Raw genomic sequence first — 72,089 nt, 5'->3', positions numbered from 1 at the left:
TTTTATGGCAAGAATGGTAGGTGCCTGGCAAGGATTACCAGGAGTAATAGTGGAAGCAAACGGTTTGGTGGAGTTTCCAAAGCTTTCTGATAAACAGATGAATGTGAAGGGAACGGAGGGATATGGATGACACAGGAAGAGAACCTGTACTATAAACTGGGATCAAGGTTGCCACAACAATTTGGACTGAATGGCCTGTCCTGTGCTGTACTGTTCTTTGTTTTTTTGCTCTCTAAAAACTTCTAAAGCTTCACTTAAAAAGCAATTGAACAGGGAAAATATCATGAGAGAAAACAAATGTTTAAACTGATTAAGATTCAGTTTCCTGCATTTCCCCTTGTGACTATAAGTGAAAAGCCAAGTAAACAAAATAGATAATACTTTCAAACTGTAATTGTCTCAAAACACAATACTGAAAAAAATGTGGATACCATGTTAACATAAAATCTATACTCAGCCTAATTATATTTCTTAGGAATGCATTTGCAACTGTGTGTGCACCCAGGTTAAAATAAGTAGAAAAATCCAAGACACAATCTGTTATTTTCCACGGAGATGAAAATGTATCCCACAAGCCATTTTGTTGAAGTTTTTATATAACAATTTCATGCAATAGCGGCAGTTTATAACCAGAAGAGATGATATCTTCATGGGTTCACACGGTGTACTGCATTAGAATGAAACATAAAGCTAATTAGCTCACTGTTGACTCTAATTGTGTTTGTGGCAACAGATACTTAATTCTAAATAATGAAATGATAGCATTTAGTGTAAGTAGCCTGTTCTAATGTCAGGCTGGTATTGCATATCCAACATGAACTGTTTAAATTTGCAGTAAATATTTTTGTCAATATTCCTGAAATTTAGGATAAGACTAGGGTACTGCTGGACTGCACTGCTTCTCTGGGAGAGACTTTTTGATGAAATAGTATCTAGTATTTTAAAATTAAATTTCAAATACTTTAATACTGAGATACAGATCCAAAAATGCCTTCAGCTGTGAATATTTTCAAGATAATGATTTCAGAATAACATATCATGTATTATATTGCCAGATATTCATTTTTCAAAATACTTATCAAAGCCTTCAAAACTTATTTTAAAACTTAAAGACAATTTAAGACTAAGTAAAAAGATTGCTGAATACTTGAGATTAGTTCATTATCTTTTTGAAGTAATCAGTATTTGAGGAAATATTTACTCCATCTAAACTCCAAATTTAGTATTTTTTAAAGTTTATATGATACTGATAACAGAAAAGAACCTTAAAAGAATTAAAGCTTGTGGGTAAATCGATTGCTAAACTTTAAAGATTTTAAAATATGGTTGAAATTCGAACGTTCAGCTAATCAAAACTTACCTTTAGACTTTCTAGTACTGCTGTGCAAAATATTGTGGAAAACAGTAAAATGTCACTTGAAACCTACACAGATTCCCTAATAGAATAAAATCAGATATTAAATCTTACAGCAATTTCAGAAATGCCTGGAAGTATTAGAAAGACAATCTATTATGCAAAGAAGTGCTTCCCATTTCATTTTATTTTTAACCAAACAGTCAAAACCCTGTCTAAATAGCTGAGTTTTGTTTGTGGTTGCTCTAAAGACCATTACAAACACATTTATCTTTTTCCATGCTGCTTTTCTATACTTTTCCATTGGGAGTCACTAGATGCTGATCAAAATTAAGAATACAATTCGATTTTGCCCTTTTCTAATCCAATTGTTATCAATTTTTACACTCCCAGCTGATGGGAGTGGCTAAACGGGTGTTGGCTGAAACATCTTATTGCTAGGCAGATGGTGTCCTCAGCTATTAGATGAGTGGAGTTGGCTACAATTATGAATTATATCCTAAAGCCTTTGTAAATTGTGTTATCATATAAATGTTGCTTCTCTTTATTAATAACAGATTATATATTTTCAAAGGAACCAAAGTTTTTAATTGACTCTAGTAGTTGCCTTAATTGTCTTGCTGCATTGCAATGTTACCTGGCCTGGAACTCAATTGAATAATCATATATATTATTTATTGGGTTTGGATACAATGTACAAGTAGTTTGGTTGTGATCCTAGCTGGATGACCTCCCAGATTCACAGTAAATCTGGGAAAATATGCCTAAAAGACTCTATAAAATGTCGCCAGCATTCAATTAAAAACATAAATAATATTAAAAAGGGGAATAGAAATAGTGACAGCAGATCAGATCAGGCACCTTTCATTGTACTGAGGTCCATAGGTGCCTATGAATCTTGCTTGACATGTTATTTTTATTACAAGGCAAGATGCGTAACATAATACAAAATCACAGTTCTGCCAATGAGACCTGTGATTGAATCCTAGCTTCTAAAGCCATTCAAGCTCAATTAAAAGAAAAAAAAGATCAGCATGGCAGCTTCATCTGAAGAATGTGGAAGAGTCAAGTCTTTAAGATGCAAATTCCCATAATACTTCCCACATGTCCAGCCCAGCTCTTGCAAATGGACATAGATATTAGCACTCTGCCACTACTGCTTTGCAAATGACCACAACTTTGTTTTAATCAAATAGTTATTCCTTCTAATGTGTTTGTTATCATAAATGCAATGGGAAAACTACAGTAAGATCATGACTGATCCAATCTTGGCTTCAGTACCAGGATTCCTAACCCTTAATTTGCCAGCCCTTATTATTGTTTTTGTGAGTATTGTTCAACTGACCTTCATATATCAACCCCTTCATCCCAGAAGTTGAGAAGTGAATCTTCTCTGCACTGTCTCTGGAGCAAGTTTAGACAAAATCTGTATTCACTACGCCACTACAGTCTCACGAGAATTCCGTGAGAAATCAAAATCCATTTCCTATCTTCTGTAATAAAGCCAACATTTCATTTGCCTTCCAAATCACGTGTTATGGTTCATAAAACAGCACCTCCAAATCTTTGGAAATGCATTTTCTGGTCTCACTCTGCTTAAATAATGCTTTAGGCCAACTCAAAAGAACATGTAAATGAAAATCTGTAAAATCGCAGTGTCACAAACCCTGGAGAGTTCTTTTATTAGCTCAGTTTAAAGGTTTTGTTTCTTGGAATTCAAATGAATGTGAATTTCCTGAAACTATAAGACTAAGTGGTTAAATAAGTATTTTGGGGGATTATCACAATGGTGGGGTCTTTGGAGCAAGGGTGGACCCAAATGCAAGACACATCTTGTGAGGTTACTTACGTTTAGTTTATGGTACGATACCAGGACAGCAAGACAGAAGCAGGAATAGCGAACAGGATAAGGACTCAGGACTACGACTAGCCTGGGACCAAGAGTCTGGGCTTGGACTCGGAATCGGCTCCCAGAACTAGAGGAGACATGAAGAGGCTAGGGTATGGACTCCAAGCCCGAGACTGGGCAAGGACCCAGTACCTGGGTCTTGCCTTGGGCTCGGACCCCAGAACCAGGCGTGGACATGACATGGGCTAGGGAGCGGAGGAACATGGAAAACAGAGCCTTGGTCTCGGGAGAGCAGAGACATGGAACCATGGACACATACACAGAACACAGAGCCGGGACCCCTCCTTGGGTACAGGATATAGGGCCGGGACTCGTGACTCATGACCCTCCGCGGGGCAATGGCAAGATGGCCTGACTACCCCACGGAGGCGAGGACAAGATGAGACAAGACATGACTCTCCGTGGGGCAATGGCAAGACGGCCTGACTTACCCCACAGAGGCGAGGACAAGACGAGACAAGACATGACTCTCCGTGGGGCAACGGCAAGATGGCCAGACTTACCCCACGGAGGCGAGGACAAGACAAGACAAGACCAACATGAATGAACACCAGACAGTACCTATCTAGCTCCGGTGATGGAACTAGACCGAAGTGCAGGTGGGGCTGCAGACGAGGGCTAGAGGTGAGAGGGGCAGAGAAGAGATTCAGACAAGGGGGTAGGACAGGAATCACAGACCGCCGGGGCCAGGACTTGACTCAGAACTGGAAGCCGCCAGGGCCAGGACTTGTCATGGTACTTGAGTGCTGCCAGGGCCAGGACTTGGACGTGGTACTTGGATGCCGCCAGGGCCAGGACTTGGACGTGGTACTTGGATGCCGCCGGAGCCAGGACGTGGTGCTTGGAGCCTCCGGGTAGTGCCATGCTCTCGACTCGGCCTGGGAACGGTAGATAGCGGCTCTTGATTCTCTCCGGCAGGTTAACTGATGGACCCACCGTGATGAGGAAACTTTGCAGGCTCACTTCGGCGAGGTAACTGGACAGGGTTGCTCCGGCGAGGAAAGGCGAATTACCAGCACTCGCTTCGGGCGGAGACAAGGCTTGCTCCGGCCAGATGACATTGGCACGCCGTAACTTTGCAGACTTTGCAGATGCTCCCGCCCCGAACGGCTGAAAGCCGGAGATTATAAACTACCAGTTCAGCCGAGTGTTAATTGCCTATAATCACCAAAGTCGAGGAACGCGGGAAAACAGGGAATCAACGGTCCGGATCGTAACATAAACAAGCTAAATTTAAAGGGACCCTGATCCGGGCATGGACAGGGATAAATGATCCAAAATAAATTCTCAGCAACATCTTGATGAATCAGGTGTCAGTTTTGAAATCTCAAATAAAATTCAACAGCCATTTTTCTCATTTTTCTTCTTTGTGTAGGTAACTCAAGCTTTTGTTTATTATAATTCCAAATACACCAAATAATTAAGAATCAAAAAGTAGAAATATAGTCTATCCACTTCAAGGTTCAATATGTTATGCATTCAGAGATGTTCTTCTGCACACCACTGTTGTAATGCATGGCTATTTGAGTTACTGATGCCCTCCTATCAGCTAGAACAAGTCTGGCCATTCTCCTCTGATCATTAACCTGACCATTAATTAATTAACAAGCTATTTCTGACTGCAGAACAACCGTTTACTGAATGTTTTATTTTGTCTTTCATTCCATTCTTTTTAAACTCAAGACTGGTGTGCATGAAACTCCCAGGAGATCAGGAGTTTCTGAGATACTCAAACCACTCCATCTGGCACCAACATTCAATTATTTAGATCATATTTCATCCCCTTTCTGTTGTTCAGTCTAAACAACAACTGAACCTCAGCATGCTTTTTATCATTGTATTATATATATATATATATATATATATATATATATAATATTGTTAATTACTATTTATTTTGAAATAATGTGTACTTCTTGCAGACTATCCTAACAATCCTGATTAGAGAACACCACAAAGAGGTCACGGAGAATTAAGTAAGGAAATCGCAGTTCAGCTCTGTTGGCATTTACTTAAAGATACTGTATTTTACAGACGTTTAAAAAGGTTATGCCTGAATTTACTATAAAGGAAACAAATCTAATTTGAAATATCAGAATAAGATGCGTAGACTTGTGGAAAGTGAAAATCACATGTTTTGCTTTCCAAGCACCATTGCCAGATGAATAACAGTTTCCATTCCTTTCCCTTTTACTAGCACAAGTGAACTATGCTTGAACATTTAAACAGTTATAAGGAAGCAGCAGACTATTTCCTTAGGTTCTGAACATCTACACATTATGAGGTCAAGGATAAGGTTGCTGAGTGATGCTCTTCCAAATGTCTGGAAACATTTATTGAAATGTTTTTGCATTTACTTTGGTTTCCCTAAGAAAGGTCAATATCTGGTGATATGGTGAACAGTTACTATGTTGTGGTTTCTAAAATTCTTCATCGCTCCATTTGAAGTCATTACAATCTTGTCAGTATTGTCCAGTCTTTAGCTGCTTGAAACTGCTTATCCAGCTTTACATGAGAGTCCATTTTCTTTTTATTTAATTCATTTAATTTATTTTATATTATTCTTGGCAACAATTATGTTTGGTTGTAAAATGGTTGTTTAATTATATCAATATATCCCACAAAAATATTTCAATAAAGAAATATTAAATATATGTGAAAAATAGAGGGAAAAATAAAATGTACAATGCTAAATTGCCAACTTTATTTTTAGAAGTAGATTCAAACCTTGTTCCTAATTTTGCTCTCCTGTATAAAAAGCTCAAAAGTTTTGCAACAGATTCCATACATGCAGCAATTGAATTGGATTAGTTTGTGAAACTTTCAGTTTAATTCAGCAAAGGGTATCTCTTCAAAATAAAATACTTTCAGCAAAAGATCAAACTATACTGTGTCAAAAGCAAAAAAAAACTGGAAATTTGTAATCAAACCAGCCACGCAGATTCTAAGAAAAAATTAGAGTTGTTTTGGTCAATAACCTTTCATCAGAAATATCAAATTGCACTCTGTGTTCCAAAAGCAGGAAGATCATTTTCTTGGACTCAGTGATAGTCACAGTCAGAAGATTCTATTAAGAAAACCAGCTGAAATTCAACATTTATTTTTTGGAATCCCTAATCAGAGTGGAGAAAATAACATGGGGAATAGTATTGAGATCTTCAAGTAAGTGAACCAGAAGCTTGCAAAAGCCTAGTATAAATGGCAAAAGGAGCAGGCCACACTACAAACTACACCAATGACTCTCCCCCACCCCACCCAATCATCATGCTCCATCAGTGGAAGGGTCTGAATTTACCACACTGGCCTCTTCAGATACCACAAAACCAACAAAACCAGGACTGAGACAAGTCAACCTCAATCACAAGGGATTGTCAAATAAATACTATTCATATTATTGCAAATGAAAAAATAGAATAAGTTTTATGACAAATGTCATCAAAAAATTATTGCATAGAAAAAGCAAGTGTTTGGGGTTGAGTCGGATCCAGGATCAGCCGTGAATGAATGGTGAAATAGTCTCAATGGGCTAAATGGCCTAATTCTGCTCCTAAGTTTTATGATCTTAAATGCAATCACATATGGTAGAGACAACTCAAATTGTTGTTGCCACAATTATAGTATATCCTCCCTTCTCTTATTTTGTACGCCTTGCATTGAGCTACCATCTTGAACCATTCCAGGCACTTTCAGATGAAGACCATTTCATAGTACTGTTAGATAGGGATTTCTAGGATTAGAACCAGCAACACTGAAAGATTAATGATATAAGACTATAACATCATAAGGTATAGGAGCAGAATTAGGACATTCTTGACCCATCGAGTCTGCTCCGACACTTCATCATGGCTGATCCAATTGTCTTCTCAGCCCTAATCTCCTACCTTCTCTCCATATTCCTTCATACCATGACCAATCATGAATCTACCAACCTCTGCCTTAAATATATGTGAGGACTTGACCTCCACAGCAGTCTGTGGCAAAGAATTCCACAGATTCACCACTCTCTGGCTAAAGAAATTCCTCCTCATTGCCATTCTAAAAGGATGCCCCTCCAGTCTTGGGCTGTGTCCTCTGGTCTTAGACTCTCCCACCATAGGATACATCCACTCCACATCCACTCGATCAAGGTCTTTCACCATCCGATAGATTTTAATGAAGTCACCCCTCATTCTTCTGAATTCTAGTGAATATAGGCCTACAGCCATCAAATGCTCTTCATGTGACAAGTCATTCAATCCTGGAATCTTTTTCGTGTGATGTGCTGAAAATGGAGAGGGTTCAAAGGAGGTTCATGAAAATGATTCTCGGATTGAATGGCTTTGTCATATGAAGAGCATATATAATTGATATAATTCCTTCAGTGTTAGGATGATGCACGACTTGGCTGGGAACATGCTGCTGGTGGTGATCCGATACTCCTACTGTCCTTGTCCTTCTAGCCAAGAGACTTCCAAGGCATTGTCAGAGTTCCCTGTGTAACTGCAGTGCATTTTTGTGCGTGCAAAACATTGCAGTCATGGGGCACTGGTAGTGGAAGGGATGAGGGTTTGGAGTCTAGGTGAAGCACCAAAGAAATAAGTTTCTTTGTCCTGAATGTTGCTGAGATTCTTCAGCATTGCACCCATCTAGGCAAGTGGAAGGTACTCCATCGCACTACTGACCTCTGATTCATAGATAGTGGAATGGCTCTAGAGTGTCCAGAGCTGAGTCATTTGCCATAGGATACTCAGCCTTTACCTTGTTCTTATAGGGTAAATTTTTACGCAGTTGGTCTTGTTACTGCTCAATGGTGACTTCTGTCCCCATGCACACACCCCTCACCCCCAATCTAATATTGATGAAGGAAGACTTAGCAGTGGTAATACAATTGAAATTCAAGTTTAGATGCTCCTGTTTTAGACATGATTATTCCCTGAGTTCATTGTAACGCGATGGTAAATTGCTGCCGATCGGCCATGTAAAAGTCAGTCGAGTTTATTGTCACATGGACAAGTTCATATATGCACAGACGGATTGAAAATCTTACTTGCAGCAGCATCACAGTCACATAGCATCATGTAAGCAACGTTCACAAGAAACAACATGAATTAAACATAAACTATACAGATTGTTTTGCATGAAAACACAATTAGAACAAAAAAAACAAAGTCCATTTCAGTGCAAAGTGGTCAAAGTGCTCAGAGTGCTAATAAAGTGTAGTAATTAAGTTGTCGCCAGTTGGTTCAAGTCCCAAATAGTCGAAGGGAAGTAACGGTTCTTCAGCTTGGTGGTGTGGGATTTCAGGCTTCTGCACCTCCTGCTCAGTGTTAGCTGCAAGAGGATGGTATGGCTCAGATAGTGGGGATCTTTGATGATAAATGTTGCCTTCTGTGGATGATGCCTGCCATAAATACAATGAGTGGTGGGAGGATTGTGCCCATGATGTATTGGGAAAAGTCCACTAGTCTCTGCAGCTTCTTGCATTCTTGTACATTTAAATTTCCATACCAGACCACGATGCAGCCAGTCAGGCCACTATCAATAGGACATCGGTTGAATTTTATTTGTATTCAGTGCCAAGCCAAATCTCTTTAACCTCCTCAGAAAGTAAAGATGCTGGAAATTTTCCTTGATTGTACCTATGTGCTTGGTCCATGACAAATCATCCAATATGTTAACACCTACGAATTTAAAGCTGCTGAATCTCTCCGTCGCCTATCCCCTACTGTAGACTTACACATGTTTGCCCTCCTTCCTCTTCTTGAAGGCAACAATCAAATCCTTAGTTTTGTTTTAGTTGGTTGAAGGAGGGTTTGCTTTTAAGGCACTACTCAACCAGGTGACATATCTCACTCCAGTAAGGTGACTCATTGCCATCTGTGATTCTTTCAACAACAGTGGTCATCAGCAACATTTGAAGATGGCCTTGGAGCTATACTTTGTCACACAACCGTATGTGTACAGATAGCAGAGCAGGGAGCTAAGCACACAACCATAGAGAAAGAAATATTGTTACCAATCCTAACTGATTGAAATCTGCCAGTGAGGAAGTTGAGTATTCATTTGCAGAGGAAGCTACAGAGACCCAGGTCTTAAACCCAAATGATAGGTTTGGATTGGATAATTGACTTGAATGTTGCAACATAGTCAATGAACTGTAGCGTGGTGTGCAAGATCCTATTGTCCAGATGGTCCAGTGCAGAGTGAAAATCCAGAGAAATCAAATCTACTGTGGCAGTAGGCAACTTGCAATAGATCCAATTGTGCTCATCCAGGAGGGATGGACCATTGCCACCTGTGTTAGGAAGTGATATTGCAAAAGTCCTACCTCAGCTGTCGAGCGCCCATCTATGATTCCAGTTTAGTTCAAGTGCCTCTCTGCATTCACAATGAATGTTCTCTAAGATATATAGTACTGGGTAAGGGACACTGTCCTAAGGAATTCCTGTAGTTATGTCTTGTGGCTGGCCCAATATACAACAATAGCAACAACAACAACAGCAATCATCTTCCTTCGTGTGAAATGTGACTTCAACCATCACTCCTGATTTCAGTCTTACTCGGATACCCTAATGCTACACTCAGACAAATTCTGCTATGATTTCCAAAGCCATCATACCCACATTACTTCAAGAATTCAGGCCCTCTTTTAGACCTTTTGACTCAAGTTGTGACAAGGTACGAACCCAGTGTTACTGATTAAACCCAAAATGGACGTGGTGAGTAAATGCAATTTGATAGCACAGTTAACAACACCATTCAGTGCTATGCTGATAAGGCAGCGATTAGCTAAATTGAATTCGTCTGCTCTTTGTGTACAGGACATCCTGAGGAATTCTCCTCAAGTTTGGGAAGATGCCAGTATTGTGTCTGTACTGGAAGACCTTGACTTGAGACATAGTTAGTTTTGCAAAGCAGATCTTCCGTACTACAGCTGGCACCTTGTCATATCCTATTGCCTTTGTTGTATACATTATTCCCATCCATACATTCCTGCATCTTTTTAACTACCTTTTCACCTCATTCTGCTATCTGTGAACTTATTTTTCAAACACCCCCTGTCATTGATACCACACAACATCATCCCCGTTGTTCTGTATAACTTGCCTTGATGCATTGCTCTGGACTTCACGGATTAAATTCTACTTGTCCCTAATCTGTCCAGCTGACCATACCATTTACTGTATATGTCTGCAGGATCAAGCAGCCCCCATAGTGCCACTATTTGCATTAACAGCAGGCTTCCTTGTTACACCTCCTACATTCAAGTATGCATTATTAATCAATTAGCCACTTAACTATAATGTATTAATATATATTACCATAAGCAAATATATCATTGACTCTGCATGTAACTCACCAGAACTACTCGCTTAAAGTAGATTTGAAGTAATTTTTACTACTTTTGACAACTGGTGGAATATTTATCTGAAATTGCTATATTTAAAATGCTATGTTCAATAACGGGCCAGCTGGTGGTGTAGTGACACCTGCACTGGACTTCAGATGTTCCTGAGTTCAAACCCAGCCGGGTCCCAAACTGGGCAGCAGCAGTATCTGCGTGGAAGAAAGGCCTGGCAATCCACTTCTGTATTTTACAATGAAAACCCCATGGTCCATGATGTCACGAAGAGTCGGACTCGACTTATTGACTGAACAACAAATGTTCAATAACTGTTTTGCACACAAGGCTGTAAAAAAGAAATTCTGTAGATATATAAAACAAATAGTGTTCCAGGGCTCCATATAAATGTTGGTTTTACTGTTCTTAACACCTAAATAAGATAGTTGAATGGATCCTGAAGTTATACTGTTTTTACTAAACCTTCAATTGAGGAGATTCAGCAACCCAGTCAGATCTGTAGTTGTGGTACTTCTGACTCTAAAATGTGTTGAGGCTTGAGATGTAATATAATTCCCACAACATGGTCTCACATTTACAGATATCACAGCGGATGTTGCATGTACAGTTCAACTGTGGGACCCAGGGGAGGGCCGTGATTAAAAAAAACAACAAAGGAACTTCAGGAGGCTGCAGCTTAAAGCAAGAGAGAAGATCATTACAGGGATGTAACCTAGTGAAGGGCCCTTGCTCAGCATAGGGTCTGGAGGAAGTTCTCAGTTTCTTAGGCTCTAAGGGTTTTCGGAAAGAGGTATCTGATCATTGTTTCCTCATAGCAAAAGAACTATTGTCTGTTCGACCCAGTGAACAATCTTCCAGTGGTAGTGAAGATGACCTCAGCCCTTAAATTCCACCACACAGGCTCCTTATAGGAATGTGCGATATACAGAGTGTTGTTGGCCACTCAGAAATGCATTGGGCTAGTGACAGGTACATTGTTTACAGGGGCTGGAAATGACACCAGAATTGTCACCTGTGACACCAGCCAACATGACACAAGGTGCTGTATTTAAATGCATGTAGTCTTCAGAATAAGGTGGACGAACTCATGGTGCATTTAGAGATTGGACGATATGATGTTGTGAGCATCACTAAGTCATGGGAGAAAGAAAGCCATATTGGGAGGTTAACATCAAAAGATATACTTTGTACTGAAAGGACAGGCAGGAAGGCATAGGCGGTCACGTGGTTCTGTTGATAAGAGATAGAATCACATCTTTAGAAAGAGATGATGTAGGGTCAGAGAATGTTGAATCTTTGTGGGTGGAGTTAAGAAACTGCAAGGGTAAAAAAACCATTATAGGAATCAGATATAGCCCTCCAAATAGTAGACAAGATGTGTGAGATTGCAAAGGAAGCTGTAAAAAACATGTAATAAGGATAATGACACAATTGTAATGGGTGACTTCAATACACAAAGGGATTGGGAAAATCAGGTTGGTGACGAATCACAAGAGAGAGAATTTGTTGAATGCCTGTGAGATGGCTTTTTAGAGCAGCTTGTGCTTGAGCCTGCTCAGGGAAAGGCTATCTTAGATTGGGTGTTGTGTAATTATCCAGATCTTATTACGGAGCTTAAGATAAAGGAACCCTTAGGAGACAGTGTTCATAATACGATTGAGTTCATACTGCAATTTGAGAGGGAGAAGCATAAGTCACATGTATCAGTATTGCAGTGGAATAAAGGGAATTACAGAGACATGAGAGAAGAGTGAGCTCAGGTACATTGGAGTTCACAAGGCGCAGGATATATATGTCCTAAAGAAGAAGTTCTGAAATAGCAGGTCTAGGCCACCATGGCTGACAAGGGAAGTTAAGAACTGCATAAAAGCCTAAGAAATGACATATAATATATCAAAATGGAATGGGAAGTTGGATGATTGGGAAGCTTTTAAAATCCAACAAAAGGCAACTTAAAAAAGCTATAAGAAGGAAAAAGATGAAATATGAGGGCAAACTAGCCAATAATAGTGGATACTAGAAGTTTTTTCAGATATATAAAGAGCAAAAGGAAGGTAAGCATTGATAATGGACCACTGGAAAATTATGCTGGTGAGGTAGTAATGGGAGACAAAGACATGGCAGATGAAATTAATGGGTACTTTGCATCAGTCTTCACTGTGGAAAACACAAGCAGTGTGTCAGAAGTCCGTGAGTGTCAGGGAGCAGGAGTGAGTGCCATTACTATTACAAAGCAGAAATTGCTACGCAAACTCAAAGGTCTAATGGTGGATAAGTCACCTTGTCCAGATGGACTACATCCCAGAGTCCTGACAGAGGTTGCCGAATAGATAACGGATGTATTGGTCATGATATTTCAAGAATCACTTGATTCTGGCATAGTCCCAGAGGACTGGAAGATTGCAAATATCACTCCACCCTTTAAGAGGAAGGCAAATGAAAGGAAATTATAGGCCAGTTAGCCTAACCTCAGTAATTGGGAAAGCGTTGAAGTCTATTATTAAGGATGAGATTTCAGTGTACTTGGAGACTAATGATAAAATAAGTCAAAGTCAGCATGGTTTCTGTAAAGGGAAATCTTGTCTGACAAATATGTTAGAGTACATTGAGGAAATTACAAGCAGGGTGGATAAAGAAGAGGCAGTGGATGTCATTTACTTGGATTTTCAAAAGGCATTTGATAAGGTGCCACACATGAAGCTGCTTAACCAGATAAAATCCTATGGCGTTAGAGGAAAGATATAGGCATAGGTAGAAGAATGGCTGATAGCCAGTAGGCAGTGAGTGGCAATAAAGGGGGCCTTCTCTGTTTGGTTGCTGGTGACTAGTGGTGTTCCTCTGGGGTCAGTACTTTTCACATTACTTGTCAATTATTTGGCTAATGGAATTAATAGCTTTGTAGCAAAGTTTGCAGATGATACAAAGATAGGTGGAGGGTAGGTAGCATTGAGAAAACAACATGATTTTAGCAGGACATAGTCAAATTGAAAGAATGGGCAATAAGAGTGGCAGATGGAATACAGTGTTGGGAAATATATGATAATGCACTTTGGGAAAAAGAACAATAGTACAGACTGTTATCTAAATGGAGAGAAGGTTCAAACATCAGAGGTGCAGAGGGACTTAGGAATCCTTGTGCAAGACTCCCAGAAGATTAATTTACAGGTTGAGTCTGCGGTAAAGAAGGCAAATGAAATGTTGGCATTTAATTCAAGGGGACTAGAATAAATAAGTAAGGAGATAATACTGAGGCTTTATAAGACACTGGTCAGGTTGCACTTGGAGTATTGTCAACAGTTTTGTGTCCCATGCCTCAGAAAGGATGTGATGCCATTGGAGGGAGTCCGGAGGAAGTTCACGAGGATGATTCCGGGAATGAAGGGGTTAACATATGAGACACTTTCAGCAGTGTTGGGCCTGTACTCTCCGGAATTTAGAAGAATGTGGGGCCGATCTCATTGAAACCTACTGAACGTTGAAAGGACTAGATTGGGTGGATGTGGAGTGGATGGTTGGGGTATCGGGAACTAGAGAGCACAGCCTCCAAATTGAGGGATGACCTTTCAGAGCAGAGATAAGGAGGAATTTTTTTTTTTAGCCAGTGAGTAGTGAATCTGTGGAATGCTCTGCCACAGACTGTGGTGGAGGCCAAGTCCATGGGTATAATTAAGGTGGAATTGATCATTTCCTGATCAGTCAGGGCACCAAAGGGTATGGCGAGAAGGCAGGTGAATGGGGTTGAGTAAGATCCAGTCATGATGGAATGGTGGAGCAGACTCAATGGGCTGAATGGCCTAATTCTGCTCTTATGCCTTATGGTCATATGAGTGAATGCTCCAGGTTATGATCAGACTAGCAGCAGGATGTAATGGAGTCCATGCATATACCTGTCAAAGCCAGTACTACCAACCACATCATCTGCCTCACTCCACTGAATCTTATTCAATAACTACAAGGGCTTCTCTGCTATTATCCATAACCACAAAAGCTCTTTCTGGTCCTACATGTCCACACTGAATTCCTGGTCATCCGTTTGTTGTCCTTTTGTTTACACAACCTGCAACAGTCCACCCATTTCCACAATTGCTCCCGCCTTCCCCTCCTTTCCCTCCCACCTCCCCCCGCCCCCAACTCCACTGATCCAGTTACATCAACAAGCCAGTGTTTGGTACTTGCTCCTATAAATTGGAGAGTTTCCACTCAAAACATGATAGGAGTCCAAAGAGACGCCTAAGCAAAAAGGTCCAGGTTTAAACAAAACCATACTTATGTAAATAATGTTGTTTTTCAAGGTGTAAGGCATGATAATGTGCACTTCAAATGTTATTATAAATTAAGATACCCTTTAACATACACCTACCAGAATTTTGAATAGAGTACTTCACTGTAATGTTATCCATACTTCGGCCTTATCAGGGATTGGAGATATGAGCATAAATGTCATAATCTCCTCAACAGGCTAAAAGGGAGAGGAGTAGATGTAAGAGTCAAAGATACAGAAATGCAATATTCATTATGGCCTAGGTGACCTGAGATGCTTTCATCATTGCAAGGCTGAACAAGCTTCCAGTCACTCAGTAATCTGTTAGTGAGTTGTCTCCTCATGCCTGAATTCATTCACCTGTTAGTAAAAACATGTGATCTTGGCATTCTTTAAAATATATACAAAAATACATGAATGCTCCAAACATTTGGCATAAATGACTTTTTATAGGGCAGCATGGTAATGCAGCAATTAATGCTTACACCTGCTGGGACCTTAGTTGATGACTTTTTAGATTTTGCATGTTCTGCTTTCATTGTGTGGACCTCCCCAAGAGCTGTACGTTCTATTAAATCTTGGAGTTATGATTGTTTGATTAATTGGTGCTAAAGATCTTCCCCGGTGAAGGTCGGAGGCTGGAGAGTAGGAATGGCATGATGAGCATGTGAGAGGGAGGAGGATACTTGGAAATAATCGGGGGAATAAAATTATTGAGATTGTTCCAAGAAGTGATGTGGATTTGATCGACTGAATCATTTCTTATGGTGCTTGTATATCATGAGAATGACACACATCAAAGTTGCTGGTGAACGCAGCAGGCCAGGCAGCATCTGTAGGAAGAGGTGCAGTCGACGTTTCAGGCCGAGACCCTTAGTCAGGACTAACTGAAGGAAGAGTGAGTAAGGGATTTGAAAGTTGGAGGGGGAGGGGGAGATCCAAAATGATAGGAGAAGACAGGAGGGGGAGGGATAGAGCCAAGAGCTGGACAGGTGATAGGCAAAAGGGGATACGAGAGGATCACGGGACAGGAGGTCCGGGAAGAAAGACAAGCGGGGGGGGGAACCAGAGGATGGGCAAGAGGTATATTCAGATGGACGGAGGGAGAAAAAGGAGAGTGAGAGAAAGAATGTGTGCATAAAAATAAGTAACAGATGGGGTACGAGGGGGAGGTGGGGCCTTAGCGGAAGTTAGAGAAGTCGATGTTCATGCCATCAGGTTGGAGGCTACCCAGACGGAATATAAGGTGTTGTTCCTCCAACCTGAGCGTGGCTTCATCTTTACAGTAGAGGAGGCCGTGGATAGACATGTCAGAATGGGAATGGGGTGTGGAATTAAAATGTGTGGCCACTGGGAGATCCTGCTTTCTCTGGCGGACAGAGCGTAGATGTTCAGCAAAGTGGTCTCCCAGTCTGCGTCAGGTCTCGCCAATATATAAAAGGCCACATCGGGAGCACTGGACGCAGTATATCACCCCAGTCGACTCACAGGTGAAGTGTTGCCTCACCTGGAAGGACTGTTTGGGGCCCTGAATGGTGGTAAGGGAGGAAGTGTAAGGGCATGTGTAGCACTTGTTCTGCTTACATGGATAAGTGCCAGGAGGGAGATCAGTGGGGAGGGATGGGGGGGACGAATGGACAAGGGAGTTGCGTAGGGAGCGATCCCTGCGGAATGCAGAGCGAGGCGGGGAGGGAAAGATCTGCTTAGTGGTGGAATCCCATTGGAGGTGGCAGAAATTACGGAGAATAATATGTTGGACCCGGAGGCTGGTGGAGTGGTAGGTGAGGACCAGGGGAACCCTATTCCTAGTGGGGTGGTGGGAGGATGGAGTGAGAACAGATGTACGTGAAATGGGGGAGATGCGTTTAAGAGCAGAGTTGATAGTGGAGGAAGGGAAGCCCCTTTCTTTAAAAAAGGAAGACATCTCCCTCGTCCTAGAATGAAAAGCCTCATCCTGAGAGCAGATGCGGCGGAGACGGAGGAATTGCGAGAAGGGGATGGCGTTTTTGCAAGAGACAGGGTGAGAAGAGGAATAGTCCAGATAGCTGTGAGAGTCAGTAGGCTTATAGTAGACATCAGTGGATAAGCTGTCTCCAGAGACAGAGACAGAGACAGAAAGATCTAGAAAGGGGAGGGAGGTGTCGGAAATGGACCAGGTAAACTTGAGGGCAGGGTGAAAGTTGGAGGCAAAGTTAATAAAGTCAACGAGTTCTGCATGCGTGCAGGAAGCAGCGCCAATGCAGTCGTCGATGTAGTGAAGGAAAAGTGGGGGACAGATACCAGAATAGGCAGGGAACATAGATTGTTCCACAAACTCAACAAAAAGGCAGGCATAGCTAGGACCCATACGGGTGCCCATAGCTACACCTTTAGTTTGGAGGAAGTGGGAGGAGCCAAAGGAGAAATTATTAAGAGTAAGGACTAATTCCGCTAGACGGAGCAGAGTGGTGGTAGAGGGAAACTGATTAGGTCTGGAATCCAAAAAGAAGCGTAGAGCTTTGAGACCTTTCTGATGGGGGATCGAAGTATATAAGGACTGGACATCCATGGTGAAAATAAAGCGGTGGGGGCCAGGGAACTTAAAATCATCGAAAAGTTTAAGAGCGTGAGAAGTGTCACGAACATAGGTCGGAAGGGATTGAACAAGAGGTGATAAAACCGTGTCGAGGTATGCAGAAACGAGTTCAGTGGGGCAGGAGCAAGCTGAGACAATAGGTCGGCCAGGACAGGCAGGTTTGTGGATCTTGGGTAGGAGGTAGAAACAGGAAGTGCGGGGTGTGTGAACTATAAGGTTGGTAGCAGTGGACAGGAGATCCCCTGAGCGGATAAAGTCGGTGATGGTGTGGGAGACAATGGCCTGGTGCTCCTTAGTGGGGTCACGATCGAGGGGTAAATAAGAGGAGGTATCCGCGAGTTGTCACTGTGCCTCGGCAAGGTAGAGGTCAGTACACCAGACTACAACAGCACCCCCCTTATCGGCGGGTTTAATAATAAGGTTAGGATTAGTGCGGAGGGAGTGGAGAGCAGAGCGTTCCGAAGGAGTGAGGTTGGAATGGGGACAAGGTGCGGTGAAGTCGAGACAGTTGATGTCCCGTCGGCAATTAGCGATAAAGAGATTCAGAGCGGGGTGTCCATGAAGAAGAGGAGGGTTGAAGATGGGAGAAGGGGTCATCGGTGGGGGTGGAAGAGTCCTTGCTGAAGAAGTAGGCTCGGAGACGGAGACGGCGGAAGAAAAATTCCGCATCATGGCGAACATGGAACTCGCTGAGGTGTGGGCGAAGGGGGACAAACGTGAGGCCCTTACTGAGTATGACAATAGTTGATTATTAATAGTTGATTAATAGTATGACATGAGAATGACAATAGTTTAACTCCAACACTATGCAAAGTTAACATTTGTGCAAAGATGAAAGATGTCTGCTTCTTCCTAAAAGTCGCAGATGACGCCATCACCGTGACTCTCTCCTTTCTTTGGTTTGGCTATCTTGAAGGACCACGATCAGAGAGTTAGGGCAATGGGTGAGAAGAGGAAAGGCCTTGGTTCTCATTCAGCTTATTCTTGTGTTATCTCCACATTTCTATACTGGGAATAGGCCTTGGTTGTAGATCAGTGTGCTGAGCAAGCGTAGGCTATCGATTATCCCATTAAAGACAGCATTTACAGTCTACAAGCCTTTGATGACAGACTGTATGGACTTGATTGATTGTCATTATTGATGCTTTACCCAGGTAGGTGCCCCCTGTTTCCATAGACAAACACTGATGCCATTGCTTATAAGATATTTTTACTGCTTACATTTTTCACAAGAGTACAGATGTATTTGTTTACATCTTTTCTGTGAGTGCAGAGACAAAGTCATTGTCGTCGTCTGAACCCTTAGTGCCTAGGTGGCACATGGGGCCTCAACATAGACAAAGTGGGATACCCTTTTCATCACCTTTTATGAGCAATATTGCTGCTGCAAAAGTATCCTGTTTGTTAAAAATCCTGCACCTTCTAATTAGACTTTCCACTGCTGCCCCATCCCCATCTTAAGCTCTTGCTGGTGTTGCAGCTGTTGATTGGTTTATAGCTGCCTCTCATCATCATTGCTTCTCTGTGGTCTGTGGGTCTCTTCCCTTAAAAAAACAAAATGAGAAGAAATCAGTAAGTAAAATTGCAATGTGTAATGTGCCGCACAGATGATCACTTGTTCATGTGGAAAATCAGTGAAGGTTATGACACTGCATAAAGATGAAGTGAAATGCTAATGGTGCTTGAACAGATGGTGGCAAGAAATTGCAATTCAAAGACTTTTCAGTCAGACTTTTTATTTATTTCTTTGGGATCTGGACATTGTTACAAAGAACCAGCATTTAATGTCCATCCCTAAGATGAACTTGATAACTAACCTTGAATCAATGTCATCTTTGTGTTGAAGGATGCTGCTGGATAGGGAGTGTCAGGATTTACACCCAGTGATGAGGAGGGAATGGTAAACATTTTCAAGTTAGGATGGTATGTGAATTGAATAGGTATCTGCAGGTGCTGTTATTGGCATGTGCTAAAGCCTTTGTCCTTCTTCATGATAGGGTCTGTAAATCTGGGAAGTGCATTCATAGTAGGCAAGGTAAGTAATTGTTATGTATTATGTAGATGGTGTGTTGATGATGAGGAAATTTAAGTGGAGAATGGAATATCATTAAAATAGGCACTTTTGTATTGATTAGTATTAAGCTCTTCGAATGGTATTGAAGATACATCCATCCAGACAAGTGATTGTCAATATTACGTTCCTAATTTAGTGCCTTTATAGATAGTGGAAAGCTTTTGTGCTAACAGGAGGTGAGTTTCTCAGTACAGAGTACAAACCTGTGACCTCATCTAGTTTCATCTATCATCTAGCAGTTTGTATCCAGCTCATCCATTTTCATCTATCATCTGCCAGTTTGTACTTTCCTTTCCCCCACCTACTTAATCTGGATTCTTCCCCCTTTATTTCCATTCCTAACGAATGGTCTCAGCCCAAAGCATCTACTGTTTATTTCCCTCCACAGATGCTGCCTGACCTGTTGAGTTCCTCCAGCATTGTGTGTAGGTTGCTCAGAACCTACATGACTGGTCCGGCTAACTTGGTGATCAGCAGTGACCCAGAATGTTAATGCAATGTGAATTGATAATAGCACTGTCACTGACTGTCAAGAGCAATATCTTGGACTTTTTATCATTGGAAATGGTCATAACCTATCATTCTGTGTGGGGCAAATGTTATTTTTCATTTATCACCCATGCCTGAATGTTGACTAGTCTTGCTGAATATGGTTAGACCTTGAACAACAAAACTGTACTGGAATGGGTCTATAGGTCAAGCAGCATATGTGGAGAGGAAAGCCAACACTGATGTTTGCAGTCAAAATCCTGTATCATGACTGACACAGAATGACCAAAAATGTTGTCAATTCCTTTCCCCGCAGAGGGTTACCCCTTGCTTCATGGTTGGACTTGGAGCTGAAATGGTGGACCTCCAACAATCATAACTATCCTTCTTTTGCACAAAATATGATTCAAACCATTATTTTCCTCTTGATGCCCATAGACATAAATTTTAACAAGTCACTTAGATCCCCATTCAGTCAAATGCTGCTTTGATATTAAGTGTAGTTACTTTCACTTCATCTCCAGAACTCAAACCTTCCATCTATATGTGATTCAAAGTTATGGTGCAGTCTGAGGTCAAGTATTATTGTCAAAACCCAAACTGGCCATCATCGATCAAGTTATTGGAGAGTTGGTTTCATTTGATAGATCTGTCAATTTCATTTTCCATCACTTTGCTCATGATTGGGATTAAACTGATTGGACAGGAGGTATACTTGAGGGGGTTTTTTGAGAGAGCTGCTAAGATAAATGCACCACTCTGCTCACTCTTCCTGTTCTGATGCAGCAATGGATACAAGAGCCAGGGGCTTAGGTGAATACTGAGGCTGCCTTCAGCTGAAAGAAGCTTCCTCCTCCTATCAGCAAAGAATATACTCTCCATTGCAGGACTTACAATTACTTTGTGTGCTCCAGAAAAGAGTCTGTCAAAGGTCTTAAGGTAACTTTGGGTCATTGACAATCAAGTCGTTAAGTCCAACCAATCCAAACTTGATTTGATTTTGCAGTACAATACACTTTCCATCTGCCTTTAAATACTTGGAATGAAATTGTGTTGTGTGCATTGTCATTGCATCCAGATGCTATGGTTAGGAATATTAATTTAATAAAAATATTAATTTGGCTAAGTTAATTTGTTAGGGCCCATGCAGTTTCTGCACTAGCCTCACATAGGGTCTGAGGGAACACCTTGTCAGATCCTGGGGATTTATCCACCCTAATTTGCCTCAAGACAGCAAATGCCTCCTCCTCTGTAGTCTGTAAGAGGTCCATGACCTCTCTGCGTCATTGGCTGACATCCATAGACTCTGTCTGTGTCCCGAGTAAATACAGATACAAAAAATCCATTTAAGATCTCCCTTATCACTTTCAACTCAATGGATGGATTGTCACTCTGATCTTCCAAACTCTGACCTTTGTCCCTTGCTATCCTTTTGCTCTGAATGTTTCTGTAGAAGCCCTTAGGATCTCTAGAGCAACCTCACACCTTCTTTTACCCTCCTGATTTCATTCTTAAGTGTTATTGTGACTGTTTAGTGGCACATTCAGTGAGGTCAGCAAAGTCATCCCAAAATCAATTAAATATTAAAATCATTATGAATGATCCGACAAAATCCCTCTAGTTAATTGTGAATATACACTACATAATTTTGTAATGGAAATATGTAAACTGAGGAGATAAACTGATTCATTTTATACTCTTATGTTTAACTTACAGGTAGGGCTGCAATAAGATTATATCCAGAGCTCTGAACTGCAGGATGGATGTGAAATTGTCCGGATAATTTTCTCTGGTTACTCTCCTGTGATTCCACTTGCAAAATGGATGTGAAGGTGCAATCAGGCCATCCGCAATGGCTACTTGCTTACTGTCCAATCTTCACTTAAGCAATGGCTGCTTACATACTTTTCTATGGAGAAGTACCACTGTGTAACGCAAACAGAGTAAATAAAAGAGGAAAAAGGGAGAAAGTATCAGGAAAGTTAGGACAGTAACCTTTTTATGTACTTGATGAATCATTCAAAATGTAATGTGAATTGCCTTTTAAGAAGATCTTTTTTCCTTGTTTAATTTCCAAATACTGTAGTTCTTTGAAATCTGTTTACTTAAATACATCAAAAATTATTAAGTAGTAATTCATTCTCTTTGTTTCTATATAATACAGCTTCAACAGGCACCATTGGAGGTGTAAAACAATCTTCACAATAAATTGCATGCTATTTTCAGTCTGGTCACTTCAATCTGTAATTTGAGAAGAGCATCTTGCTATAATTGCCTGGTTGATCTAGTCCAGTACAATATATTGTTTAGTTTTGAAAATAATGACTTATAGAAAACACATGTCTAAAACAAATGTAAAGGTTACAAACAAATGTTACCAAACTATATATAGTACTGGTAAATATTATTTTAATCCACACTGGAGGCCATTCTGTAGTCTGTAAGGAATTGGCTTCTGTTCAAAAAACCTCAAAGGCATGAAGTTTTGGCACACTACTGTAATTCTTCACCTTACCAATGGACAGTTGAAGGCATATTATATTTTCTGTATCAAAGCAGAATTATTCCTTTTAATCTTTGTACTACATTGTCTTCAAAGATCAAGAAAGGAAACCCCACTTCTTTCAGATGTAGGTCGTGTCAACTAATTAGCTTAAGAGTCCGAACCATTTTATGTAATGTAATACAATTATGTGACAGGGGACAAGCTGAGGGAATGGTTACAGCTTCCCATAGGTTTCCGCTGGCGATAACAAAGATAAACATGTTGCCTGTTCCACAGAATCACTGTGCAGTTTCCTGACAGCCATTTTAATGGAAGGGGATTTTGCCTGAGTCTTCAGTTTTCAGACAATGATCTGCGTGGTGTGGGAAGCTGTGTGTACAAAGTGAGGAAGCCCCCTGCACTGAGGTGTGTATCCCCTCTGTTTCCTGAAAATGTGGATTATCTACAAGGCAGCTCTGTGCATTCCAGCTGAAAGTTCTGCTGCAAAATGTTGGTGAATTTGTATTTGATTTTTCTCCTCATTTCAGAACTAGTGAAAACTATTGAGAGACCATTTATCTGGGAGGACTGGAATAGTTTCCTTTTATACTTTAATAACTGTCATCCGTAAAAACTAGTTATTTACTCATTTTGTGAATAAAGGGAGACTCAATTTGCCCATGCAAAAGTCTTATAAAACTGGTGCAACACTAGAGCTCATTATCAATGGCAATGCTGGCAGGACAGAGTTTAGAATATTCTCTCCACTATGTTCATACATTTAAAATAAGTAGGTCAACTTTTTCACCTGAGTGGTAGGAAAAAGCCACTACAGCAGTGTGTACCTGCCTTATCCTCTAACAAACATTTCTCAGCTTGTTTGTTCTGGCTGTATAGAATCAGTTGTCTTTTAGAAGGGGACCTCTAAAGGCTCTGGAAATGAATCAGTTCATAGGGAAGCTCATCGAGGAGTAAAACCATGCAAAATGATTCATCAGGATCAGGAGTACTCAAAAACAGAACCATACGAAGGTAGAGGGTTACACAGAGCCAAGAAAATCTTTTATGCTGTCTGTCATTTTAGTCTTCCTTTTCCTTCCGAGAGAAATAGCAAATGTTTTATAAAAATCATCTGTTTGATTCTTCCTGAATTAATATTGGCCCATTATTGGCTGTGGAAATTAATCTAACTGTGCCTGTGATTCATTAGACCTGTCCGTTCCTATTTAATTCTTGGTATTTCGCATGGCAGGTTGCTGGAAGTGTGAGTGGAAAAACTTGTATTGAAGTAAACTGGAACCTGAATGAACCAGGCAAGCAACCGTCTGCCCCTTTTATTACAATGAAAGTTTTTTCAGTGCACCATGCAATTATTGAAATCTGCATGTAAATTAGAGTGAGTGGAATAAAACTACGTAATTACATTGATAATGATAAATAAGAGAGAAAGAAATACTGGATTAAAATAGAGAAAATAAGGACAGTTAGAAAATATAACATTCAAAGTTATTACATTTTAGATTTTTAAACATAATCCAGCATCAATTAAAACTTAAGAAGAACCACTATCCTTGTATTGCTTAATTTTTAATGGTAGGGAAGTTCATTGACAGGAACTAACAATTAGAAAATCATTACATCTATCTCCAGCAGCTATTGACAGATATTGTTAAATAAGCACAAACTCTTGTGCCTCTTGAGATCATCTCTAATTTTCTGCAATGTTTTGTTTATGCAAGTAGAGGAAAGTTGATTCATACATTTGAATGGTGAGCAAAACACTGTTTTGTCATTTTTTTTTGTGAATTGCCAACATGCACAACCCAGGTAGCAACTTTTAAACTTCCATTTCTAATTCCAAATCTGTCCTTGTCAAAAATTACTGTGGTATTTGCACACAGATTACAGCAAGTACTTCTTGCCTTGCCATTATTTTAACAGCCAATTAAAGATTATGGTTCCATTGCTGGTGCGGAGCTAATGTTAATTTTTGTCACTACACATTTTTAAATAATAACATCTTATACATAATTACATCTGGTTACTGCTTGAGTTCAACACTTCTGTCATCATTTCCACATAAAAATTTCTCAGCCTCCAGTTGTATATAAAATCGGCTTGGCGCTAGGAGTGGGGGGTGGTAGTGGGGAGTTGTTATTCAGATAGAAGGCCTGTGACCAGGGGTATGAACATTCAGTCCAGGAACTGGAACATCCCATTACAACTGCACAAGATGTTGGTGAGACCTAGAATATTGTGTGTAGTTCTGGTTACCCATCTAAAGGAAAGAAGTCATTAAACTCAAAGGCTGAAGAAACGTTTCTCAGGGATGTTACTAGGAGTAAGGGCTTGATTTATAATGAGAGACTGGATAAAATGGGACTAATTTCCCTGGAGTGTAGAAAACTGAGGGGTGATTTAATTAAGGTATATAACATTGAGAGGGGCTTAGGTAAGATAAACACCATAGTCTTTTTCCCAGGATAAGGGAGTCTAAAAAGATTTAAGATGATAGGGAAAATTTAAAGAGGACCTTAGAGGTAGGCTGTTCACACAAAGAGTGGTGGTTATTAGATTAGATTAGATGCAACTTCATTGTCATTGTGCCGCGTACAGATACAAAGCCAAAGAAATGCATTTAGCATCTGACCAGAAATGCAAAGAACAGGGTATGGGGAATAACCTACTATTAGGATTGATAGAAGTGATTACAATTACAAGGTTTAAAAGACATTTAGACAGGTGCATTAATAGGAAATGTTTAGAGGGTTACAGGCCACATACAGGCAAATAGGTCTAACTCAGGTTAGAGAATTGGTTGGGATAGACAGATTGACTGAAAGCCCTGTTACTGTGCAGTATACTTCTTTGGCTCTAATAACTCTGGGCAAATCTTCTACTCTGGCACCAATGCTTTCATTGGGCTTTATATATTCTGAAGACAATGCTGCAGCCTTAAGCCTCCAATGGCATCTTCCACTGCATCAGCTGTGCAACTAGCTGAATCTGAGCTGCTCCAGGGTCTCTTCATAGAATCCAAAAAGACTGTGTGAACTTCGGCAGGAGTGGAAGCCCATGCACTGACCTACCCCAATGCAAATACTGCAATCCCATTGATATTAATAGCAAGAAACAACCAAGATATACTTAGTCCTCTCAATTTATTTAGTTTAAATGTATTAAATGGTCTTCAGTGCACATAATGTTTTAATGTTCCAATATTTAGACATTTATAATAATTTTAATCTTTTTTATATTATTTTAATGTTTTCTGGTTTGCTGAATGCTAAAGACATTCCTATACTTGCATACAAATTCAGTGACAGCATTGACAGTAGGTAGGAGAAGATGTGGAGCCTCTGGTTGTCAAAGCTCCTCTGAGTGATAAATATTTTGGGTAATATTTTACCAGTACCCTCCTCCCTCACACAGTCCTCCTTTCATCTCATTTCCTTTTCTATTTGTTCTCCTTACACATCTCCTCTGTACCCTCCCCCAAAAATCTGATTCCATTTGCCCATCACACCTTCCCCATCTAATTCCAACTGACACCTACCTGCCTCTATCCCAAACCCCACACCTGCCACATTACTGCTATACACTGGTAATCTTTATTCTTTCTTCTCTGTCCTCATGCAGGGTCTCAGTCTGAAACATCAACTTACACACTTTGCCTCCGGAGACATTGCTTGGCCCACTGAGTCCTTCAAGGTTCTGTTTTTGTTCTAGATTCTGGCATCATGAGTCGTTCATCTTTTTTCTATACGTCGCTGGCTATTGGTGTCGCTGGAGACCTGATTTGCATTAGACTGCATTGGCTCCTGCCCATGTGGAGGGAGCTGGCCTCCTGAAGGAAAATTGCAACAGGACCACTCTGAAAGAAACACCATGCTCCAATAGTAGGTGGCTGGCAAACATGAAATAGAATATGATCCACTCCATGGCAAGATCATTAATTCATTCGATATTACTTTTGATTATGCTATTGTTTTGCTTTTTCAAAAGAAACCAATAAGGGGCAAAAATACCAAAGTACAAGCATCTGAGTTACAATCTTCACCAAAGTGATATGAACCTTAAGCACAGTTGACATAGAGCTTAGGCATTGCCCATCCATCTCTCTGACCTTTTAATTAAATATAATTCCTTATGGAACTGTGTTGTACCTTGTGGTCCAATTGCAAACATAATTCACCATAAATTAATTACAGTGTGCTATAACTGACTCTTTACAGAGTATGCTATATGCTATGCATTGCCCTTGCTTATAATAACTTAATTTCAATGTAATCAAAGAACATTACTCTTCAAAACTGTCAATTTTTATAACCTAGGACAGAATTTGAAATTTGACTTCTCTGGTAAATTCAAGATATTTCAAAAATGACTATTCTTGCATTTATCTGAAAGTCCAGTAATCATTTCCAACTATAGATGCAAAGTAGTCACCATATGTGAGCACTCCAAGCATGTCCGAGGTCCATATTACATACCTGGTTACGGTTATGGATCCCACAACCCACCTGAGTCATAGGGGCGCTGTACAGATCAGTGCTGCACCACGTAGGCAAGTGCCTGGGTTGTGGCAAAGACCTGTCCAGTCCACTCTGCAATGTTGTCTGCCCATTTCCTCCTCTGTCTGCCCCTTTTTCTTTTCTCCTGCACCATTCCCTGAAGAATAGTCTTTCAGAGTCCTTGATTTTGTTATATGGCCATTCCATCTCGGTTTCCTCTTCTTTACTGTGGACAGTAGATCCTCGTAGTGTCTCATGTACTGGGTAATGGTGCCTCGTACTTCGTTGTTTGAGACATGGTCTGTATAGAAGATGTTGAGGGGCCAGCTGAAGCATCTCATTTCTACTGCCTGGATCGTCTTTTGCAGTTCTGCTGTCAAAATCCATGATTCGCATGCATACAAGAAGATGGAGAGCACACACACATGCAGGAGTTACAACAGGGATCGGAGAGTGATGTTATTGTCTTTCGAGATTGTTTTTTGTTTAGCCAGCATTGCTGTTGTTTGAACTGTCCTTGCAAGGACTTCACACTTTGATCCTTCTTGGTTGATGATGGCACCAAGATTTTTGAACCATTTGACAATCTCTAGTTCTTGTCCACTGACTGATTTTTGTCATGATTGGCTCCTCACTGTTTCTCATCAGCTTGGTTTTCTCTGTGCTGAACTCCATGCCATATCTGGTAGATGTATCATCCAGACGGTTCACAAGGCTGGCCAATCCATCCTCACTTCCTGCCAGCTCATCACTGTCAATGGTGAACCTGAGGTTGGTTATGATTTGTCCACCGATGCTGACTGTGTCAATACGGTCTTCTAGGGAATCTGTCATTAGTTCTTCCAGGAAAATGTTGAACAGCTTGGGTGAAAGGAGGCAGCCTTGTCGGACTCCAACTGATGTGCGGAACCACACTCCAACTGTGCCTTGAACGAATACCGCAATGCTAGCTTTGGTGTAGAGCTGCTTGATGGTTTGGGTCAGCTTCTGGCCCAAGTTGTATCTCTTCATTGTGGACCACAGTGCATCATGCCACACCCTATTGAGTGCCTTCTTGAAGTTCGTGAACATGTGGAAGATGTCCTTTTGATGTTGGTTGTATTTCTCACACAATACTCAAAGGCTGAATATCTGTTCTGCTGTGCTTCTTCCACTTCTGAAGTCAGCCTGCTCTTCAGCAGCTATTTCTTCTGCCTGTGGTTTCAGAAGATGACTTTCAACATCACTTTGCTTGAATGGTTGATAAGGCTTATGGTTCTATACGTCTGGCACAGCTGTAAATTGCCTTTCTTGGAGAGGGTGATGCTCAGTGATTTTGTCCAGGGTGTTGGCCATTCCCCAGTCTGCCAGATTCTGTTGCAGATATTGATGAGGATGTCTATCACTGTCTCTCCTCCATGTTTTATCAGCTCAGCTGTAATGTTGTCTATTCCTGCAGCTTTACTATTCTTCAGCCCAATCTTATGGCTGTTTCTACCTCTTCCTGCAGAATTGGAAAGTCATCATTATTTGATGAGCCAAGGCTTGCAAGTTCACTGGACACTCTTTGAGTCTGATGGTTGTTAAGTTCTGAACGATACTTAGTCCAGACATGCTTCATGATGAACACAGCAACAGACCCCATACCAGATCAGTCGCCACCCAGGTCATCAAGGACCCGCGCTATCCAATGCGAACCAGGGCGGAGGCGTTAAGTATGCTGCTGGTGTAACCTCACCACAGAAGATCCATGGGAGAGATTACCTCTCACATCTCATTACGTCAGAACACTTGCCCAAGCAGGGAAACTGCAGGAACTTGCGTATGAGCTAGAGAGGTAAACCTGGCACCTTGTGGGACCCTGTAAGGTCAGGTGGGAAAACCTTGATGAACATCTTACTGAGGAAGGCCATATACACTGTGGTGACTTAAAGAAACATGCCAATTGCATAGGATTTCTTGTCAACAGGAGCATCAAGAACTCAGTACCCAGGTGCAGCGCCCAGTATCCAGCCGACTTATTTCCTCCACCTCAGAGCAGCACCTTTCAACACCACAGTAACACAGGCCTACACACCAACAACTGACTATGAAGATGACTAAATGGAGGAACTCTACACCCAAGCCGGGGTATTATTGACAAGGTGGGCATAAAGGACATTCTAATCTCCAGGGGGAATGGAATGCCAAGGTGGGTGCAGATGCATTGAAAAACTGGAAGGAATTCTGCAGCCCTCCCTATAATGCTGTGACCAACAAGCTAGGATTTGAGTTTGCCAGCTATAACAACATGGAGCTTGCACACACCCTTGGAGAACACAAGGCATGACGACTCTGGATCTGGCACATGCCCGAAGGAATACAATTAACGGTTTTGGTCTGGGATCTAGAGAGCCACAGCAAGGATGTTCCTAGGTGCTGATATTGGAAGTGACCACAGCCTGGTGATAACGAACAATAGAATCAGGCTGAAGAAAGTCAAGAAGTCCAAGTACATCAGAATATTACATATATGATTAAATAATTACAACCGTGATTTGTTTGTATTTTTTACAATCAGATTCAAACATGGATTAGGCAAATATTTTTTTCAATTGGCGCTCAACAATTATCTACAATGAGTATTCTTTATATAAAAATAATAATTTGAAAGCATCATTAATAATATTGAATGTTTTGTCTGATCTCTTACTCATAATGTATCGAGTGTGTTGACACCAATGAATGACTTATGGAGAGTTAAACTCAGGCTGAAGTGAATATACTTGATACTTTATTAGCCAATGACTATAATTGATCAAAATAGAGATATTAAAATGAAATGAAATATTCCCAAGGAACATATGTGAATTTTTCAAGATTTATTGACAACATGCAAGAGAATCAGATAAAAGACTGATAGTCATAAAACGCTACAGCCCAGAAACAGGCCCTTTGGCCCATCTAGTCTGTGCTGAACCATTAATCTGCCTAGTCCCATTGGCCTGCACCCAGACCATAGCCCTCCATACAACTCCCATCCATATATCTATCCAAATTTCTCTTAAATGTTTAAATCATCCCTGCATCCACCACATGCACTTGCTGCTCATTCCACACCCTCATCAACCTCTGAGTGAAGAAGTTCCCTCTCATGTTCCCTGAAACATTTCACCTTTCACCCTTAATCCATGACCTCTATATCTCATCTCACCCAACCTCAATGGAAAAAAATCTGCTTGCATTTACCCTATCCGTAATCCTCATAATATTGTATACCTCTATCAAATCTCCCCTCAATCTTCTATGTTCTTGTGAATACTATCCTAACCTACTCAACCTTTCCTTATAACTGAGGTCCTCATGTCCCAGGAATGTCCTTGTAAAGAAAGCTTATGGGGTGTTAGCTTTCACAAGTTGAGGGATAGACTTTAAGAGTCGCGGGGTAATGATGCTGCTCTATAAAACTCTGGTTAGGCCACACTTGGAGTACTGTGTCCATTTCTGGTCTCCTCACTATAGGAAGATGTGGAAGCATTGGAAAGGGTACAGTGGAGATTTACCAGGATGCTGCCTGTTTTAGAGAGTATGGATTATGATCAGAGATTAAGGAAGCTAGGGCTTTACTCTTTGGAGAGAAGGAGGATGAGAGGAGGTATGATAGAGGTGTACAAGATATTAAGAGGAATAGATCAAGTGGATAACCAGTGCCTCTTCCCCAGGGCACCACTGCTCAGTACAAGAGGACATGGCTTTAAGATAAGGGGTGGGAAGTTCAAGGGGGATATTAGAGGAAGGTTTTTTACTCAGAGAGAGGTTGGTGCGTGGAATGCACTGTCTGAGTCAGTGGTAGAGGCAGATACACTAGTGAAGTTTAAGAGACTACTAGACAGGTATATGGAGGAATTTAAGTTGGGGGTTTATATGGGAGACAGGGTTCGAGGGTCTGCACAACATTGTGGGCCGAAGGGCCTGTAATGTGCTGAGAAAAGAAAAACAAAAGAAATAAAATAAAAATAAAAAATATTCTCTGTAATCTTTCAACCTTATTTAAATCTTTTCTGTTGGTAGGTAACTAAAACTGGACATAATACACCATATAATGCCTCACCAAAGTCTTAAAACAATTTCAGCATCACATCTCAACTCCTGTACTTAATATACTGACTTGTGAAGGCCAATGTGCCAAAAGCTTTCTTTATATCCCTATCTAGCTGCGACACCACTTTCAAGGAATTATGGATCTGTATTCTAGATCCTTCTCTTCTACTGCACTCCTCAGTGCCCTACCACTCACCGTGTAAGACCTACGGTGGTTGGTCCTCCCAATATACAATACCTCACATTTGTCTGCCTTAAGTTCTGTCTGTCATTTTTCAGCCCATCCTGCTGGTCGAGATCCAGCTGCAAGCTTTGTTAGTCTTCCTCACGTCCACTACATCCCCAATCATGGTGTCACCGCATATATGCTGATCCAGTTTACCACATTATCATCCAGATCATTAACATAGATAACAAACAATAGACCCAGCACTGATCTCTGCAACACGTCACTAGTCACGAGTCACAGGCCTCCAGTCTGAGGGGCAACCACCTACCACCAATCTCTGGTTTAACCAAGAAGGAGATGTCTAATCCAATTTACTACCTCATCTTGAATGCCAAGCAAATGAACTTTCTTAACAAACCTCCCAGACGAGACTTTGTCAAAGGCCTTGCTTAAGTCCATGTAGACATTGTCTTGCCTTCATCAGCGTTCCTGGTAATTTCCTTGAAAAACTCTATTACATTGGTTCGACATGACTTAGTATGCACAAAGCCATGCTGACTATTATGTTTTGTAACTCCCTAAGTTAATCAAAAGAAAAATACAGGAGTCAGGAGATGTGAGGAGCGCACATACGAAGTGGTGTCATAATGACATATGTAATTTACATACTTTCACCTCTTGTACAACCCGTAATGAATTATGTAAACAACAAAGAATGCTTAATCAAACAATGTATTTTCAATATTACTCAAATATTACAGAAATATTAAACACACAATGGTCCTCCCTACTTAGCTATAGATTCCAACTCAATATTGCATGCATCTCAACTTATACACATATATATACAGTAAACTATTTAATGAAATGACTATATAGACATACATAACACAGTAAATTTTAAATTGTCCCATTCATGCCTAAAGATTTAATTGTTGTGGAGGATTTCTTACTCTTGTGGGATAACATCATTCCTGACAAAGGGGTGGGGGGATGGTGGTGGTCGCTCTACTTAGCAGGTGAGACTTGTGGCTGTGACACAATATTAAGCTCTGGTGCCTCCTCCATGGTGGTTGTAGCAGTTGACTCTGGGAGTGCAGGAAGAGGTTCTGACAGCTCTGGATGCCTTTCTTCTGGAGACGTTGGCATCACAAACAGTGCATGGCAAGCTGCTCAATCTGCTAATCTATCTGGGCCACCAGACAAAGCTTTGAGTCAACGCTTTCATTTTGACCATGTCTAGATGAGTGGCATGTACTGTAGCTCCTCCAACACTTTAGCTCTCTGCTTAGATAGTACAACAATTCTCAATTCCTGCATAAGACAACCTCGTCAAAGGCAAGTTCATCCCGACACTGGTAAAAATAGGGGAACTGGAATTTCTGCTGCACATCCCAGTAATTTTCGGTTGCCACGTAGACCTGAAACAGTTTGGGGTCTTTTTGGGTTTCTCTTTGGATCATTTCTTAACAGAGGAAATTTGCTGAATGCCCAGGAGATGGCTTTTTAGAGCAGCTTGTGCTTGCGCCTACTCATGGAAAACTAGATTGGGTGTTGTGTAATAGCCCAGATTTTATTAGTCAGCTTAATGTAAAGGAAATCTTTGGAGGCAGTGATCCTAATATGATTGTATTCATACTGCAATGTGAGAGGGAGAAGCATGTCATATGTATCAGTATCACAATGGAATAAAGGGATCTACAGAGGCATGAGAGAGGAGCTTTCCCAGGTGAATTGGAGGAGGAATCTGGCAGGGATGATGGCAGAACAGAGGTGGCTGAAGTTTCTGGGAATAGTTCACAAGGCACAGGATGGATGTGTCCCACAGAAAAACGCTATAAGGAAAAGATGAAATATGAGAGCAAACTGGCTGATAATATAAAACAGGATGCTAAAAGTTTTTTTTTCAGTTATATAAAGAATAGAAGTTGGGGATGAGAGTTAATATTGGACCATTGGAAAATTATGCTGGTGTGGTAGTAATGGGGGAAAAGAAATGACAGATGAACTTAATAAGTCTTATTTTAGTCTTTACTGTGGAAGACACTAGCTGTATGCCAGAGGTCCGTGAGTGTCAGGGAACAGCAGTGAGTGCCATACCTATTACAAATGAAAAGTCCTAGGCAAACTGAAAGGTTTTAAGGTGGATAAGTCACCTGGGCCAGATGGACTACATCCCAGAGGCCTGAGAGTGTTGAAGTCCATTATTGAGGACAAGTTTCCAGGGTACTTAGAGAGTGATGATAAAATAAGTCAAAGTCAGCATGATTTCTGTGAAGGGAAATCTTGCCTTACAAATGTGTTAGAATTTTTCAAGGAAGTAATAAGCAGGGTGATCAAAGGAAAGGCAGTGGATATCATTTACTTAGATTTTCAGAAGGCATTTGATAAGGTGCCTCACATGAGGCTGCTTAATAAGATAAAATCCTATGGTATTACAAAAAAGATTCTGGCATGGATGAAGGAATGGCTGACAGGCAGGAGGCGGCAAGTGGGAATAAAAGAGGCCTTTTCTGGTTGGCTGCCTGTGTCCAGTGGTGTTCTTCGGGGGTCAGTATTGGGACAGCTACTTTTCACATTGTTTGTCAAGCATTTAGATAACGGAATTAATGGTTTTGTGGCAAAGTTTGTGGATGACACGAAGATAGCTGGAGGGTAGCTAGTACTGAAGAAGGCAAATGCAATGCTGGCATTTATTTCAAGGGGAATAGAATATAAAAGCAAGGAAATAATACTGAGCCTTTATAAGACACTAGTCAGGCCACACTTGGAGTATTGTCAACAGTTTGGGGCCACTATGTCAGAAAGGATGTGTTGTCATTGGAGATAGCCTAGAGAAGGTTCATGAGGATAATTCCGGGAATGAATGGGTTAGCATATGAGAAGCATCTGGCAGCTTTGGGCCTTACTCGCTGGAATTTGGTAGAATGTGTGGGGATCTCATTGAAACCTACCGAATGTTGAAAGGATTAGATAAGTGGATGTGGAGAGGATGTTTCCTCTGGTGTGGTTATCCAGAACTAGAGGGCACAGCCTCAAAATTGAGGGGCAACCTTTTAGAACAGAAGTAAGGAGGAATTCTTTTAGTCAAAGAGTGGTAACTCTGTGGAATACTATGCCACAGGCTGTGCTGGAGGCCAGGTCTGTGGGTTTATTTAAAGCAGAAGTTGATAGATTCCTGTTTGGTCAGGACATCAATTGATATGGTGAGAGGGCAGGTGTATGGGGTTGAGTGGGATCTGGGATCAGCCATGATGAAATGGCAGAGCAGACTTGATGGGCTGAGTGGCCTAATTCTACTCTTATGTGTTATAGTCTTATGGTCTTACCTCTGACAGATTATGGACCCTTTCAATTTCATTCGGGAGAATACATCAAGAGGAGTGTCCAATTTTTAAGATTTTTCAGTATTTCCTTTCCAAAGGGTAGCTGGGACAATCAGTCAGCATTTCCACAATTAGTTGTCCTCTTGAATTCAATTTTGAAATTGTGTCCTCCAAGAACTAAAGGCCATCTCTGCATTTGTGCTGCTGGTGTCAGTGGAGCAATTCAAAATGGACACCAGTGGTTGATGATCAGTAATGAGGAAAAAATCTCTCCAGTACAGTTATTGATTGAAACGTTTACACACAAACCAGACACAAGGCCTCTCCCTCATATGTGCATACTTATTCTCTTCAGCAGGATCAGCAAGTGACACCAGGGATATGACGTGTTGACTTCCATCATTCATAACGTGACATGACTGCACCTGTACCATTAGCATGGCATCACAGGCAAGCTTCACTGGAGATGTAGAATATCATTGTAATGTATGGATCTATTTAATTTAGAGTAATGATTCCCCCCCCCCCACTTAGCACTACATATTGAATTATTGTTTGCACATGCGCTGTTGTCTGTGCATGCGCATTGTTCTCTCTCTCTCTCTCTCTCTCTCTCTCTCTCTCTCTCTCTCTCTCTCCCTGCAATGTGAATACACCAGTTAAAGGCATTGCCCGCATGCATGCTATTATTTAGTTGGTATGCAGTTGTGCACAGACATAGCAAATTGGCAACGAGTACAAACCTGAATGTCAGAAAATATCACAAACTGCACCGACAGTTATGGCATGAAACAGCAAAAGTTAAACAGCATGAGAAAGCCATCACGAAAGCTAACAAAGGATCACGTGAATAGCAGTGAAAGACATGTTGAAGTGAAAGTGAAAATAATGTGGCAATGGCTTCAGTCAGGGAAGTTGACAAATTTGATAGCGCTAATGAAGACTGGGAATCGTATATCAAGAGAGTTGAACTGTATTGCTGCAAACAAGATGGAGGAACAAAAGAAAGCCCCTACACTTTTTAGCTTAATGGGTGCAAGACATACCATTTCTTATGCAACCTACTAACCCCTGAAAAGATGTTTGATAAAATTGTTACCTTTATACAAAATTACCTGAGCCCAAAACTGCTGGAAGTAGCTGAGAGATTTAGATTTTACAAAAGGAACCAGTCAAATGATGAAAGCATTTCAGAATACATTGCAGAACTGTGCAAACTTTCCTACTTCTGTGACCTTAGAGCTGGACTTTCTGATGCATTAAGGGACAGGCTTGTACGTGGCATGCATAGTCAAAGCACAAAGGAGACCTATCCTTAGAACGTGCATTGACCATTGCAATATTGTTAGAGACTGGAGTAAAGGATGCAGCAGAACTACAGAAAAGGGGGTTGAAATGCACAAAATGTCCCTGAATGGTGCAAAAGGCCAAAAATGTTATCAATGTGGCACATCTTCCCATGATGCAAATGACATTTGGTTCAAACAAAAACTTTGCAGAAAGCGCCACAGACAGGGTCACATAGAGAGATTGCCCAAGACAGACAAAAAGCACAACCAAAGAGAAAAACGACACCATGAAAAGTTTCACACACAAAACTAAGCAAATGTATAAAGTGACCAAATATGAAACAGACAACACAGAGTCTGACAAAGGTGAACTGTCATGCCTGGAATTGTGAGGTATTACTGTGCAGATCACAAAATCATTTGGATCACAATGGATGTGTCTGGTGTAAAACTGAAAATGGAGCTGGATACAAGGCCAGCTTTGTCTATAATTTCAGAGGCTAACGACAACAGACGGTTTTCTAAGATACCATTAAAGAAGACCTACACAGGCGAAAAAGTGTCTCCCAAAGGCAAAATGGCAGTGAGTGTGACATATGGAGGCTAAACACAGCAGTTAGAACTTTAAGTATCGAAAAGTGGAGGGCCAGCACTTTTTGGATATGAATGGTTGAGAAAAATCCAACTAGACTGGCACTCAATCAAAGCTCTTAGTGTGACATCAACAGGCAACTGCAGCCCAAATGATAGCACTAATCACAAATGGCTGTCACAGCTGCTTAATGCTAATAAGAAGATGTTTGAAAAGGAGATAGATGAACTGATTGAAGACTTGGCCAAAAGCTGTTTGGGATGCCAAGCAGCAGACCTATGGGCACCGTTACACCTATGGGAGTGGCTGTCATCACCATGGCAAAGAGTATATATTGACTTTGCTGAGCCATTCACGGACTCCACATTTCTGAATGCTGTGGATGCTTATTCGAAGTGCCCGGAGGTTACACCAATGAAGTCTACCGCCTCAGCAAACAGTGTCTCTGCTTTGAGGACTATCTTTGCCAGAAATGGCATGCCAGAACAAATTGTGAGTGACAGAGGACCTCAATACACATCAGAAGAATTCTGACTGTTCATGGATAAAAATGGCATCAGACATTTCAAGTCAGCTTCTCACCACCCAGCAACGATTGTGTTAGCTGGAAGGTTTATCCAATCCTTCAAGAAGTCTATTAAAGCGATGGACAAGAGGACATTTCTCGACAGTGCAAGGTGGACAACTTCCTTTTTGTATATCAGAACTCTGTTCATGTGACGACAAATCAAACACCTGCAATGCTATTCATGAACAGGAATCTGAGATCTCACACAGACCTCCTGAAATCAGATCTACATGGGGAAGTGCAGAATATACAGTTCAGCCAGTTGCCAAGCGAAGCAGCAAGCAGCTTTGAAATTGGACAGGAAGTCCGAGTGAGTGATTATCGAGAAGATAAGTGGGCCTCCAATTGAATAGCTACAAGAAATGGACCACTGATGTACACAGTGGATGTTGGAGATCAGACATGGAGACATCATGTTGACCAGATACTGGATGCTCAACCAAAGAATACACCTGAGTTGACTGCATCCAACAAGATGGACACATTGCAGTCACCGGACTTACCTTTTACTGATGATGTCACTGACAGCAACATGGTACTGGAAACTGACAACATTATCTTAGACAAAGCACCTACCAAAGCTGTTGCCACTCCAAAGGTCCAGAGGCACTATCCTGAAAGAAACAGAGTGCCACCCAAAAGACTGAATCTTAAGAAATGTGAAGTTAGTTATGGGCTGTTATTGTGAAGGTATGTTTATTTGGAATATGGGTTTATGAAAGAGAAATTAAATGTTTTGTACATATAGTTTTATGTTGCATTAATCTAAAGGGGGATGAACTGTAATGCAAGGATTCATTTATTTTAGAGCAATGCCCCCCTTAGCACAACACATTGATCAATTGTCTGAACATGCGTATTGTTCTCTCTCTTTCTGCAGTGTGAATACACCAGTTAAAGCCATCACTCACATACATGCTTTAATTTAATTGATATGTAACTGTGCACAGACACAACAATAATGTCACCATTTCCTTGGTCTTTTGGAAAGCCATCTCACACTGCTTTGTCCATTGCCATTTCTTTTCCAATCTGTAGCAATGAGTTCAAGAGGTGGAGCACAATAGTCAGGTTTGGCGGGAACCTATTATAATAATTGACAAATCCTAAAAGGTGTCGAAACTGTGATACATCCTTTGGCCTTGGAGCATCCACTACTGCTTGAATTTTCTCAGCACACTTGTGTTGGTTAGATTAAAGAATTCACATTTGTCACATCCTGCTCTGAGCCCATAATCTTTTCACATTTTAACACTGTCTTGTGATTTTGGAGATGCTCCTTGTCATCCATATAACACTGGGCAACCTTGTATCATCTGGTCCATAGCTTACTGCCGTAGTACAGGTACAGATGCTACTCCAAAAATAAACGTATTATAGCTATAAAGCCCTCTATGAGTGTTTATGTTGAGAAACATTTTGTCGTCTTATTCCATCTCCACCTGTAGGTAGGCCACAGCGAAGTTCAGTTTGCTGAAGTGCTCCCTCCAGAAAGATTTGCGAAGCTACCCTCTATCCTGAGCAGAGGGTATTGATCTAGGTTCAGTACTGGGTTGATGGTGACCTTAAAATCACGACAGATCCTGACTGACCCATCCCTCTTGACTATTAGGACCACTGGCATTGCTCATGGGCTTCACTCAACCATGAAAAGTATTCCTTCAGCCTCACATATCACTCAAAGGTTACTCAAATATACTGAAGTTTTGATTATTCCTAATCAGACTTATATATCCGGTCCCTTAGAATATCTTCCAATAACTTTCCTGCTATTGATGTCAAGCTTACTGGCCTATAACTTCCAGGCTTATTCTGCAAGCCCTTCTTAAACAACGGAACAATATTAGCTATCCTCATTTCATCCTGCACCTCATCCGTGGCTAAAGGTGCATTAGATATCTCTGCTATGTCCCCTGCAGTTTCTGCACTAGCCTCCCACAGGGTCTGAGGGAACACCTTGTTAGACCCTGGGGATTTATCCACCCAAATTTACCTCAAGACAGCAAACACCCCTTCCTCTGTAATCTTCATAGGGTCCATTACCTCGCCGATGCATTGCCTCACATTTACAGATATTGTGTCCATCTCCTGAGTAAATACAGATGCAGAGAGATCCATTTAAGATCTCCCCTATCTCTTTTGACTTCATACATAGGTTACCAATCTGATCTTCCAGGGGATCAAATTTGTCCCTTGCTATCCTTTTGCTATGAATATGTCTGTTAAAGTTCTTAAGATTCTCCGTCACCTAGACTGCTAATGGATCCTCATATCGTTTTTGAGCCCTCCTGATTTCCTTCTTAAGTGTTCTCGTGCATTTCTTACACTCCTGAAGTACCCCATTTGTTCCTTCCTGCTACTCATCTTCTTTTCCTTAACCACGGTCTCAATATCTCTCAAAAACCAAGGTTCCCTAAACCTGTTATCCTTGCCTTTAATTCTGTACGCTCAGGATTTAGCTTTTGAAAGCCTCCCACTTACCAAGTACACCTTTGCCAGAAAACGACCTGTCCCAATCCACACTCAAAATGCTGGAGGAACTAGCAGACCGGGCAGTGTCTATGGAAAAGAGTAAACAGTCAACCTTTCAGGCTGACACCCTCATCAGGACCGGAAAAGAAGGGGGAAAGAGGCAGACTAAGAAAGTGAGGGGGGAGGGGAAGAAGCAGTAAAGAGCTGGGAAGTTGATTGGTGAAAGAGATAATGGGCTGGAGAAGGGGAATTCTGATAGATGTCAGAAGACTATGGAAGAAAGGGAAGGAAGAGGATCACCAGAGGGAGGTAATGGGCAGGTAGGAAGAGAAGGTGTGAGAGGGAAATGAAAATAGGGAATGATGAAGGATGGGGGGGAGGGTGCAATTACTGGCAGTTTGAGAAATCGATGCTCATGCCATCAGGTTGGACCCAAACAGAATATAAGGTGTTCCTCCTCCAATCTGAGTGTGGCCTCATCGTGGCAGTAGAGAAGGCCATGGACTAACATGGTGGAATGGGAATGGGAAGTAGAATTGAAATGGGTGGCCACCAGGAAATCCCACTTTTCTCAAACTGCCAGTAATTCCCCCCCACCCCCCCCCACACACACACACACACACACCTTCACTATTCCCAGTGTTGCTTTGGATTTCCAGCATCTTCAGATTTTCTCATGTTTCTGTCGCAATCAAGATTTGCACAATCCTTTCTGATACCATCAAAATTGGCCTTTCTCCAATTTAGAGTCTCAGCCCAAGGACCAGACCTATCCTTTTCCATAAGTACCTTGAAACTAATAGAGTTATGATCACTACTTGCAAAGTGTTCCCTTCACAAACTCTGTCACCTGCCCTGTCTCATTCCCTAATAGGGGATCTAATATCATACCCTCTCTAGTTTCTCTAGTTGGGATTTTTATGTATTGATTAAGGGAAATTTCCTGAACATATTTGACAAACTCTTTCCTATACCACTGTTTTAAAATATAGGAGTCCCATTCATTATATTGAGAGTTAAAATCACCTACTATCACATTATGTTTCTTGCAACAGTGAGATCTCTCTAAAAATTTGCTCCTCTAAATCCCACGGATTGCTGGGTGATCTATAATACAATCCCATTTACATGGTCATACTTTTCTCATTCCTCAGTTCTATAATAAAGCCTTACTAGATGAGCTCGCAAGTCTGTCCTGACAGAGCACTATTGTGAAATTTTCCGTCTATTAATGCCACCCTTTAATCCCTCCCACTCTATCACGTCCAAAACAACGAAACCCAGGAACATTGAGCTGCCAGTCCTGTAATCACATCACACTAATGGCTACAATGCCATAATTCCACATGTTGATCCATGCCTTAAGCTCATCTGCTTTTTCCACAATACTTCTTGCATTGAACTCAGAACACAACTCAGAACATTAGTCCCACCATGCTCAACATTTCAATTCCTGAATTTGCATGTAGGCTTTACAACATTTTACCCTACAACCACTTCGCTATCTACTCTGGACCTGCAACTATAATTTATCCCTCACCACACCCTCACCCCGAGCAGCACTACCAAATCTTCCTACTAGGGTATTAGTCCCCCTCCAATCCAGATGAAAATCATCCCTTCTGTACAGGTCCAACCTTCCCTGGAAGAGAGCCCAATAATCCAAAATCTAAAGCCCTTCCTCCTCCACTAATTCCTTAGCCACACGTTAAACTGTATGATCTTCCTACTTCTGGCCACACTAGAATGTGGCTTGGGAAGCAATCCTGAGATCACAACCCTGGAGGTCCTGCTTTTCAACTTATTACCTAACTCCCTGAACTCACTTTTCAAGACCTTGTCACCTCTCCTACTTACGTCATTGGTACCGATGTGGACCACAACTTTTGGCTGCTCACCCTTCCATGTCAGAATACTATAGACTTGATCCGAGATGTCCCTGACCCAGCACCCAGGGGGCTACAAACCATCTTAAAACAACTAAAAATAATGCACAAATTTTCCACATTATTATAATCGCCAAAAAAATATGCATTACTTACTAAATTACCATGTTAAATGAGCAAGAATAGCTGGTAATTCTTACAAATAGGGATGCTAAATAAAATCTTGCAAGAGCAACCTAAAATGAGGGAACTGTTTTTAAAATACATTAATTTCAAAAAGTCTACTGCAGAAGATAAATGGTTTGAAGGAGGCTATGTAGCAAATGGGAAACAATACTGTGGAGACAAAATAACATCCCAAAATGATTAAATCAAGGAACCAGACAATAGTGCAAAGGATACCTGCAACATATGGAGAATTCTATAAGATTGGGAATAGAGAAATATTTGTTCCATCCAAAAGAAAAATCTCTGAATTGTAACGGAATAACTTCTAAAGTAAATATGAGTTTTTAATAACATTTATGATTGTCCTTCCTGAAAATAATATAAATTATTAATAGTAATCAGATTATATATAAATAATGAATTCATTATATACACTTTAATAACTTTAAAATATGCTACTACATCTAAATAATATTTGGCAATGTACTGAACATGCTTTATTCACTGAGATTTATAATCCAGGGAAATGGGAATGTTTAATGTTGATTCGGGGTTTCTATTAAATGTAATACTTCGGACTGGAATGCTAAACCATAGAAAAGAATGGGAAGTTTATTTGGTAGATTGGGATTATGTGCTTGGAACTTACTAGCATTTTATGAAATGATTGAAATCTGAGAAGTTGCTAGAAGTAACCTTGTGGAAAACAAGCTGTTATCTGAGCGAAAGTGCATGTGAAAAGTGAACACCCTGGTGTAAATAGTCCGAATGAAAAGAAAAATACAAAACATGAAAACTTGAACTGGAAACTCTTAGGTCAATACTTTACATGGACAAATGATTGCAAATGGAAGAATCAAATGCGCTTTCATAAATATTTCTCAAAATTAACAAATTCCCTCAAAATGTTATAAACGCACTTACACATTTTTTTATTTTCCACAACACTTATCTTCGGTCGGTGGTAATAATCTCTCTAGAATCAAGGTAAAGGAAACATAAGCCACTCATCATCCTCAAGCTTGTTTCATCAATCAGTAAGTTCACCTAACACACATCAAAGTTGCTGGTGAACGCAGCAGGCCAGGCGGCATCTCTAGGAAGAGGCACAGTCGACGTTTCAGGCCAAGACCCTTCATCAGGACTAACTGAAGGAAGAGTGACTAAGAGATTTGAAAGTGGGAAGGGGAGGGGGAGATCCAAAATGATAGGAGAAGACAGGAGGGGGAGGGATGGAGCCAAGAGCTGGACAGGTGATTGGCAAAAGGGATATGAGAGGATCATGGGACAGGAGGCCCAGGGAGAAGGAAAGGGGAGAGGGGGGGAAAACCCAGAGGATGGGCAAGGGGTATAATCAGAGGGACAGAGGGAGAAAAAGGAGAGAGAGAGAAAGAATGTGTCTATATAAATAAATACCGGATGGGGTACGAGGGGGAGGTGGGGCAGTAGCGGAAGTTAGATAAGTCAATGTTCATGCCATCAGGTTGGAGGCTATCCAGACGGAATATAAGGTGTTGTTCCTCCAACCTGAGTGTGGCTTCATCTTTACAGTAGAGGAGGCCATGGATAGACATGTCAGAATGGGAATGGAATGTGGAATTAAAATGTGTGGCCACTGGGAGATCCTGCTTTCTCTGGCAGACAGAGCGTAGGTGTTCAACAAAACGATCTCCCAGTCTGCGTCGGGTTTCACCAATATATAGAAGGCCACATCAGGAGCACTGGACGCAGTATATCACCCCAGCCGACTCACAGGTGAAGTGTCGCCTCACCTGGAAGGACTGTTTGGGGCCCTGAATGGTGGTAAGGGAGGAAGTGTAAGGGCATGTGTAGCACTTGTTCCGCTTACATGGATAAGTGCCAGGAGGGAGATCAGTGGGGAGGGATGGGGATGACGAGTGGACAAGGGAGTCACGTAGGGAGCAATCCCTGCGGAAAGGAGGGGGGGAGAGGGAAAGATGTGCTTAGTGGTGGGATCCCATTGGAGGTGGCGAAAGTTGCGGAGAATAATATGTTGGACCCGGTGGGATGGTAGTTGAGGACCAGGGGAACCCTATTCCTAGTGGGGTGACGGGAGGATGGAGTGAGAGCAGATGCGTGTGAAATGGGGGAGATGCGTTTGAGAGCAGAGTTCATGGTGGAGGAAGGGAAGCTCCTTTTTTTTTAAAAAGGAGGACATCTCCCTCGTCCTGGAATGAAAAGCCTCATCCTGAGAGCAGATGCGGCGGAGACGGAGGAATTGTGAGAAGGGGATGGCATTTTTGCAAGAGACAGGGTGAGAAGAGGAATAGTCCAGATAGCTGTGAGAGTCAGTAGGCTTATAGTAGACATCAGTGGATAAGCTGTCTCCAGAGATAGGGACAGAAAGATCTAGAAAGGGGAGGGAGGTGTCAGAAATGGACCAGGTAAACTTGTGGGTAGAGTGAAAGTTGGAGGCAAAGTTAATGAAGTCAACGAGCTCAGCATGCGTGCAGGAAGCAGCGCCAATGCAGTCATCAATGTAGCGAAGGAAACGTGGGGGATAGATACCAGAATAGGTTTGGAACATGGATTGTCCCACAAAGCCAACAAAAAGACAGGCGTAGCTAGGACCCATACGGGTGCCCATAGCTACACCTTTAGTTTGGAGGAAGTGGGAGGAGCCAAAGGAAAAATTATTAAGAGTAAGGACTAATTCCGCTAGACGGGGCAGAGTGGTGGCAGAGGGGAACTGGTTAGGTCTGGAATCCAAAAAGAAGCAGAGAGCTTTGAGACCTTCCTGATGGGGGATGGAAGTATATAGGGACTGGACATCCGTGGTAAAAATAAAGCAGTGGGGGCCAGGGAACTTAAGATCATCGAAAAGTTTAAGAGCGTGAGAAGTGTCACGAACATAGGCAGGAAGGGATTAAACAAGGGGGGATAAAACCGTGTTGAGGTATGCAGAAACGAGTTCGGTGGGGCAGGAGCAAGCTGAGAGAATAGGTCTGCCAGGACAGGCAGGTTTGTGGATCTTGGGTCGGTGGTAGAAACGGGAAGTGCAAGGAGTGGGAACTGTAAAGTTGGTAGCAGTGGATGGGAGATCCCCTGAGCAGATAAAGTTGGTGATGGTGTGGGAGACAATGGCCTGGTGCTCCTTAGTGGGGTCACGATCGAGGGGTAAATAAGAGGAGGTTACATCTACCCACTTTAATTCCATAAGGTGTTTGAGGGTCGGCACAACATTGTGGGCCGAAGGGCCTGTACTGTGCTGTACTATTCTATGTTCTATGTTATCCAGCAAGATCTATTGGACACAGATTTAAAGTAACCAACTGAACTAGAATTCACAGTTTCATCGGAGAGAAATCCATACCTATTGCATCTTTTATTTGAAAACGTTTTTCCTAACAGTTCTGATAAATTACCTAGCTCTGATTATTATCTGAGGGACAAAAACAATATCTATCACTTACATTCAGGATCAAAAGAAAGCAATTAAATTACATGGTAACTATCTATTTTACAGGGAAGAAAGCTCAGTTAATGCCTTGATGCTTCCTTGGCCTTTGGAAGTTCCTGACGAATCATTGCTGCAAACAGTTAAAGAACAATATAACTTCTAATGAAAAAACTTAGAGGTATTAAAAGATTTAAAAAAAGTTAACGAGGACCTGAGGAAGATTTCTTGTGCAAAGGGTGATTGGAATCTGGAATACACAGTGTGAGTGGATGGTGGGAGCAGGTACTGTCACAGTAATCAAGAAGTATATAGATGAGTGCTTAAATGCTGAGGTATGTAAGATCAAGGACCAGGAGATGGTAAATGGAATCAATCTAGATGAGTACTTGATGGTCGATGTGCAGATGCTGAATGAGACATTTCTGTGCTGTGTGACTCTGACTTTAGAACTTCTCAAACATGTAACGCCCAGGTCACTACTAAGTATCCAGATGTTGTCTACTCAGAGCTTATTTTAACTTTAGGAAAACATTTTTTTTTTCATTACAACTCTCTAAATGTATGGAAAATTCTAGGAGCTTAACCCAGTTACTCTGGTTATTTATGAAAATTCCATAGTCCTGGGGACTTTGAAACAAACATCAGGTCACTACAGGTGATAAAGCCTGACTGCTTCCAGGATTTCCATGCTGGGTATTGTGACTAGAAATACATCAAGCCAAATTCTTCAGCCTGCAGGACATCGTGGTTAGGTAAATGCTAAAGACTCCTAGGTAAGAATATCATCTAACATTCCATTGGCCTTGTTTAACTATTTTTGAAAACTGAATATGGAAATAGGGATAACGGATTAATTTTCATTCTGGGTTGGAAACCAACCTCGCTCTGCAAAAAAAATTCTCTTTGGCATATGGGGAATTAATATTCTGTTGGCTTTAAGCAAAGCATGATATATTGTCAGTTACAGTAGCTAAAGGGAACTTTAAATTAGAGCGGAACATTGTTTTACACAGGATACCATAATGTTTTTGGCACAAAGATGCATAAATGAAAGTCAAATGACCAAAACATTAGGTCACTTAAGTAAGCTTTAAGAAGCTTGCTAAATAGGAGATAGGAATAGAGTGCTAGAAGAGTTTAGAGAGGAATTCCAAAGTTTAGAGTGCAGACAACCAAAGACATGGCTACCAATGGTGACTCTACTAAAACTGAAGAAAAACAAGAGCACAAAACTGATAATGGCAAATATATTAGTGAATCATTTGCAAAACAATTCATTCCATACAAAAACAAAGGCCTGGTCTTAATAATACATTAATTTCAGACCGATCATTGTGTAAAAGGGCCACTGGTTTACACTGTACTGAAAAATAGTTAGATGCTGCCATATAAGGTACAGCTAGGAAATGAATTTCTATACATTGGCACAGTTGGAGCAAGATTCAAGGTACATTTATTAGCAAAGTATGTATGCGGTATACAACCCTGAGATGCATTCTCCCCACAAACAGCCACAAAACAAGGAAAACCATGGAACTTATTCAAAGGAAAGAGCAAACGCCCTCTTCCCATGTGTAAAAAAAACAAATCACGCAACCGGCAACAGAAAAGACAACAAATGAAAAAAATGCAAAATGTAAAACACAAAACAAAAGAGTCCAAGCATATTCAGTTCAGTTCAGTGTTTGTTATCTGCTGGCCACCCCGATTCAAAGCAGCCCAAAATAGCAACAAAAAAGGAGCATCCTAAAACCAGAAACACATCATAATATGAACTACAGAGTCCAACCCACAAAGTGCCTCGATTAGACCTTACTCCAGCATCAACCTCCAACAGCATCAAAGGAAAAAGAGGTCATTCAAATGCAGGGATCATCCTTCGGGAGCAGCGAGCAAAAGGGTGAGCAAGATCATCACATGTTGATACCTTCCTGGTTGATGATGCTGAGCACACCACTAACCTTCCACATCTGCCTCAATGATTTCAGTTTTCCTCAGCCCTTTAATCAGTGAGATTGGTGAGCAATGGAATCAGTCATGGGCTCTCGCCCATCTCCAGGCTTTTAGGCCCCGAAGTCACACACTTTGTGCCAAGCCTCCCAGAACACAAAGTGCCAGAACATGGACAAAGTGACGGTGGTGGAGGCAGATACGATAGAGTCCTGGACAGGTACGTGGAGCTCAGAAAAATAGAGGGCTATGGGTAACCCTAGGTAATTTCTAAAATGTTTGGCACAGCTTTGTGGGTTGAATAGCCTGAATGGTGCTGTAGGTTTTCTATGTTTCTATCACTCAATCAGCCCAATAACACACCACCAAAATGTAGATCACAGGCTCTAACAGCAGCATAACCACATTTCAAAGAAGAAGAAGACGTAAAAGAAGAGAAATAAGTAGTTTTGTGGCCCATCATGAGGATGCTACCTTTGGTTGCATTGCTTGCTGGCACCATATTCTTCCGGAATAAATATAAGAATAGTGGGTTAATAAATAAAGTGCTGTGCATCATTTGAAAAAGGTATTGACTAAGCATTAAATCTACCTCAAGATGTGATGTATATATGATGTGGAATGCATAACATGAATTTTTGAAACTTTGTATAACTTTTGAAGTTAATTAATTACAAGAACAATATTAATAATTTGAATCTACATAGGATATTTACCAGCCAGAAATGTTTCAATGAATTTTGCAATAAAATTATCGGAGTATTTAACACCAAGTTGGTTAATTTAAGTTAAATAAATGGTCACCTAAGTAAACTTAAAGAAGTGCCTTAAACAGAAGAGAGAAATGCAGAGCATGAAGGGTTTAAGGCAGATTCCAAAGCTTAGAGGCAGACAACTGCCAATGGTGAATCTACTAGAACTGAAGAAATGTAAGAGCCCACATTGATAAGGGTAAATAAATTCGTAATTCACTGACAAGATTTGTTCAAAAAATCATAAAATAATGTTTAGTTTTATGTATAGCATCTCTGAATCTGAATTCAAAGCAATCCAAATGAAGAAGAGCAGCAACAATGACTTAAGGATTATGAAGTCCATGAGCTATCCAATAACTATACTGTAATTATTAGCAACTAGCTATAGTCTGATCAAATGGAAGCAACAGACATCTTTTGGAAAACTGCCTAAAACTTGTTTAGATATGCAGTTGCATAGGCAAGTTACATAATGAAATAAAATTACAAAACTGCAGAATTGTATAAATCAACTGAAAGCCACATCAAAGCAATAAATCTTAAAGAAATTTGAAATGAAGATGTTTGGTGAAACAAACAACAGGAATTCTGCAGATGCTGGAAATTCAAGCAACACACACATAAAAGTTGCTGGTGAATGCAGCAGGCCAGGCAGCATCTCTAGGAAAAGGTACAGTCGACGTTTCAGGTCACGACCCTTCGTCAGGACTAACTGAAGGAAGAGTTAGTAAGAGATATGAAAGTGGGAGGGGGAGGGGGAGATCCAAAATGATAGGAGAAGACAGGACGGGGAGGGATGGAGCCAAGAGCTGGACAGGTGATTGGCAAAAGGGATATGAGAGGATCATGGGACCAGAGGCCTAGGGAGAAAGAAAGGGGGAGGGGGTAAGCCAGAGGATGGGCAAGGAGTATAGTGAGAGGGGCAGAGGGAGAAAAAGGAGAGTGAGAGAAAGAATGTGTGTGTAAAAATAAATAACGGATGGGGTACGAGGGGGAGGTGGGGCAGTAGTGGAAGTTAGAGAAGTCAATGTTCATGCCATCAGGTTGGAGGCTACCCAGACGGAATATAAGGTGTGGTTCCTCCAACCTAACTTCTGCCACCACTAAGCACATCTTTCCCTCCCTCCCTCTCTGCTTTCCGCAGGGCTCGCTCCCTATGCGACTCCCTTATCCACTCGTCCCCCCCCCCATCCCTCCCCATTGATCTCCCTCCTGGCACTTATCCTTGTAAGCGGAACAAGTGCTACACATGCCCTTACACTTCCTCCCTTACCACCATTCAGGGCCCCAGACAGTCCTTCCAGGTGAGTTGACACTTCACCTGTGAGTCGGCTGGGGTGACATACTGCGTCCGGTGCTCCCGATGTGGCCTTCTATATATTGGCGAGACCTGACACAGACTGGGAGACCGCTTTGCTGAACACCTACGCTCTGTCCGCCAGAGAAAGCAGGATCTCCCAGTGACCACACATTTTAAATCCACATCCCATTCCCATTCTGACATGTCTATCCACGGCCTCCTCTACTGTAAAGATGAAGCCACACTCAGGTTGGAGGAACAACACCTTATATTCCGTCTGCGTAGCCTCCAACCTGATGGCATGAACATTGACTTCTCTAACTTCCACTAATGCCCCACCTTCCCCTCGTACCCCATCCGTTATTGATTTTTACACACACATTCTTTCTCTCACTCTCCTTTTTCTCCCTCTGTCCCTCTGACTATACCCCTTGCCCATCCTCTAGGTTCCCCCCGCCTTGTCTTTCTCCCCGGGCCTCCTGTCCCATGATCCTCTCATATCCCCTTTGCCAATCACCTGTCCAGCTCTTGGCTCCATCCCTCCCCCTCCTGTCGTCTCCTATCATTTTGGATCTTCCCCTCCCCCTCCCACTTTCAAATCTCTTACTAACTCTTCCTTCAGTTAGTCCTGACGAAGGGTCTCGGCCTGAAACGTCGGCTGTACCTCTTCCTAGAGATGCTGCCTGGCCTGCTGCGTTCACCAGCAACTTTGATGTGTGATGTCTGGTGAAAGAGTGTGCAAGAATAGTGCAAGAAAATGCAAATCATTAACACAATAATACTATAAAAGCAGGAGGTAGGGGTACAGAGAGCACAAGAGTACGAAGTAGTTACATTGAAGGATGTGGGAAAAGTATAGAACGGAGTAGGTTGTAGAAAGTGTGTGAAGGAAGGCTGTGTGCGGAAATTGAAGGTAAAACACAAGTTTAAGTTTAATATAAAGGGGCATGAAGAAAAACTGAGGGTCAGCATGGAAGAGTAGGCTGGTCGGTTGGGACAGACATAATTGCACTATAGGGCCATCTGTCTTAATGATTAATAGAGTGGAAGATGAAAAATAGATTTAAAAATATTAAACATAGTAATCCAAAAGATGGAAAAAAATGGACTCTTTCCTTGGTAGTGTTAAAGCTGGAGGAGAAGGAGAAAAGTACAATATTGAGGAGGTAGGAACAAATAGTGGTAACAATGTACAGAATATGAGCTTTAAATTCAATCTATATGATAAACAGAACCACCAGGTTTCATACAATTTATTTCAACAAGTCAGGTGGCTAATGAAGTACTGGAGTCTATGCAATGGACGCTGATATTATCACGAGGTAAGAGCTGAAAGTGGTTTCAGCTCAACAAAATGTTGACTCCTCCGTGATATGTGGGATATGAATCCCAACAACAAAGCTGATCTGCACCAGACTTTTACAGCAGCTGAGAATTCAGACTTTGATCAGCTGAAGAAAGGAAGATAAGGGATCAAGAGAATAAACACTGCTTTGGAAGTAAGATTCTGCAGAAAGAAAAAGCGATGCTTCTCGGATCTGTGCTGGAAATGGGAAAAGGCCTTAGACTGTATGGAAACAGATAACAGAGGGTGTTCTAAAAGAAGCAGGAACCACCTGGGGGGAGGCACATTGTGAAGGGCAAAAAGATCTTAATTCGGATTCTCTCTATATCAGATAGTTCTGAAAGTCAACAACATCATTGGTAAAGAGTGCAGTTTAAAGAAAGGCCTAGATACAGTGGGATTTAAAGTCCTGGGTTAAGTAACCAAATTAAATATCTGCCTTGCAGCTTTTATGATTTTTTTTTTGAAAACTTTCATTTCTCTCTTGGTTAAACCCTAGGCTGACCATTTGGGGAAATGTTCAACATTATTATGAGCAACCTGAGTAATGGTACTTCAGCGACTAAAAATAACTGGAATTCTGCCGTGTTTTCAGATCCTTCATCATCATAAATAGGAAGCAGCTGCAAGTATAATTTTTGAATATATTTAAATGCGTTGAAAACCAAATGGTTGACACTGATGGTTGTACAGAATTTAAAGTGGAACTGTGTGTACAACAGAGAGGATGGAGGCCTGGATCAGATTCATGTTACCTGAGGCTTTATGTTCAGTATTTAGTTATTGTTAGCAGGCATGCCTCTTTCCATACCTCCTGCCTGGGGGTAGCTGATGTGTTTCATAGTTATGTAATGTGCCAGTACATAAGTGACATATTGTTTGCATAAATGACATACTGTTTGTGGTTTGTATTCAAAGTGCTGGATTTTGTCCTATAGATGAACTTGTACACTTTCCTGACTCCCTCCCATCTATCTCAGACAGATGCCCTCTATGTTGCTTCCTTTTGTTTCAATTGAAGAACAGTTTCTGCTAATTTAAAACTGGTGTGAAATAGTTTTAACTCTTTGCTACCTTATGCACCCCATTGTCCCACTTCTAAGTCCAGCGTTATACTGTAACTGTTTGCAAAACACAGAGCTGGGAGTTGGCTCCGCTTAGGAGACTTTGTTCCTTCTGCACCTTCAGAATATATTGAGAACCTCAAAAAAAAATAAGACATTGAGTTCAAAGCAGTGTTGTATTTGTTTGAATTTAAAGTCTTTATAGGAATATGATAAGGTGTGTGGGGTAGGGTGAATTTGCACCTTCAGCATTAAAACATATGGCTGGAATTTGTAAGCTGTCTCTAGTGGAAATGTTGTTATAGGATCGTGTATTGAACTAAGTCGTTTAAAATAAGACGGAAGTGTTGAACGTGTGATCAAATGGAAAGCTGTTGGGAAGCATGTGGAAATCAAACGCCGTGGGCAGGAGTGTTACCACTTCTGACCTATAAGGAATGTGGGCTCATGAGACAGTGTTTTAACTAAAGCCACGGGTTGGAATCGAAATTTCATTTGAGGTTTCTCCTTGTCCTTTCTTGTTCCTCTGATGGGTCGGTTATTGTATTTCGAGTCTGTCTGTTAAAGCTGCTGCTCTGACACACTGAACACCATGTGAGAACTGTGTGCGTGTGAATGGGGTATCAAGAGGAGAGCCGTTTCCTTTGGACTCTGGGCCTGTGGACTTGATCCCCCAGCGATCGTAACTTACAGAGCCTGGTTCTCCACGTATCAAAAGGGGAATGATCAGCCCAAATCCCTCAGATCATGTGATTATCTTCTCCCTCAATGGACGGTAGCACAAACGGCATAAGAGTACTCGTATAAATAAATATACGAAATGGTGTTCACGGAGCAATATTGCACCTCTGGCTTACTAGTCAGTTCGGTAATGGCATATCCCCGTTTATTTACAACTGGAAGTTTCACTAATATGTTGTTGAACAGCAGATATAAATGGTCCGCTGTTCTGCTTAGTCGCTATTCATTTATTGGTTTTACACAATAAATTGGGATTACTCCAATGGGTTTAAATAAAACATAAAATTAATGAGAATAAGCCTTCACGGAGGCGTGATGCCCAGTCTCAGCGAAGCCAACAGAGTTGTTTAAATCTTCCTTTTTTCAGTATTTGAGCATGAGGAAACTATTGGATTCTGTCCCAACCTCTGCCCCATCTTCTCTCTGATGCCTTACACAATGTGATGTGCTGAAATTGAGTTGAACTTTTTCACCTCCCTTTGTCTAAATCAGAAAGATGTGTTGCGCCGAATATTTTAATATGCTGATTCATAGAGGAATTTAAAAAAACTTCGATGTCGCTAAGGGCGAAAATTACTTCTAGAAGTACCATGCAGAAACTCAAGGAGAACCGAAGCCTTAGTTAAGGGAGAGATTGGAAGTAGTAGCCTAAATAGATGAAAATAATATTGCTAAAAATTAACATTTGTATAAAATTGCACGTCTACATGGATACCAGATATTTAGAATGGGGTATTATAGTGTCAAATTGTGTTAGAGAAAACTTAGGCATATCTACCACTTCGTCATATTTTTATTTTGTTGGCCTTTTGCTATTAAATAAAAAATTAAGACGTGTCCGATATCACCTTTATGCCATCTGGCCATGTAGTGGATTAATGATAATAATTTAGATAATTGTCTTAAAATCATAATAATAAAACAGTGTTAGGTTATATATTACTATTCAGTGGCTGGTAAATATTATCCAGTACACTTATCGGTCTGATTTCCAAACGACGTACCGCAATATTTATTTAGAAGCTGTATTTTTTAAGTTTATGGAATTCTCCTTTATGCCACTTGTTGAAGGTAGACTTGGTGTGAACTACTAATAATCTAATTAAAATTATATGGAGATCCTAGTAAAACTGTTTGTGTTCATTTTTCTGATCGGTTACCTGTGGTTGATTTTATGGTCGGTTGTTTGGCCTAGAAAAAAGTACTAATTATCCAGAGGAAAAGTATTAAACTGCCGATTTTAGTTAATTGATTAATTTTGGACAATTTAGTTATAATACGCATATGTCCTTTCTGAAAAGATTTGTCGTCTTCAGCCCGGTATGATATATGTGACTCCAAACCATCGAAAAGACATTTGCCTCTGATCTGAAACAGCCACCATTTGCAGGGCAATTCCAAATGGGTGGCAAGTTGATGATCCTACATGCAATGCCCATACTTTGTAGTTGAATTTAAAACTGCACAGTGAACTGAGGTATAATGGAAAGAAAGCCAGTTAGAAAGATTTCTAACCAGGTCTTTTCCACGATGCCAACTGTGATTCTTAATTACCTATCCAGTCACGTGGCTACTATTTGTAAATAGATGCTTACTGTTAGCAATAACTTAATGCACATAATTGAATCAACCAACATGGATACAAAACACATCTGTAGATGTTCCATTTGCTTTTTTTAAAAAAAAATCATTCTCCGCGATAACAGATGTTCATCTATATCTAGCCAGTCAAAGTCCTATGAAAACTGCACTGAGCTATGGCCTAGTTTGGTTTTAAGATGGAATTTTAGCTAGTATTTCTTTGTACAGTACCCAGGTAGTGCTTCTGTCTTAAAGGCATGCTTGTTTCCTACTCAAATAGTATGTTCAACCAATGTCCATAAAAGCAGGTTAAAATAGATTATTAACATACGAATGTTGGGCTTTATATTGTTCGCTCCCTTCCTGGGAGTATGCTAATGAATTCTGAAATTACGCCATCTACTTAAAAAATCTTAGTGATTTTAACATATGTTGAAGGAAACGAAGTAGTTAGTAGTTTTATCATGTTTGGACAAAGGTCAGAATCAGATCCTTGCGGTATTTCGGAGACTAATATAATTTTGTTTGATCTAAGTCGTTCCCGTTGTAGGGATGAACTTGGGAGAAGTGGCAACGAAGTATAAAATGATCCAATGACCTGCATTGGTTAAGAGCATGATCATTAAAAGTACTTAACACAAACACTAAAGTTCAGGGACTGAAAGTAAATAATTACTGAGATATGCAGAATGATTCAGCATACATTTTGTAACATTTTGAGTCTCATTCTCTACAAGTGCAGTTTTAGTAACTCTTTACTCCACCTCCCCCCTCTCTAGATCTGATATTTACTATTTCTTACCATAAGAACATAAGAAATAGGAGCAAATTAGGCCATTCGGTCCATTTAGGTTGCTCCGCCATCTGATCTTGGCGGATTTATTTTCTGTCTCAACCCCATTCTCATGCCCTCTCTCCGTAACTTTGACGCTCTTATTAATCAGAACCTATTTATTCCTCTTTAAATATACCCAATGACTTGGCTTCCACAATCGTCTGTGGCAATGAATTCGACGGATTCGCCGCCATCTGGCAAAGAAATCCCTCCGCAACTCCCGTCTAAGCAGATATCTTTCTTTTCCAATGTTGTGTCCTTCTATTTGTAGATTCTCCCACAATCCGAAAGATCCTTTCCAAGTCCACAGAATCTAGCTCTTCCTCCTCCCCGCCCCACCCCCCTCACAGACAGACACACACACACACACACACACACACTTCGAAACCCCAGCGAGTACAGGCCCGGAGCCATCAAACGCTCCTCACACATTAACCTTTCATTCCGGGATCATTCTAGTAATCCTCCTCTGGAACCTCTCCAATGTCAGAACAGCCTTTCCTAGATATGGGGCCCAGAACTGCTCGCAGTACTCCAAATGTGGTCAGGCCAATGCCTTATAAAGCCTCAGCGTTACATCTGTATTTTAGTCCTCTTGAATTTCATTATAGAACTTATTACCTAAGTTTCATGGGTATAAACTAAATGTTTGTATTTGAAGCATTATTGGCAACGTGTTAAAACTAGTTTGCGATGTAACAACATCGTTTCCCAAATGAGACTAGAGTTACGTTCTGCGTAATCCCTCAAACTAATGCCTAGGATAAACCTGAGACTAAAGAGCAATGCTTTGGTCACGAACACTGCAATGTGACGAAGAACACTACATACATAAAATCGTAAAATCGTCAGTTTATCGACCATGTATAAATATGTATAAACTCAGTATAAATATGTATGTGATCTATGTCGAAGCAGGACGACTGAGATTATATGACAAATAAATAAACTCGGATTCAATTCTGCTTTATTTAATTCAATGCATATTAAATATTAAGATTTTTCAAAGTATTTGGCATTATTTCAAGAGCTGTTAAAAAATTGCTTCAATATATGAAAAGCCTTATAGTGCAGATGTTATGTAAGATTTTCTTTGTGAATATATTGTGATACAACATGTTAACCTGAGTCACAAACTGATAAGAAACTAGGCAATTGTTTTTTTTTCGTAATCATCTTGTTACAACCTTCTTCCCTAGTATAGGAAGTTCGTCTTGTAGTGCAGGGTATCTGCGGAAGCCTATGTACTCTAAACTTGCCCTGCAATATAATGTTTTTCAGAGAGAAGAATTATAAAGAAAAATATTAATAAATCGTTTCAAATGCAGCACAAGTAGAACTTAAAATATTTTCGGGTGGATCGATCTTTTTTTAATATTAGATTAATTTTGCAAATGCTAGATTGAACACAATGTGTATATGTTTCGGCATTAATCATTGCCCAATCCAGATGGCCAAGAAGGGTCAAGCTAAAGTTTGGGGTTTCCATGTACTTTTATCGGTATATCATTTCCTGATAATTTTATTCAAGACAAAAGTGTTACACGTTTTAAACTCTATGGAATCGACATCGCATATATCAGTTATAATATTTCATTTACAAGTGCGTTAAACTATTTATGTATGTGTCTGTGTATATATTTTAAACGGCAACTTTCAAAGAAGATGCTTATTTTTATTTAGGGAAATAGTTACATCATATATTGATGACATGGACTTTGTTGTATCTCGATAAATGTTACGTGAAATGCCTCTGTTATTCTTGTATTGCAGACGTAGAGTAGATAATAAGCAGGAAGATACTTTGCGACATAATGGAAGCTCAATCAGGACGTTTGTGTAAAGTTTCCATTATAATTCTTTCCACAATAGTGTATGAGTCGTACAGGTAATTTCTACGATGGGTTGTATTTTACTATATTAGATTCGGATTGAAAGGCGTTGCCTTCGGCGAAAGGGGCATTTGTACCCACTTACAATCACAGTTGATTTTCTTTCTGGATAATTGCAAATGTTGTGCCTAATATAGTAGTGTGACTTGCTGTTAGCTAGTTATAACTATTAAAAATCAATTGCAAACTAAGAAGTGAATGTAGCAAGAAAGGTCATTTGTTGAATTTGGATAACGTTCTATATATTACAAATGTAGACACGGAATGCATGTTTCCATCATTTATATATCCTAGAAGTATATTGAAGAAATTAGTGCACCAAAAAACTCTCTTAAAAGGATGAGATTTTTGTTGTTATAAGCATTCGAATGTTTAACTTATTGACACATTCAAATTTGTAAATTTGCCTCAACAATTTTGTCAGTGAATAAAATGCAGCTTCGCTGCACGTTTTACCTTTGGCTGGGTTTTCCATCGCATTGTATAAAGAAAGGGAATATTAATTTCAGAATATAATCGACAGTAGATAGGCAATCTACCATTGAAAACGGGCAGTTAAAGCAGTAGACAGGCTCAGGTCACAGAATGGAATGCAACTAAACAGTTAAAGGGGCACAATATTTTATTACTCCAAACCCCCAAAATGTGCATATGTTCTTTGAGCTAGACTTAGAACAGTGACAACACTATGACCCTAACAGACAGGAGGTCCAATAATCAATCAGCAGAAATATATAGTAGAGCAATTCTATTTCTTATAGTTTAGTTCGAACGAGCTAGCCGTCCATTGAGTGAATGTTACCACGTATAATTCGCATCCACGGAGGCAACATAATATTAAACCACCAACTTTATCCTAACGTCTTAGTTATTCACAACGTAGTATCCTTTCCCGATTTTCTAGTTCACTTTCCCTCTCTTTGCTCCGCCCCCTTTCCCAATCTCTCTCGCACCCCCGTACTGCCTCAGTCAACCTGAAGTCAGTAATTGGGAAAAGAAGACAGTATAACAGAAAGTCAATAAATAACTAATCTAAAACTAGTTGTATTCCGATGTAAAACAAGAATTAACATTTACTTCACTCTGCAGTGAGAATCAATGCTTTGCCGTATCAAACCACTGCAAACTAAGTCAGTACATTAGCTGCAGGGAAACCCTTCTCCAGATAAATTTATCTTTTGCATTTCAGCTTAGATTGTTTTCTCTCTTAATTGGTGGATTGTTTGTACATAACGTTGTGCTGTACATAACGAAAATAATATTTAAATGTTTTTAAATCACCGTATGTACTTACTGATACCATCCCAAAGCAATGTCAAATACTTCCTTCTCTTGCAGGGTTATTTGTAAATGTAACTAGCGAGTTCAAAAGCACAAACATCCAATTTTTAAAAATCCACGCCCATCCCATTACTTTCATCATTCGGATTTCCTTATCACTGTAATCCAATGCCGAAGCAACAGAGATTTAATCTGAATCACGGAGCCAACCTTCATAAAAGCAAAAGACGATGCAGGTGTGCTATTGATTGCATTAAAGGTGCGAAAATGCCATTATAGTTAGCAAGACTGAGATTCCAAAGTAAAAATGAAATTACACCGAGTCACTCGCCACCTTGAGATGATGGGGCGGGGCAGCCGAGTGCTTAGTTTATTAATTATATTCTCCAGTATTAAATTGCTACATCAGTCCCAACTGATCATTCTTTTGCATTGGGAGAATTTGGCTATTTATCTTTTGTTTTTCCATTTTATTCTGATTGGTTGTGTTGTTCGTGAATGGAAAATGTATTCTTATAAAATCTCTTCTACCGTATTTTTTGGTATTGAATTTTAGTCGTGAAGTTATTTTAAATTGTGCTTTTAATTTAATTTATTGCGATATTTTGTGCTGTTGCCTTTTACTCAACTTATGTTTCAATGGCACACCATTATAATTGTACACAATCCGCTTCTTTCAATTTTTAATGAAGCTGTCTATATGCTTTAAGATATGTTATTTTAACGCAAATATTTTGCTCTGTATTATACGCATAAACCACGCAATATTCAACTCGAAATATTAAAGGAATTATTGATTCATTGAACATACAGACGGTGGTCCGTTGATACCAGGGAAATTGTTATCGTGTATCATCATTAGCATATTATGTGTTTCAGTAAGTGTTTTCACCCTATGGTTAGATCAGCACTCTCGTGAAATTTGACAAACATGACCCCACCCCCTCCCCTCCCTCTGAAATGGGTAGCATGGAACTTAATGGAAAATGAAACGTCTTCATCTGGAATATTGATGTAGCACTGGAAATCATTCCATGGAGTGGAGAGCCTTAGATATTTTTATAATAAGAATAATACAATAAAAAGATAAATCCTGTTCTTTCATTTATTTATACTGACATTCAGAATTGTCTAAAATGAATTGTACTCTCAGATTTAATTTCTCCGTCCGCAAATAATATGACCAATTCATATTTAGTTAAACTTCAGAAGAAGTTTATGCTATTTCCTGAAAATATTGACTTGTTGGTACTTTTTTTTACTGTTATTTTGACATTTTCTATTTACAATCATGCTCAATCAGTCGTTTGAAGCACGGCGCCCTTCTGAAACATAAACCAGCATCCACATTAATGAATGCTGTCTTTAAGAATGTTATCCCCGCCCACATATTATTTCCTTTTAACTTTGTTCCAGTAAACTGATTCTCTCATAGCATTAACTCTGTTTATTACCATTGATGTTTCGCATAAACTACAATGCTAAACTGATTAATGATTATGATTATGACTATGAGGACACGCAGTCCCCTTTTATTGTCATTTAGTAATGCATGTATTAAGAAACGATAAAATGTTTTTCCAGATATTTTTGATGAAACAATTAGCTGCCAATTGACTACGTTGTATAACCTGGTCAGTTTGTTCAATGCATTAGTATTTCGTCAGGTGTTTCTTTTTTTACATAACATACGATGTTTGTGGTTTTATACCAATGATGTTGCGTCCGTATTATCCCGCCGTGAGTGTAGTTTACTTGAAGGAACTTAGTGTGAGCAGAATTCCCATCAAGAATGTATGATTGCTATTCCGGAATATTCAACCAACAGTAGATCTCCAATGACTTATAAAATAAATTAGGAATCCTAAATAGCTCATCTCTAGAGAGAAAGGATACTTTCATGCGTGTTAATTATGACCACAGCTTTGATCCATGCCCAGTCCTGTTTGGAACTGAACCTTTTGTCTTCATTTTATTCATACCCATGTCTCATCCGATCAGCACTGAATGCTGGAAACTCAAATCCCACCACTCGGGCGGCTACGGTCTAAGGATGCGCCCTACTAACTATTGAGAGGCAGTTCGGGAAGGGAAGTAAGTGTTGCTCTTGCCAGCACTGCTAACATTGATAAGAAAGATAGGAAGAATGCGTATGAAGAACACAGATGATTAATGGCAATCTATATTTCACGCCAAGTTGTGCAATATTTTAGATGAGATGGATTTCTGGAATCCCTTCAAAAGCCGTAAGAGAATTTAAGTCACAAATGGCATAGTGCCAACACTCAATGGGGCCCGACCGTCTCTTCTTTTCAAATGCACCCTTAAGAGTACTAACGGAAGCATTTTGTCTATTCATACTTTTCTTGTCTTTCCGGCAAAAGCATTGCAAAATTAAACTTCTGAGTGAGCAGATGCTGCTAGCGTGAGCTCTTCTTCCTAATGGACAGGGGCATGCGAGGAAATAATGCTGTCAGTGTGACTCTGTAAGGTTTACAAGGCTGCGGTGTTAATTTGAGCCGCGCAGGAATTAGAGAGTAAACCATCTTCTCTTAACTGAAGAGAGTCACTTTTCATAGGGCCCGAGTCCCGCAGTTGCCGTGCCTGAGAACTGTGAGGAGTTAAGCTCCTATACATAATTGAATTATTTGTTTTAAGATTGTTATCCTATGGTAATTCACTTCGTTATAATGGAGTACCTATCATATCCCCCCGACACCAAATGCACTTAATAGACATTAATAACCACAAGATATTCCGCAGATGCTGGAAATCTTGAGCAACGCACATAAAATGCCGGAGGAACTCAACAAATCAGGCAGCGTCTATGGAGGGCCGTGACTCTTCACCGGCTGTTTATTCCCCTCCCATAGACGCCGCCTCACTTGCTGAGTTCCTTCGGCATTTGGCGTGTGTTGATGCTATAAATATGTATTAGCAGCGCCTTTATTCTTACAAGGTGTGAAGACAGGATTATTCCAGAATAGAGGATGTTGTGCGAGTTAACAACATGGAAGAAAACCATTTCAGTTTGCATATAATTCTGTCGGTGAACAACATCCAAACAACCGTGCTGTTGATTTTAGACCAGTCCATGCTGGTAGCGAATATTTCTCCCGTCTTCTCAACCAGCACTTAAAAGTGAACTTGCCAATCACAATACCGAAATTCTTTTCAACTTCCCCGATGCTCTGAGTGCCTTTCTGTAGCTCGGCAAGATACAATAAAACCATGGAATGTGTTTGTTTTACTGTTCTGTACCTGTACATCACCGTGCCCAGAAATGCCTCACTGTGCGCAGCGATTACCCGTTATTCAAAGAGGTTAACGACTTATACTGGTTTCTACATGATTTATTATGGAGCTAAACGATTCAGTACCGCAAACTTTAAACAAGAGAATGATCATTAACACCGAGTTGTCATAAAGTTCAATTGAAAGTTCCACAGTCTGCCCCATTTGCTCCTCCATCCCTCACCCAAAACCATCCACCCCCACCCCCACACGCGCATTTAACCCCTTCTCCATCCTGCCATTAGCAGAGCTATGTGGATGGGAACAAACTTTGTGCTGCGAAGTATCACAAATAAGATGTGATTCACTGGAAAATCTCGTCTGAGTTTCCCCCGAAGCCGGCGCCGCGCTCCCAGCACTTCCGAGCAGCAGCTCGCAAGTGCAAAAAGAGAGAAATACCTCGAATAGCAGATTTTCCCAATCCAGGATCGCTTCCTTTAAAAGAGATGTGGAAAAATGTTAGGAGGGGTCTTGCGGTGATAGCAGGGTGGGGGCTGTTAGAGGACAAAAAATGTCCACCATTTCGGAGCCGAAACTGCGGAAACTTCTCTGGGGAATCTGAACGAGGTGATGACACACACAACAATGCTGGTACACCTGCACCCGGCGGAGGCGCGGAAATACCTCATACACAGGCCGATATGGGTGGTCGGCAGAGCGGACTCAACCCCCATTCACCAATTCCCCAGCAAAACATAATCCCTGTACTCCAAGGATTGGAGAGGTGTGGGGGTAGTGGTGAACGCGGAACGTCGTAAACGCGTGTCGGTAGGTGCAGAAGATGGATCCCATGGTCACTGAGACTTAATCCTTATAATCAGCTATTTAACCGGGAGTGAGTGGATTGAGTCAATTTGCCAGGAAATAACTTTCAGGTCATCTTCGGAGCGTCAAATCAACTGATTGAAATCAACGCAAACTGGATTTGCAGGTTCTGTTCACGGATCGCTTCCGTATATTTAGCAGGACCGACTAAAATAAACGGCAATGGAAATATTCAACTGAACATTGAGTTTTCATTTAATTTGTTTTAACTGCAGTGGGATCCGACACACAATGCAGAATTATACAAACGAGGGGTCTGGGGCAAACTTGCGCACGTTTTACACATACTCGTGTAATGCTCTAGCTTTTTTCCCATTATGCACTCTTTTATACTTCAACGTTTTCTTGATATTTTTTGCCATTCTCGTGTACTCGGAGAGACATGGCGATTTTCCATCCGAATCCCGAAACCCACACAGATTTGGATCAGTGGGCTGAGTCCCCTCCCCATTTCGTACCACGCCGAAGTATGGAACTGTGACAGTAGTTCAAAAACTAAAATAAATATCATAGGAGGTTGTTTTTCTTAAGAATTTAAATATTCTACAATTAAATATTTAAAGGCGTAATGCCTTCATATTAAACCCATGTGAGCAAGTGCGGTCTTGATGGGGGTGGGAATGACGCAAGCGGAAATGTGATCAGTTTCACTAATGAGGGGAGAGCATAGGCTGAGAGATTCACGAATAGGACGACGCATTTTTCTCTGGACAAGGGGACGAAAAGGGCACGGCTTAAAGCGGTAGAAACCCACAGCTTGGGCTGTGCAATCACAGTAACATATTCGTATGTATTACGTTTGCAATGCAAAAAACAAACTGCCTACGAACTTGAACAAGGCTTTGGACGGAGAAAAGACCCGAGAACTCAAACCCACAAGGAATTTGCACTGCAATTCTAGACTCTGGTATTGCCGTTGTTAAAGAAACCTGCGGTGTGGCTGCGAAAAGAATAGAAAAGAGAGGAACTTTGATTTCACGATGGCAGCCTACCAGCACCCTGAAGATGATACCATGGTTCTAATGACTGACAGCACTTCTACCGGTAGTTCCAAAGACCGAGTCAAGAATGAGTCATCTCCGGACAAGGCTACCGAAAAACCCGATCCGACTCAGAAACCACCCTATTCTTATGTGGCCCTCATTGCTATGGCTATCCGAGAGAGTCCGGAGAAACGACTCACTCTTTCTGGCATCTATCAATACATCATTACTAAATTCCCATTCTACGAGAAGAATAAGAAAGGCTGGCAAAACAGCATCCGCCACAACCTGAGCCTCAACGAGTGTTTCATCAAAGTGCCCAGGGAAGGTGGCGGGGAGAGAAAGGGAAATTACTGGACACTGGACCCGGCTTGTGAAGATATGTTTGAAAAGGGCAACTATCGAAGAAGGAGGAGGATGAAGCGCCCGTTTCGACCCCCGCCTACCCACTTCCAACACAGCAAGTCGGCTTTGTTCGCAAGTGACAGCTATGGCTACATCGGCCCTCCCAAGTACTTGCAATCGACTTTCATGAACAATTCATGGCCGCCTGCGCCGATGTCTTATGCCTCCTGCCAAATGGCCAGTGGCAACGTCGGCTCTGTCAATGTGAAGGGACTTTCGGGGCACACGTCCTACAACCCTTATTCGCGAGTGCAGAGCATGGGTCTGCCCAGCATGGTGAACTCCTATAACGGCATGAGCCACCACCATCATCCCCATCCCCAACAACTCAGTCCGGCTCCCCCGCCTTCCTCCAGCAATGGGGCCGGTCTGCAGTTTCCCTGCGCCAGGCAGCCTGCTGATCTCTCCATGATGCACTGTTCCTACTGGGACCACGACAGCAAACACAGCGCATTACACCCAAGGATAGACATTTAAGGCAAACACCGGCATGATATTATTACATAAATGATTTGCCCCAAATCCACCCTCCTCTCTTTAAGTTGTGCCAAATATTTACAGTGATGATCCCCACCAGGTAGTGTAAGTGTTTTGAACTTTTATCTTTAAAACACGAGAAAAAAATGGGATACCCATCTGGGAAACGAACTGTCTTTTATGTACTTTGACTGTTACTATAAGAATATTTGTAGATTTGTTCATTTTTAAGTGTGTCTGACCAAACATTGTCCAGTAATAATGTTTCCTGATGATGATTCTTTAATTTTCTTGTCATCTGTGTCATTTTTTAATGTGATGCCCACTGAAATCAAATTTTAAACTTGCCAATATTGTTCCATTTAGAACTATTGCCACAGTTTTAAGCAAGTTTATAAGCCTGTGTTTTTTTTCTTTAAAAAAGAATGTTAAAGCTCTTGTAACTGATCTGCGTGTTAGTAGCTCCGCTCGCTCTGCAGTTTGGGACCAGTTCAAATGTATAGCACTTTCCTACTTGTACTCTAGATTTGTAACCTTTAATAAACCCCTATTTTCCACCGTCGCTGTTTAAATGTTGTGATTTTTCAGCAATCCTCTCCGATTTATTTTACATTTTTTCCATTGTGATTTGCTACTTTGTAGTAGTTTCCTTCTCAATTATATTACCCGCCCCCACCGCCCCCCCCCCACTATCTCTCGCTATTTCCCTATTATTTAAAAGGCTAGCTGAAAATCCAAACTCAGATTAAGTGTTAAGGCTACTTGTGTAATTTCATGTAAGTTAACGCCGAGAATTGTTATGTTTGTAATTACATTCTAATTCTATAATTCTGTTAGTTTATACATCCAAATCAAACTAGTTCAGTTAATATCAAATCCGCATTTACGTGCTGTTGTTGTAACTTTTGATTGTTAAGCAAGGCCCTTTGTGCATTAAAGCGCGTAATCCAAAAAGTCATCTAAACTATTTCTCTCCCTAACTTGAAGGGAGAGCATTTTAAGTAGGGCTAAGAGCTAGATGTTTTAATATTTTAGAAGGGTTAGGGCGTACGTTGCAAGGATAGCTGCCGTGAGTGTTTTGTTTACTTTCGAACATGTTCTCCTCCAGTAGTAGGCAGCAATCAAGGGATAACTGTTTCCAACAATTTTTTTTGGATTTGCCTTAATTAAATAAATGAAGATAATACTCCTTTTGTATTTTTTTCATTTTACAAATCAGACAAGTTATATATGCATGCAATCGTTCAGCTGAGCTTAATTTTAAATTGATCAGGAACCGTGTTCAGACTTCAAGTATAATCGAATAGGGTTTAAAAAGTACGTCTCTTTGATATTATTGATCAAAACCAATGAGGTTTCCTTGGAGCAAAGATGTGCAGTATTCAACATTTTTTTTTGTTGTTTCCAGACTTAGAATCGATTGTTGAACACACCATGAATTGTGTTGCAAATGGTTGTTGACCCCCCCCCTCAAAAAAAAAATGCTTGAAGGACTTTACCATTTTGATCTCGGCTGTTTCATGGGTGTCTACACCTACAAGTCTCAGTCATCCGCCAGCCGCCTTGTTCCCTTTGTGCTTTATCTGCCGCTGGTGTAGACAGATACCTTCCTCAGATGCACAGGATGCCCTCAAGTTCAGAATTAATTGTGTTCGAAATTAATCCTTTAGCACGCCATGCAGTCTTCCTGATTCCTCCGTGTTGACTAATTTTGCATGACAATAGGGCAAGATACCAGTTTATAGTTTGACGTCAAACATGATTTTGGGCAAGATCAATAAATCGATCTCAAACTTTCCCCAAGCAAAGTCGAAGCGTTTAGCAGTATCGTTCCTAGGCCTCGTTATGATATTCATGACGGTGAACGTGTACTCGGTGGCTAAAAGATTATTCTCTATTTTATAGCTAATTATGAAAGAAAGAGTCCCTGCTTCAAAGCTTAGAGAATATATTATATATATATTAATACGTAATCAGAATATAGAAAATATTAAGCGTCAGCTAAAATCCCACAACCTGCTATATCTTTTTTCGACATATTAATTTGTCTATTCCGTATAGGTTTCTTTAAACAAATAGTACAGTTGTTCGGTAAAATAGATATGTACCTATGCAGCCGGCCGCAGTGTTAGCATTTAGATAGAGAAGAAATGCATTTCATTTAAGGAAAAATCTGCATTCCTACGTGGGGTAGTTAAAAAGACAGTCCTTAGTTCTGCAATGGAAAAAAGGCATTTGGAATTACAACACTTTGAGCTGTAGTGATTTTTGAGGTTCTGCGGTTTGATTTGAATCTACATTGTCAATTATTGTCTATGTAGTCCATTATGTTATTTTTCAGTAAATGTGTTTAGGGAAGGTGAAGTCAAACTGTAACATATCAGTATATAGAAATTTTAATTGCAAATAATCACTTCATTACTTAGAGCATCGGATGCCTTTTTCTAAAAAAAAAGGTTGGTGATTAAGCAAGAGTTCAATTTACTTAAAGTCTAACCAAGTGGGAAATTGAAGGTGAAATTTGAGTAGAAGTGATAGGACAATGGATGAGAATCATCCATTTTCTGTACTTCCAAGGAATGATAGGGGATTAGGGAGAATACACATTGATTGTTTATTGGTGAGTTATCGTGAATATTTCATATTATCCCATAGACAACTAGAACTTTTCGCCAGTTTAGAAGTTTGCTGTTTTTGACATCTCGTTGAGGTTCGGTTCCTTGCCGTAACAAGCATAACAAGTTCAATTTCTGAATAATCACTTAAAATCTCCCAAAGGTAAGGAATTTGTTATTAGTTATCGGTTTAATTTCTTTTCACCCGTTATTCATACAACATGATAGGGAAAGTGCGTTTAGTAGCTTGCGTGTTACTCTACAAACAATAGCTATCTTCAAGGTTGGCAGCATTAAGTTGTTTGAGAACATCAGACCCAAAACAATTTCGTCACACTATTCCAAATATCCATTCAATGTCGATTAGCGCATTTTCACTACGGAGAGAAAATAATGGTTAATAGGGTGGTAGCACTTGACTCAAAGTTGTGCTGAGATCATTGTGAAAATTCTTTACATTATTGTATTCTGAGCTTTGATGAATGCAGAGTATTTTTGTTCAACGAATGTTATGGACTGAATTCTTTCTTTATTGACTTCGATAGCCTAGATATATATTTACAAATCAAACAGAGCGCATCTTCTACTTAGCAATTTTCTTCCATTATATCTATATTATAGATTGTGTAAATATTTATCGCCCTCTTATTGCAATTGGCTACAAGATTTTTCTTGTTCATATTTAAAAATTAGATTTTTTTTCAGTTTATCGTGCGATCGGTGCGCGTCGTACAATTTTTAGAGTTAGATCCTAAGCGTGAATGGAACAGAGCTGTCAAAACGGGCTGAGCATTATAACAGCAATGGATTAATAAAAATCAAATTCTATATAATATTGTAAATGAATGGCTTTTATCTCGGTAATTAGGCGTTTAGACTAGCTGGTTGTTCACATTGCAGCAAAAAAGAAGATTTTTACATTACTAATGCGGCTTAAGGTACATGTTAACAATACTATTTTCTAATCGAATTCAACATCCGTCACCTTTGAATTTAACTTATAAGCAATTTAGCATCTGTTGCTGTGTCTTCACCAGCGTTCAGCGACTGCGCTCCTTGTAGGTATCTGAGCAACTCAAGGACGACGATATAATTGGTTAATAATATGGGTAAGATAATAACGATCCATTGATTCATGGCCGGGTTCTCGAAAAAATAGGTTTTCATTTTTCACAGAAAATGTTGGAGGAACTCAGTTGATTAGACAACGTCTATGGAAATAATCGATGTTTCGGGCCGCGACTCTTCATCGGGACTGGAAAGGAAAGGGGAAAATGCCAAAATAAGAAGGCGTTTTTTCAATTCACCCACCTGGCTTCACCTATCGCCTTCTAGCTTTTACTTCTTCCCCTCCCCCGTCTCTTATTCTGGCATCTTCCCTCTTCCTTTCCAGTCCTGATGAAGGGTCTCGACCCGAAGTGTTGACCCTTTATTCCTTTCCATAGATGCTGCCTGACCTGCTGAGTTCCTCCAACACTTTGTGTGTGTTGCTTTGGATTTCCAGCATCTGCAGAATCTCATCTGTTCTGGGTTTTCATTTCTGCAACTTTTAACTTCACAGAAGAATCATTTAGTCAATGGTCTGATTAAAATCGCCTGTTTAATTTCAAAGAAAACTAATGTCGAGGTGCAGAGAAAGGTGTTCATTTGTCTAATGAACCATGTGTAATAAACTGTAAAAGGCGGAAGGATGGTGCTGAGAGTGCAAAGTGTCCGAGGTATAATGCATATGAAGAAAGAATGTTTGCAACAATTTCCGATGGCAGCTAAGAATGACAAATTCCCTGTCCTGAGGCCCGGCGACGGTGAGATTGAAACCGCAATTTTTGACCGATGCACCATCTGTCCGCTCGGTCATTGTTCGAATCCGGGTTTAAAAATAAAACTGTGCAAACAGTCAGTGCAGCACTTTACCGGGGGAACGAAAGTGAAACTCGCCATCTTAACACCTGTACACCGAAACGTCTTTTAAACTCTTTTAGTCAAACAGTTAAGAACTGTACATGCCCTGATTTAATTATGCCCCATTGCTACATTGGGGTCTTTTGTGTTAAGAATTGAGAAGCCAATATGTCTGTTGGCAGCTGGTTTGTATTTGTCTCAGTGCCAGCATGACGTTCTTCTTTCAGGTGGCTAGCTTTTGCACATTCACCTAAACAAACGGGGCGACTCAGCGCAAATTACAGCCGCTAATTGGTCCAACCTTTCAAATCCTCTTAAACCAGGCGGTTTGTTTTTATTAGTTAATAAGGGCTCTAGTCTCCATTGAAACAGAGGAATAGCGATAAGCGAACCAGGCTTTTTTAATAAAGAAAATGTGGTTTGTGCTGCTTTTTTAAAACCTTTTAGCTGATATTGCAGCAGAATTGATCAACTTACTTAATATCACGTCTCTCACTTTGTCCTCCATTCTTACATCCTTCCTTGCTCCTTCCTTCCATTTTAGACCGAAGCAAGTCAATTCCAGAATGCTTACTATCAGGCAGTCGCACGGTTTTTTTTTAGTTTATTTGTAAACTCTGCTTACAGAAGTCATGGCTTTGCTTCCGGCGCCGTCAGGTCATAATAAATATTTTCATTAAAAGGCAGTTGTCAGAATTATTCCCCGTACTCGGCCCAGGTGAAAACTACTGCATACAAAGATTGCTTTGCTAGCGTTGTATTTCAACGTTCCCTCGTCAGATAGGATCAAAAATAACATTGATCTTCCTTCATTATTTCGGCTGTTCCGTTCACAGAATAAATCTTGGACGATGGGGCAGCAATGAACAGACCCAAAGTTTACTACAAAAAAATGCGGAGTGGTGAGTTAAAGCAAATATATCTGACAGGGAAAATATAAAATCTGACCAGTGCGCGCTGGCTATTGAAGTATCGCGTGTGGTAAAATTAAACGAAAACAATCACTCGGTATTGGATATCGGGAAGCCAGGCGTTCTTAAATTAGTATTGAGTGTGTTGGAGATACGCTATATAATATCGGCTGATCGTTGTGCTTCAATGCACTATTGGGATGAACAATGCTGAACAAAACTCAATGAACACTGTGCTCATTTTGACAGGTATTACTGACATCAATATGCGAAAAAGTAAATCCTGCCAGAAATATTTGCATTTCTCACATAGAAAACTGAGTGATTGGACAGAGATAATTTTGTTGCCACTCGAAGTATTTTTCATAAACAACAATCGAAATTTATTACACTCCGTTTTGATTTGTTTTATTTTTAAATGAAACCCTCCAAAGTATCCGTGGACAGCTGTTGACTTGGGACGAGGTCGCAGTGCATTCATTGTCCATCTACCTACTGCTCGCGGGTAAAAAGTGTGGTGAGGAAAAGGAGTTCGGAGGGATGGGGGAGGGGAGACTATCCAGTCCTCAATGATATTTCGGAAGCGGGGCCGATTTCTTCTGCAGGCAAATATAAAGCCGAAGCATCGCACCTTAATTCAATCAAAATCATTATTCGCTACTGTGTTTTCCTCAATATGAACAAATATACATTTAAATATTTTGTTGTTTAAATAACAAAATATATATTTAAATGACGCCCCATCGTTATAATACAGGTGATTTTTGTTCGCAGTGAATTGTGAATGTTTTGACACATGACAATTTAAGAATCTTTACTTGCTCACATCCTTTTCCTGAATCGATAACTTGCAGAAACTTATTATGGTTTCCCCACCCCCAAAGAACCATCTCCCCAAAGGTTTTAGTCTAATCAGCAAACTGCAACAATAATTAATAACCCGCAGCGGGTAAACTTTAGAAAGCTTTGAGAGATCACGCCGACCCCCAAAAAAGTGATGATGAAAGATGGGCTATCTTTAATTAGTCCCCCATGGCAGGTATCATAGTGACTTTTGTTTGTTACTTTGTATTCACTTTATCCACAGAATGAAGATGTATGCTTTGCCTACCATATTGGTTCATAAGTAAAGTGAAAAAAATAACTCATAGCTATTCAGTGCTTTTACTGGGTGTTATGACAATATCTCTACCTGCAATAGCTGAGAAATGAATTCAGTACTTCAGGAATACAGCTAAGAAAATAGTTTATAAAATAATATACATACGCACTAAAATTAAGCACTATTAAGTAACATTTGGAGTCCAATGTTGCCTTAAGACTATGACAACTTTCAAAATTAGAAGAATGATTTCCAGTGTATCCGTTTACAAGTTTTGAAGTCGATTTGCCTTTATTTGCCTGTCTCTTTTTTTCTGATAAAACCAAGTAGATGGAAGGATAACTCAACTTCAGCGTCTGCTTCGAGCCACCATTTGTTATCATCTGGATATCCACCTTAGAGAGATTAAAATAAGAGACTTTTAACAGATATATACATATGTCAAAACCCAAGACTTTTATAATATATATGGTAAAAAGATACTTTTATAGTGTCTCACTTTCACGTTGCTTATTTTACAAATATTCTTGAACAAAGATAAGTGCCGTTCCATTCCAAGCACAGAGTAGTTTATGTTTATCAGGAGGCCTTTTTGCCGAAGAGTTTTGGTGTTCGATACACGATATCTATCTGTAGAAAGCGAAAGGCCAGATATGTAATTTAGTTCAATAGTTAATAGCCTCACTCCAGATTAAGAATACGGTATGATTACTTTCGCAGCGTCTTTATATAACAGTGTTTCATCTTATCTCAGTAACCATCTTCCCGGTAGATTCTATTGCCTCCGTAAGCAAAAACACTGTATGAAGTATAAACATGTTTGTTCAATTATATTTCGGATTAGTGTACATTTGACACGCTTACTCCAATGAGCAATTGCAATCTGCTTCACAGTTCGTATTGTGTAATATTTAAATATTTTAAACAGTACTCCAGTATTGACTGATGAAAAAAAAACAAAAGCTAAGCGGATCAGTTTTATGAGAGCTTGATTGATGATCCTACACGGGAGATAGAAATCATTTTGATTAGCACAGGAGACGAATAATATTTATGCAAAATGGCTTCCAGTTCTGACCCGTGCGATTTTTTGAAACACCTATTTATCACCAAGAGTACAGTCAATTTCTAAAATTAACTTGTCATAATATTGCGTGTTTGAAAAACCATTTGTTCTGCGTATGCAGGTTGTATATATGTAAGCAAAGAACCTAAATAAGCATTATTATTCGAATTACTAATTTTAGAACAATTCTTTTAAGTTTTAGGGACTATTTAATATCAGGAAAGGCCATTACGTCTGATATTTTTAAGCAGGAAGCCAATCTTTCGTGGTTTGTTTATTTATTCAGGGTAATAGTCGAATGTAGGCACTATCTTAAGGAGCTCATTTGAAACTCCTTTGTAATTAGTAGCCACTTTTCAACTTTTGCTAAGTACCCTGGCCTGAGTGAAAATATGAACACCACCTGTTCCCAGGTCCAGGATGCATGGTAGCCGGTGCGCTTTCGGATTTCTAAGACTCCGGTGATTCAGAGTTCTCACGAAGTGAGCATTTAGCACAGTTATGATTATTATTGTTTACCGTACAGTATATAACACTTATATCACTTGCATGCACGTAATCATTTTTACTATCTTACATTGTTATGTAACAACGCGAACAGCGTCATCATGATAATCGCATTTTGAACAATCATCAGTAAATGTTAAATTCCGCAATGATTTTAGTTTTGGTTGTTTTATAGAACTAGCACTATATCTCTGAAATGAGACGACGCTAAAGAATTAGTTTGCCAAAGTCGGTTATACTCGGGTTTGAATATTGCAGAATAAGTTTTAGTTCTACCAAGGGTCATTGTGCCAGGCTGACTCTCG

At 40.5% G+C, this 72,089-nt stretch overlaps 1 protein-coding gene and 1 long non-coding RNA gene across 4 annotated transcripts; one reads left to right on the top strand and one right to left on the bottom strand.

Annotated features, from left to right (window-relative positions):
- Positions 1-18,640: 18,640 nt before the first annotated feature.
- Positions 18,641-61,763, bottom strand: LOC134345367 (uncharacterized). 3 transcript variants are annotated; one of them, XR_010017667.1, is made up of 3 exons: positions 61,391-61,763; positions 21,719-21,929; positions 18,641-18,985 (listed from the first exon to the last, which is right to left on the bottom strand). It is a non-coding gene; the product is annotated as an uncharacterized LOC134345367 (long non-coding RNA). The 3 variants fall into 3 exon arrangements; XR_010017668.1 differs by lacking the exon at positions 61,391-61,763 and adding an exon at positions 57,711-57,752; XR_010017669.1 differs by lacking the exon at positions 61,391-61,763 and adding an exon at positions 26,155-26,293.
- Positions 61,764-62,501: 738 nt separating this feature from the next.
- foxl2a (forkhead box L2a) lies at positions 62,502-64,263 on the top strand. The gene has a single exon (XM_063044919.1). The coding sequence runs from the start codon at positions 62,797-62,799 to the stop codon at positions 63,679-63,681; it is 885 nt and encodes a 294-aa protein (XP_062900989.1). The 5' UTR covers positions 62,502-62,796; the 3' UTR covers positions 63,682-64,263.
- The last annotated feature ends 7,826 nt before the right edge of the window (positions 64,264-72,089 follow it).

This window comes from Mobula hypostoma, chromosome 4 (assembly GCF_963921235.1).
Source record: "Mobula hypostoma chromosome 4, sMobHyp1.1, whole genome shotgun sequence".
Lineage (NCBI taxonomy): Eukaryota > Metazoa > Chordata > Chondrichthyes > Myliobatiformes > Myliobatidae > Mobula > Mobula hypostoma.
Note: the sequence above shows the minus strand (reverse complement) of the source record. Positions and strands in the feature narration are given on the sequence as shown.

Coding starts and splice junctions, on each gene's coding strand:
- foxl2a (XM_063044919.1), top strand. CDS start 62,797: ATGGCAGCCTACCAGCACCCTGAAGATGATACCATGGTTCTAATGACT.